At 46.5% G+C, this 65750-nt stretch overlaps 1 protein-coding gene across 1 annotated transcript; it reads right to left on the reverse strand.

Moving 5' to 3' along the window:
- Positions 1-47904: 47904 nt before the first annotated feature.
- Positions 47905-56833, reverse strand: LOC110290355 (vesicle-associated membrane protein 7-like). Its single transcript, XM_029468618.1, has 4 exons — positions 56708-56833; positions 56026-56195; positions 53752-53791; positions 47905-48633 (listed from the first exon to the last, which is right to left on the reverse strand). Exons 1-4 carry the CDS (start codon positions 56831-56833, stop codon positions 47905-47907), a joined length of 1065 nt encoding a protein of 354 aa, XP_029324478.1.
- Positions 56834-65750: the final 8917 nt, after the last annotated feature.

The raw sequence follows: 65750 nt of genomic DNA on the forward strand, positions 1-65750 counted from the left end.
AAGAAAACAGGGTGACTTCTTTTGAGTTGTTTATCAGAGTTGTCTAAGAATCTCCCAAAACATTACATTGCCCTTGGTCACTTCCTGTCTTAGGGCCTCTATTGCTGTGAGGAGACACCATGACCACAGCAACTCTTTCTTATAAAGGAAAATGTCTAATTGGGGACTGGCTTACATTTCAGTCCATTATCATCATGGTGGGAAGCATGGCAGCACACAGGCAGCCATGGTACTAGAGAGGTAGCTAAGAGTTCTACATCTGGATTCACAAGCCTCAGGAAGAGAGTGAGACACTGGGCCTAGCTTGAGCACTTAAAACCCGAAAGCCCACCCCCCAGTGACACACTTCTTCCAACAAAGCCACACCTACTCCAACAAGGCCACGCCTCCTCCAACTAAGCTCACCTCCCAACTGTGCCATTGCCTGTGATCCTATGTGGGTCATTTTTCGTTCAAACCACCACATCTCCAAGGTTGAAAGTAAATCCCTATTACTAAAGGCATTATGCACTTCAGACACAGGACCAAGAGGACCTGAGATGGAGCTGACCCGACTGCTTCCTCTCTGAGAACAAGCTTCTCAGACCATGAGAAGGCACTAGATGAAAGAAGCAACAATAGCCCTATTGAGTTATGAGACACAACAATGACTCGCATGTCACAATAACCCCAAGGGTTCAAAAGTGGCAAGCATACCTTGGTTAATAACCAATAGCTTTCAAGCTGTACTTATACCCACTCAACAAGACAAAGGTTATACCCGACACTGGAAACTTAGTCAACTACCCAGGTCTAGTGAGTTACAGATCTTGGAAGAGAACGGTAACCCCCCCAGCTTACTAAATTAGCACAACCGCTGACTACATCATTGCACTCCCTAGATAAGTGAGTTCTCACCTTTATCAAGGACACTTTTCTTTGCAACAGATGGAGATCATTACTGAAAATTACAGCTGACCAAAATGCAGAATTGTGAAGCTCAGCCTCAACTGATACATCTACACCACAGCTCCCACAGAGGAGCAGAGACGTACTGCGATTTCTTGGTAGAAAAGCATGTAGCTACCTTATGCCCTTGTCCTAAGAATTTGCCTGAGGTTAAATTGCAAAGTAGTGAATTAATTTCTTTGGCAGAGGAGATTTCAAAACAGATTAATATTGACTCTGTTGTAAGAATTATTAGTGATCATTCTTACGTAGGTCTATAATGAAAAAGATCTAAAAGAAATGCAAGAGATAAAGTTTGAGGGAAAAAAAAAAGAGCACCAAGAAATTAAACACTGGGGTCAAGGCTTCTGCTGAAAGACAAACAAGAACAGAAAAGGAAAAAAACAAATCTACAGGGATAAAGGGAAAGATACCTCCAGGGCAAGACCCCACCCAGCTAAGCTTCCAAATTGCAAAAGTAAAAGGCCTAAGGAATTAACAAAAGTTATTGCAATGTAATTCAAGGATCTATCCCAAGCCGGCAGATGAACTTGGCAGTGTTGTCCATGTGGTTCTGGCTTTAGAGTCCTGAAGAATACATGACTATATAGGATTTTTCTACACAGTTAAGGAAAGCCAGTGAGGCCAGTCTGTGTGTGACAAGGCAGTCCCTGTTTAAAGGGCCTGAGAAGGCCAGCAGTCTTGAGAGGCCATTGAATGAAGCTGTGAGAGTGAAGCCTGAGTTGCTGGAAACCACAAGGTATGAAAGGAGTGAGAGCTGTGGGGTTCCTGCTGAGAAGATCTCTACACCAGGAGTGAACCAGCCGGAAGGAAAGAGGGCAGCCAAGCCAGAAGGGAAGCTGTTTGACAGGACTTAAAGTGTTTGACACTTACCCTTCTGGGGTTTTGTCTTGCTTTGTCCGGTATTTCTTTTTTGTGCCTCCATTTTTATAATGGACACACACACACACACACACACACACATGCTGTGCCACTGTATGTTTTAAGTATGTAATTTTGATTTTATAGGGAGTTACCTATAAGTTTGTAAGAGTTTACCTTGACTCTCAGAGGAGGCTTTGGACTTTTAAACAGTATAGAGACTATGAAAGACTATGGGAGATTTTTTTTTTCAATCATTTCTCTTTTTTTATTAAATATTTTTTATTACGTATTTTCCTCAATTACATTTCCAATGCTATCCCAAAAGTCCCCCATACCCTCCCCCCCACTCCCTTCCCCACCCTTTCCCACTTTTTGGCCCTGGCGTTCCCCTGTACTGGGGCATATAAAGTTTGTGTGTCCAATGAATGGGCCTCTCTTTCCAGTGATGGCCGACTAGGCCATCTTTTGATACATATGCAGCTAGAGTCAAGAGCTCCAGGGTACTGGTTAGTTCATAATGTTGTTGCACCTACAGGGTTGCAGATCTCTTTAGCTCCTTGGATACTTTCTCTAGCTTCTCCATTGGGGGCCCTGTGATGACTATGGGAGATTTTTGGAGGTGTAATGAATATATTTTGTACTGTGATGTGGCCATGATAACATGGGCACCAGAGGATAGAATCTGGTGACTTGAGTGAGGTGTCCCACATAAGTCTCAGGAATTTAAATGCTTGGTCCCCAGTTGGTGGCTATTTGGGAAAAATTAGGTGTGGCCTTGCTGGAGGAGATGTGTCATTGTATGTGGGCTTTGTGGCTCAGAAATCTCCCACAATCCTTGGTGTAGTATCTCTGCTTCCTATGCCTGGATTGAAATATGATCTCTCAGCTGATTTTTCAGCACCTGCCTAATGCCCCAGTGTTTCCTGACTTGATACCGATGGACTCATAACCCGTGAACAGCAAACCTCAAATAAACCCTCCTACAATTTGCCTTGGTCGTGGTGTTTCAGCACAGCAACAGTAAAAGTAACTAAGGCAGAAGTTCTACCGTGGAAAGGGGGAAGCTCATGAGCCTTGACCCTAGACCAAGAACTAAAGGCAACTGAGACCAAGAAAAATGGTCCTTCCCAGGGAAGGGCATCCAATGAGTGCATATTTATATCATAAAGACTGGGGAGGTGGCATTTATATATTCAGGAACATACACAGACACACGCAGAGACACAGACACACAGACACACAGACACACACACACCAACAATTAAAGCAAAGGAGGCCATGAATTTGGAAGAGAGCACACGAGCATGGAAGGGTTAGACAGAGGAAAGGTGGCAAGGGTGAATGATGTAATTAAATCTCCAAAAACGTTTGAAATCCATGTAAGTAAAAAGAAGGAAAGCTGAGCAAGCCACGGAGCGGGAGCTGAGAAGCTGCATCCCCCACAGTCTCTGCTTTAGGTTCTGCCTCGGCTTTTCCAGATGAGGGACTGTACCTGAGAGGTGAGCTCAACCCCCAGGCTGATTTCAGTCACGGTGCTTATGGCAGTCACAGAGAGCAGAGGCGGGCAATCATCTATCATCTATCTGCTTCTCTACCATCTGTCTACTTACTTACTATTATCTATCATCTATCTATTTATCTATCATCTCTCCATCATCTGAGTATCTAGCATCCTTATCTACCTACCTACTTATCATTATCTATCTTCTCTCCCTTTAACTGCCTATCCCATCTCTATCAATCACCCGTCAACTGTCATCTATCTGTTATCCATTTTCTATCAATACGGTCCACCTGCTTATCATCTCCATCCCGATTCTGTTATCACCCACCGTCTACCTAGACATCCCCCTCCCCTTTACCTGCCATCCCAGCTATCCATTTGCAATGAAAATGAGGCCCCTGTGAACACTCACCTTGTCACTTTGTGCTTTTCCCTGACAGTCCGTCACACCGCCTCTCCTACTCCAGCTCTTTGCTGCCCGTGTACCATGTGTCATGTGTAGAGTCATTTGTTCAGCCAATTATCCCCAGGACTCTTAGGGTCCCTCCCCATTTTCTCATATTTCTGAAGGACACAGCAATAGCCCCCCCCCCCGCCCCATTCTTCATCTTTGAGAACATCTGTGGCTATTCCTTCTTTACTCTTGATGGTGAGGGTGCCAGGTCAAAGAGCATGTGCCTTAAGAGCATTGTTTTAATGGGTTTTGGTTGTTTTAAGACAGTCTCACTATGAACTTCTGGCTGTCCTGGAACTCACCGTGTAGAGCAGGCTGGCCTCAAACTCACAGAAAACTGCCTGTCTTCACCTCCCCAGTGCTGGATTAAAGGTATGAGTCGCAATTTCTGCCTTAAAGCAAACACTTTAATGGACCTAAATGTTGGCTGGTAATTTTCATCAATAAACAGTGACATCTTTGGATTATCTGCACTTTGAGGGTTTTGTTTGTTTGTTTGTTTGTTTGAGGAACTGGTACTAAAACGGGAACTTTGATGAGGGTAGTTGAGACAGTCCAGCTGCCTGGGTCACCATCCTTGTGACTCTGAGTTTGGTCTGGAAAATGATTGGTATCTAAAGCATTTCTTTCAGGTGGCATCCTTCCTGGTGTTTCCTGTGGGGTGACAGCCATCTAGCATCCCTCTGGCTCCCTGGAGAGTCTCACCCAACATCTCATTTAAACTTTGGGGGGGTTCCTTACTCACATGAGACACTGAGGCTCCAGATCTCTTTGGCCTCTGGGATCTGGGTCTGCTGTAGGTCAGCGACTAAGTCCCAGATACCCAAGGGTGGTCCTTAAGAAGGACTGAACCCCTTGGCTTGTTCACTTTTATCCCCACAGGTGTTCCTCCCACCCACAGACACTGCCTTTAGTGACCTTGGGAGGGCAGTGAGTCCAAGCTGTGAAGGTGGTCAGCAATTTGAGTGCCCCACATAGATGGCATGACATGGCACTCAGAACCTTCCTCTTCGGAGGTCATTGTCACACCTCCTTCATCTGTTTCTTCCAAAAGGTATGGCTGGAATGTTCCCTCAGCCCTAAGTGGTAACAGTAGACTTTCAAAAAAATGTGTATGGGATTAATGCATGATGCCAGCTGTTGGTCACTGTCCTCCTTGGAGCATTCATTATATGTGCATTAAAAACAAAGCCTTAAGGGGCTGCAGAGATGAGTCAGTGGTTAAAAGCACTGGCTGCTTCTAGAGGAACCAGGTTGGATTCCCAGTACCCGTATGGCAGCTCATAATTGTCTGTAGCTCCAGTTCTGAAAGATCTGAAGTCCTCTGCTGGCTTCTAGGCATATAGGTGGTTTACAGAAATGCATGCAGGCAAAATATTCATATACATAAAATATAAAATTAAATTAAATTAAGTTAAAAATTCATGTGCCATTGAAGTGAGGGGAAAAAGAGCTTGGACTATGCACATGGATCCACTGTAGTTACCAGACTGTTAGTGAGGAAAAGGCAGAAGCATGTAAGAGACAGAAAGGGACTGGGGGGAGAAAGAGAGAGACGAAGACAGAGAGACAAAGAGAGACAGGGAGACATGGAGAGACAGAGAGACAAAGAGAGTCAGGGAGACAGAGAGACAGAGAGAAAGACAAAGGCAGAGAGATAGAGACACAGAGAGACTAGTAGGCACTATTCTGTTAACTGTACAGCTAAGAGTGGGGCTGTGAGCCAAGGCCTGTGGCAGCTCATCTTGGTCACCTCTCCCATACCACATCTTAGGGCTCTTGGCTTCAAGGGGTGTAGGACAGTCATTTCCCAGCCTGTTGACAAAGAGCAAGTGTGCAAGTGTGGACGGACAAGACTGTTTACTTCCAAGATGCTGTGTCTGGAAATTCATCACAGAGAACTCATAGACAGAGAACTCATGCAAATTCAGTCTGTCAAGGGCACCATTCTATAGTGCCTCAAGTGGGTTTCCTGGGGGGCTCTGAACATAGGAAAGGAGCTGAGAGGTTTGAGGGTTTGAGGGGGAGACAGAGGTCTAGTACCACACAAAGCCCCACCTGGGTCGGCCATTTATATCACATACCTGCTGGTCTCATGGTCCCAGTCAGTAGATCAGGCTCCAGTGGCTTACTGGTCAAATGCTTTGTTCCAACAGGCTTCCAGCTCCCTGCGGAGCTGGACAGGTCAAGGCCCCAGTGCTTTCTAAACAGTGTGTGTGTGGTGGAGGTGCTGGGGAAGAAGGGGCTTTGCCCAGAGCAGCTTAGAGTCCAGCTTTGGAAAGCCAGGAGCACAGACTCTGACCACCAGCCTGGTGCTCACTAGCAATGATCTGACCGCCCCTGGTGAAATCAGCCAGCCCTGGGGTAGAAGGTGGGAAAGGACACTACCGTCACCTATGAGACAACCCACATTACCAGGTTACCAAGTTACCTTGTTACCACTGTCCCCTCTGTCCTCCTCTGTCCTCTTCTCTGACTTAGCAGTCATTGCAAGCATTTAGCTAACCCTCTACCAAATCATTAGAACCGGGGAAGGCCGTAAGTTTCCTAACGGGAACCGCTGTGTCTAAAACTTGTCTGAACACTGGTCCAGGGGGAGAGCTCAGTATGGATGGGGAATGAGCAGAAAAGTCTCTTGTTGCATCTGCAGACGCTGTGGCTTTGGGCCAGCCTCTGAGCATGCAGACGCTGTGGCTTTGGGCAGCTGTAATCCTCCTTATGGGTTGTAGGGGGACATCCTGTCCCTCAGCTGTCTGGGAGTTGGCCAGGTCATGTTTATCCTGGTCCCTGATTCCCAGAGCTTGGCTCCCAGGATGTTCCTTCCAGATGTCGAGTGAGTGAAGAAGGAACTTGGGATGCACGGCTCCTGCCTCAGCTTGGTTTCCTAAGGAATGGCAGCAGGCCCACCCACCTGCTGCCTATCCCTGCTATCCCCCTCCTCCCAGCTCCCTCTTTCAAGCTGCTCCCTGATGCCTAAGTGTTTATACTTTTGGGAAGGTTTTTAAATTGCCCTGTAATAATTTTCAAAGAGTGTCTTTGGAAATCAGCTGTTTGATGTCTAGGAACATCGTGCAGGTGACTTTCATATTCCTTACCCCACAGGTACCACTGTCTTCCCTGCCATCCGGAGGCCACTGACAAAAGCAAAAAGGCCACTTCCTGTCCATCTCCTGTACATCTGGCTGGAGAGAGGGATGATTGTGGGTAAACAGAAGAGCAGAATATGTGCTGGGCTTTTCTGCCACTCAGATGATCTTGGAGAAGAGATGGTCTCCATTTTCCAACACGCTCTCTGTGGGCCAGCCTTTCTGCTAGAGATCTATGGGTGTTCCCCAAACAATGTTATAGGGGTGTGTGTGTGTGTGTGTGTGTGTGATGTGTGTGTGGTATATCTGTGGTGTGTGTGGGGTATGTCTGTGGAGTGTGTGTGTGTGTGTGTGTGTGTGTGTGGTGTTGCTTAGCAAAGTTAGATAGACCCGTTTGAACTAGACTTCTCAGTGCCTTTATTATGCTAATCTGTGGTCTGGGAACATAGCTTAACACTAGACAGGTTGCCTGGCATGGCTGAGACCCTGGGTTCCAGGAGAAAAACTATTCTAAGAAGCTGTGTTGAGTACATGGAGGAGTGTGAATGATATCATTCATTCCAGCATAGTCTGTTCCATGGATGGTGACGCACACAGCAGTCTTAGGGAGGAAGGAGCCTTCCTCCAATCTCAGAGAAGACACAATTGATCCAAATGGCAGAGCTGTGCTGGCCCAGCCTGGTCACCACCTCACCCTTACTGCACTCCCACAGAGGCAGAGAAGACCCGCTTGACTTTGTTCTGCACGGACTTCTCCTTTTGGGGCAGCCTGGGCATTTGCTGAGTAAGGGTTGCTATCCTGGTTGTCACGTGTCCATGACACCTGAGAGAGAGCTGCCAATTTTTTTTTTTTTTTTTTTTTTTTTTTTTTTTTTTTTTTTTTTTTTTTTTTTTGCCCACGAGGCCTGCATTGTAGGCCTCTGTCCTTCTGAATGAGCCTATCAAGGGTTAATCCATGAGGTCGTTTGAAGATGAAGCTATTATCTCTGCTTAAAGGTTAATGCATTTTGCTAGCAGTGTGTGAGTGGAAATTTCAAGTATTCTCCATGAGCCTGGTGGAGGCCCCTCCCTCTGGGAAACAAGTCCTCAGAACGGGCATAGGAACCCTTAGCAGAGAGAAGGCAACAAGGAAGCTAGGCCCCCCAAAGGTATCACTGCACGCAGCATGGTCCTGCAGGGCTTGGGAAGCTACCCTCCACGTCCCGCTGCCTCTCCCCTCTTGCTGGTCATCCAGGGCTTCATGCTGCCAGCCTCCCCTTCTTGCCAACTCCTGTCAAATATGCCCTTAGCTTAAGACAAAGCAAAAGATAAAACTGAACCCCAGTTTCAAATGCAAACTCAGATCGACATCCACGGTGGTTCCATCCTCTATGGAGAGGAAGTGACCCTGTGTGGCTCAGTCACAACTCTTCTGTGCTCCTTTCCTGATGCCTGAAGCAAGGCAGTCCCAAAGCAGGGCTACCTCAGGCCTGGGTGTTCAGTACCCTGCTACTTTCTTCCTAGCCTGTCTGTAACATGGCTGCCTTCAGCTCTTGATCTTCTCCAACACCAGCACTGGACCCTCTTTTAAAGTACACTGCTGGCTACATCAGGCCTGCACCTACTTTTTGGAATAAAGTTGTATTGGCACACATACCCAACATGTCTACTCATTTACATATATTTTGAGGTTGGTTTATGCTACAGGGGCAGCTGAGTAGTTTTCCACGGACTCTCTGGTTGCAAAGCCAAAGGGTCTTACTACCTGACGCTGGACAGAATAAGTGGGTCACTGCTGTGTTGCTGCGTTCACTTGCTCCATGTCTCAGACAGTTGAACAAAGTCCCAAGGCTGTGAGCGCTCCAGAGTAGCAAGTCAGCGGAGTTTTAGTGCACAGTGAGCTTGCTCTCTAGCTCTAAGACGTGTTTGGGGGTGTATGGCACACATAGAAGAGGGAATGGGGAACCTGGGTCAAAAACAGTCTGCTGTGAGAGTCCCCAAATAGCCATGCAGCTGAGATCTAGGAAGAGGGCTGTAGAGGCTGTAGAGGCTGTAGACCAATTGACACTGATTAGCAAAGTCAGCTGAGGAGGAAGGAAGTCTTGCATATAGCCTTGAAAGAAAGCTCTCTCTCTCTCTCTCTCTCTCTCTCTCTCTCTCTCTCTGTGTGTGTGTGTGTTTGTGTATGTGTGTGTTTGCCTGTGTGTATGGGGGGGTCATCATAACCTAGGGAGGGGCTAGAAGCTTCACTTCTTACCTCATCCTCTAATTTGCCCTTCTGTACTAACAGGATAGACCTAGACATATGATCATCCAGAATAAAGACCCAGCTTACCTTGCAGCTACATGGGATGATATGTAGATTTGGACCATAGTGGTGGGAAACACAGTGTTTGCACAGAGCAGTGTCAAGAGCCCTCCTGTTCCTTTATTCCCTCTCTGCAATGGTAGGGCTCGGAGCAGCCATTTTGTATGGTGAACTAGAAGCCTGCATGGGCTACAGAAGAAGGAAGTGATGGTGTTGGTTGGGGTTGGTGTGGGCAGGGAACAGGGTCTCTGAAGATTATGTAGATGGCACAGCTGCCTGCAAAGTGAGAGCCATGATTCCTGTGTTACTAAGACCTTGCTGACTTTGGGTAGGTTGTAAGAGCCAAATCTGTAATGTGAGAAACCCATAAAGCCCTTGACATAAACATACACCCTAAATAAAGACAGTGTTGCTATGTATGAAACACCACTTGGAAATTCTGTGGTCTTCTCCTGCCAGCAGGCAGCACCATCACACACACACACACACACACACACACACACACACACACCCTGCACACAGATGTACATGAAGAGCTCTTTTCCCACTGTACCGGGCTCCTGCTTCCATCAGGGCTGGGACGGAAGAGGGACTGACTGAGGGAAAATGGCAGAACTCATTTAGAGGAGAGTGGAGATTGCTAGCCCTTCAAAGCCTCCAACCTTCACCTCTGCCTCCTTCTTCCTCACAGATGGGACCAATATGTAAGGAACCCCAGGTCAGCCCCCATGAGAGGGGCCACTGACAGCAAGAGCCTGGAAAAGACTGCAGATAGGCATACCAGGATGTCAGCAGAATAATTCACGAGGCTCCTCTGGCCCCTGTGGAGAGGGCGTGGGGCGGGGTTGCCTCTCAATGATCTCAGCCTCCCTCCCAGCCTTTCCCAGAAAATCATAGGAGCGCTGCCAGCGAGGGGCCTGCGGCCGAGGCCCCTCCAATGCAATCAGCCGTAATAACTTAATAGCCTGAAGTTGGGGGCTCCTTCTGCAGCCCAGCGCCTTCGCCCTCAGCAGCCTTGCTCATCTGAGGAGCCTCCCTCCCAGCCTGCCCTCCCCATGCCAATTAGCTCCCTCTCTCAGGGATATGTCTGCGGCCTGCCTCTCTGCTTCACTCACACTAGTATCCTAGCACAGACTAGAATGCTAACCTAGGAAAGGTTATGCTAACCCACAGCCAGTTGTACCCAGAGCAATGAGAGAAGGTGCCTCAGCGAGCCAGGAAGGCCGCCACCGGGGAGGGGATTCAATATGCAGTATTTCATGTTGGATTAAGTGTACTGTGCAGTTGAACACAGGGGCTGGAGCTGGGAAACAAATGTTCAGATGTCTTCGTGGGTGACCTCCAAGCTTCCACGGGCCCCTCACTCCTCTCATAATTCAAACTTGTTGGCTTGGAGATGCAGCTGGAATTCTATGATCTGTTCACAGCTCTCCCCAGCAGCCATGGTTCCGCTCTGGAGCCCGCGCACTGACACATTGGGAATGGAAGCCCACGTTTCCATTTGGCCGGGCAGAGAACCATGTCTGAGCTCATCTTCCCAGGAGCTCTGTCTCCTCGGCAAGGGGAGGAGGGAAAGGAATCTGTTCTGTGTCAAGCACATGAAGGCCATTATTTTAGAAAGAGCTTGCTCTTCAGGGGACAAAACAAGGGTCTTTCTTTTTCTATGCATGTTTCTCTCTTCCCTCCCTCCTGTCTGTCTTTTTCAGGCTCACTTTCTCTCTCTCTTGTACATATGTGTATGTGTGCATATGTGTATATTATATATGTGTATATATATATACTGTGTGTGTGTGTGTGTGTGTGTAATGTGTGTGTGTGTGTTTGTGTGTGTTTTATAGGCCAGAGAACAACCTTGGGTACCATCTTCAGAAACAGGGTCTCAGCCTGGAGCTTAACCAGAAACCAGTTAAGCTAGACTGATGGCCAGCAAGCCCCCCTGATACCCTCCTGCCTTCACCTCCCCAGCACTGAAGTTACAACTGTGTACTATCATGCCTGGCACTTTACAAATAGAACCACCCTCCCAGCCCAAATAGATCGCCCAGCCTTTGGCAGCCTACATACACATTCATTCATTCAAACAACGAAGTCCCTGATCAACTCTGTCTAATGGAATTCTTAGAAGCATTTAAAACTTATATTCAGAAATAAAAGTCTGTGCCCCAACCCAGGCATCGGAACCCTCCTCATAGACCCCAGCCTCCCAAACCCACGGGATATGCTGGAAGTGACAGAGGCCATTTCTGAACTTGGGGCTTCTGTTTTGTTCTTTGTGTGACCTCTCTCACAGGCTCACTCTGATGAAACCGAGAGGCCCAAGTGGTAAGGAGTGGCTATCTGTCAACAGACCCTTAAGGGTCTTTCTCCTCTTTCCTCTTCTCTGACCCAAGGGTTTAGGATGAGGCCTGAGAATGCCCCCTGACCAACTGGTTTTGGGGTGACCTATTGGGGAGCACCCTGTCTCTAGGCAGTCTGGTCCCCTATTCAATGTCCCAGCAGGACATGAGCGGTGATGAAGAGGTCTTTTCTCCTGTGCTGTGTCTTGCCCTCAGTTCTTACAGCTGGCCCTGTCCTTCTTTGTCAAGCAGGAAAAACAAGCAGATGACCTAGTTCTTGCCCTGAGAGCTCAGAGCCTGCTGTGCCCCCTGGGAAGCCAGCAGTCAGGAGAAAGCTAGGCAGAACCCCAGGCTAAAGCTTCAACAGTCAATGGGGCCCAGCTGGGTGCAGAAAGCGCTGGTGGTTTCTCTATTCTTTCAAATCCTACCTCTGAGGCCACCTGAGGACTGTTATGTCTATGACTGGTCCAAATTCAGTCTTCACAGAACAAAACTGTCTGGTTTCTGGGGCATCTTCCAGATGTAGGAAGCAGAGACCTTTAAGATACCACCATGAGATGGACTTTTAGCCAGGTGTGGAGGTGCAAGTCTATGATCCCAGCACTGGGGAAACTGAGGGACAAGAGTGGCTAATTTAAGGTCAGCTTGGGCTAGGAAATGGCCATCCCCTATCTCAAAAGTAAACGGTTTATTGTAAACCAATTCATGACACCTAAATTATGGAACCAACACAAACACTCAGCAACAGAGGGAAGCATAAAGAAAATTGTGCTCTGTGCACAGCTCGAGGTTTTTAAACCCAGTCAGCAGTCATGACAGAAGAGTGAGTTTCTGTCATTTACAGGGAAATAGTTGCAGCCGGCAAGGATCATGGCAAGCAAATTAAGCCAGTCCCAGAAAGACGAATCTCGTGTTTTCTCTCATCTGTGAATCCTAGAGTTTATAGACAGATAAAGCCACATACGTACATAGGTCATGAAAATAGGTGTGACCCCAGAGAGTGAGACCCAGGGGGCTAGTGGAGGAGAAAAAAGAGGACAGAGGGCATGGGGGAACAAGCTCAAAGTACATTAAACACTTGCTTGAAGATGGCCTTAATTAGCCCTGTATAATAAAATAAACTTTCAAAGGAAAAATGGGCTTTTTAGCCGGGGAGACGTGGGGTTTGGTTGGGGCCTCAGCAATCACCCACGAGCACAGCAATCTTGTCATGCTTGGGGTACTACCCCAGCAATCCATCCTCAGAGCCCCCACTCCTCCCTCCTCCCCTTCGCCCCTCTCTTTCTCTTTATGGAATAGCCCTACTGACACATAATTTACATACTGTAAGGCTTACGCATTTGAACTTGCATGAGTCAATGGTTTTTAATATATTTGCAGATCTTTGCACCCATCACTACCGTCAGCTTTAATACATTTTCATTGCCTCCAAAAAAAAAAAAAAAAGGAAAGAAAGAAAGGAAAAGAAAAGAAAATCCTATCATGTTCAGCTATCTCACCCCCATACCCCAGCCTCAGTCCTAACCAACCCCCAGAATCTACCCATGATCTCTATGCCTCTCTCCTCTGTACTTCTGCTGGCTCAGGATCACACACGGTTCACGGCCAGCTGTTTCTGGTTTCTTTCACTCGGCACGGTGTTTTTTTTTTTTTTTTTTGGGGGGGGGGGGGGCTCACAATGTTGGGGCAGGTAGCCAGCATTCTCTCCCTTTTGGTGGCTGAGCTGTATCTTGGAGGGGTCCGGCTTATTTACTCTCTAGCCTGCTGGTGGGGAATCAGGCTGCTTTCAGCTCTTGGGAAGGCTATAAGCTTTTGTGTACAAGGTTCTGTCTGGATATATGCTTTCACGTCTCTTGAGTATGTACCTGAGCTGCAATGGCTGGGCCATGGGATACCATTTAATCATGGGAAGCCTGGCTGACTACACTGACCATAGCAGCATCCTGCTCTGAGTCCCCACACGGTAGTTCCTGAGGGCTCTAGAAACCAGCACTTGATATTGCTGGCCACGCTAGGACTGTGGCTGCACCAGTGGTTGTCATTGTCTATCTCATCCTACTGCCGACTGGCATTTCCAGGGACAATGGAGACCATCTCTCCATGTACATACTGGCCGGCCATCTGTCTTCCATCCAGACATGTCATTTAGACCCTTTGCCCATTTTGGAATTGTCTTCTTTTTGAATTGGGAGGCCTTTTTATGGATTCTGCGTGGAGATAACCCAATACAGCTTCAATTTGGAGTTCTCAAATGACTAAGCCTGCCTGCGGACGCTTCCTCCCACTCTTCCCACCCGTCTCCCTTCAGGTTTTTTGTTTTGTTTTTGATGGATGTTTGAAGAACATTTTCAGTCTTTCGTTTCTTCACGACAAATGATCTTACTATGTATCCTAGGCTGGTCTCTAACTTGCAGCCCTGTCTCGTTCTTCCAAGCACTGAGATCTGAGGACTGTGCCACCACACCTAACTGGGTCAGAGGTTTTTAACTTTGAAGAGATCTAATTCATGTGTCTTGTATTTTTCACCTCATACTTGTGGCATTTTCTTGGGCAGCCTTTGGCCAAACCAAGGCTATGTAGATCTGCCTCTAAGTTAAAGGATCTTAGCATTCAGTTCTTGATTTTAAGCTGACCTTGTATATGCTGTGAGGTAGGGGTTCAATTTCATAATTTTCCCTGTGGTCCCTGTACCCATCACGTGTTGAATAAGCTGTCCTTTCCTTATTGGTTGGTCTCAATAGTCTTCCTAAAATGATTTAAAGCCAGATTTATTAAGTCTTAAGCCATTTAGAATTGACCCTTTGTAGACTTATACAGATTTTGACCGGCTCCTACAATGGAGGTTAGAAACAGTGTCTCCACTAGAAGTACTCTTCCAACCCTTTGTTCCCAAGCTCACCCTGGTCCTCAGATCCTGGGTCCTAAAATCTAGTGTTTCCCATCATTATAATTTTGCCTCTTTAGAGTGGCATAGCAATGGAATCATGGAGCATGGGTCCTTTTGAGTCTGGCTTTGTTCACTGAACAGAAGGTACCTGATGTCCATGCATGTCTGTGTCTTAGGACGCATGCACTTTTGGTCACATCGTAAGGACATGCTCTGATTGGTTAAGCAGCGTTTGGTTAATTAAAAAGAGGCTTTAAAAATGTGTTTCTTGGTTAATGTCATCACCTTGATGGAATTTAGACTCGCCCAGGAGGTGCACCTTTGGGCATGTCTGTGAGGGAATTCCCAGAGAGCTTTCTCTGAAAAGGAAGCCCCACCACTCTGAGAGCTGGGGTTCTGGACTGAATGCAGGGATGGCATGGAGGTCAGTTCTCTCTGCTTCCTGACCACAGACACAATTCGACCTGCCACCATGCCTTGGCTATCGTGATGGACTGCACTTTCAAACCCTTCTTTTGCAGGCTGCCGGTGTCAGATGTTTTTCACAGCAGTGGGAAATGTTAGTAATAAAATGCGTAACTCTTAGGTGCGAGCATCGGTTTTCATTTATCTCCAGTAAGTACCTGTGGGTGGGTTTGCTGGCTTGTGAGATTCATGCATTTACAGGAAGCTGCCAAACTGTCTTCCAAATGCCTTCACTATTTTATATTTGCACCTGCAGCAAATGAGAGTTCCGGATGGCTCTACTTCATTGTCAGCCCAGTGTTATCAGATTTAAATTATTTTGTCCAATTCTAATAGGCAGATATATCTCAATATAGTTTTAATTTGGATTTCTCAAATGACTAACGATACTAAGCATATGTTTATTGTCTATTCATGTATCTTTTGTGAGATGCTGGTTCAAATCTTCAGTTCGTTTCCTCCGGTTGTTTATTTTGATTACTGTGCTGAGACCCCCTCATACATTCTGGACATCTGTACTATTAGGTGTGTGCCTGGCCGTCATTTCCTCCCAATCCTGGGTAGAAGTATTAATTGTCTACCGCCACAAAACAAATCGCTCCCAAACCTAGCAATTAAAATGATGCACATTTATTATCACGCCCAGTTTCCGTGGATTGTGCATCAAATGCAGCTCTGCTGGAGTGGGGGTGGGGAGTCCTTGTTTGGGATCTCTTACAGTTTGCTGGGTTTCCGATGGGTTTGCGGTTGTCTAAAGTCCAGGGCCCCTTTTTTTTTCACATGTCTCATATTCCTTGCTGGCTATTGGTAGGAGACTACCAGTCCTCCTGGGGGACTCTGCAGGGACCTACATGAGTACCCCCACAGCATGGCTGCCGGCTCTTCCTGTGATAGGGGCTTCTGTTTGTTGTTGTTGTTGTTGTTTGTTTGTTTGTTTGTTTGTTTTTACTAAAGTCTGGTAGAACTGAGGCATATTGTATGACTCCCACTTAAGTCTCACAGTCATTTAACAAACAGCTATTCAGGCTAGCCTTCAGGGGAGGAGAAAAATGGAGGCTGTGTGTGAATAATAGCAGGTAGCTCTGGGGGCCCATTTTAGTGTCTGACAACTTCCATTTATATGTCCATTTTCTCCTGTGCCCTTGAAAAAGCTGCCCCTGGTCATTTGTCCCCTCTTTGGAACATGTTTCCTTATCAGGAAGAGGACACCCATACCGGCTCAGGAGGTGATACACAACACAGAACAACCTGCATTTGCAGGCCCCTGAGTCTGGCTCTCCTCGGGAGTAGGGGTGGGGAGTTGGGGTGGAGTGGGTGCTCTTCAGCTCTGCTACACTGACCTCACGCCTCAGCCCTGTAGCTTCTCATTAGCTCATTCCCTGAGAAGTTTCTCCAGCCCACAGCAATGATCAGAACAATACTGGGACCCTATAGGATGGCCCACATTCATGGACACGGGGTTCACAGCTGCTGGACTCAGGGCAATCCTAGAGGTCTGGGGGCAGCAATGATTGTGCTCTCTGCCCATATTAGGATACTGAAGCAGGGCCATGAGGCTCACTGGGGTCTCACAGCAGCTAAAAGGAGGGTATTTTGGCCTCACAGAACACCTCTCGGTGCCAGGAGAGAGATGACTCTGCTCCCCTCAGCCCTGAGCAGGGTGGTTCTGGGAGGACGCCCATGCTTCATGTTACTGGAGAGGTGCTCCAGTGTCCTCCCAGGAGAAACCCCCATTGCCCCAGCATCTTCCATGCCTCAGACCCAGTGCAGCCTCTGCCACTGGATGGGCACCTGGTCAGGGATGTGCTGTGCTTTATGGGCAATTAAATTTCATACAAGACACGTATGGGGTGGGGCAGGGTGGGGCGAGGTGATGTGAGGTGGGAATGGGGGTGAAGGAAACGTAATTAGATTCCTTCGGAACCTGAGGGTTCTTTGAGATGAAGCAGCCAGAGGGCTGCAGATTGTTATGTGTGTGCCTACTTGCATGCGTGTGTTCACCTTCCCAGAAATGGACCAGACTCCAGGCTGCAGCGAACACAACCCGTAGCTGCCTACCGCCCCTGCGAAGGCGTCTGGATTGGCTCCTTGCAGCTCCAGCTCTCTGCTCTGCTGACCATATGGCCACCGAGGGCGGGCGGGAAGCAGGACCCCTCGCACCCCCAGGGAGGGCCGCTTCCCGCTCAGCAGATGCCAGGTGTTTACATCTAAGCCCAGATGGCCCCAGCCTACCGGGAAGCCTCCCTGCCTGCCTGGGGTGCAAGCTCTCCCCAGGACTCTGATGCCCCCTGGGCCGTTCTCTACCAGGCTCTCAGAGGGAGCTTCTCAAACATGCGCCCTGTGTTGCAGTTCTCCACCTGTGTGAGCCGGTGGTAAGCCTGGTCACACAGCTAGTATGGATTTCCTGGAAGGGGGACCTCCCTTGTATCTTTATGTAGAACCAAGGACTTCACGGTGGAGGTTGCTCAGTTGGGGAAGCCTGAGGATCTGCCCAACGAGAGCTCCTGTGCGTACTCACAAGTCACTGGGAGAGATTTTGTTCTCTGGGGAGCCACATCATTTGGGAAAGAAGAGAGAAAATGCAAAATGTCAGCCACGCCCCAAACGCAAGGAACCCTGGTGTATGTATATCACAGTTGTTCATTTGGAACTCAGATGCAGCAACGTTCTGCATTTTCATTTGCTGATCTATCCTGGACTGGGGAAGGCAGTGGCAATTCCGGTTAGGAGTCGGCAGAGGAGTGGGTCAACCCTAGAAGGGTATGTTTTGACCACCCCCTCCCCTGAATTGCTAGAGGCACAGGGAACTTTATTCATGCTTGAAACATGTTGAGTCCCTGTGGGGTCAAAGTCAGACTGAGAGAATAGAGGACCAGGCCTTTCATCATCTCCTGTTAGTACAATGTGACCCTTGGGAGCTACACGTAGGCAGGTCTCAAGTACGAGAACCCACGTGGGTTCTTCTCGAAAGCTCTGGCTTCGGCCCTAGATGCAAATAAGACTCTGTTGGCTTCAAGACCTGTCTGCTACAATCTGGCCAGCTTCAAGTTTCCTACAGAGGTGGGTGGAGATCAGACTATGTTGTAGGCTGCGTTCTTGGGAGATGCGAACAAATATCTGTTCACCTCAGATAGAACAAACCAAAGCACTGATTCTACTCGTGTCTAGCTTGGTGAGCCAGCCAGTGAGTTTATTGGAGCTTGGTTGAATCAAAGGCAGTTCTGTCACTGAAGAGCCCACAAGGGAACTTTGATCACCTTCAAAGCTGTGTTCCTGCAGCTCCTTGCTCAACTTGAAGGCAGCTCTACCAAAGAGTCTCTTCTTTCAAGCCACTGTTACTACTTACAGGACCTTGTGGAGAAGCGTGAGCATCCTGGGGGCACCAGAAGCACCTCAAGGCTCCACATTTGATCTGCTGTCTTGGACAGAGATGCCTCCCACCAAATGAGGCGAGAGAAGAGGTAGCTAGCTGTATGATATGGCAAAGACGAGTTGAAATGTCATGTGGAAACAAAAATTATTAGTGATCGGAGGGGACGAACCAGAAGCACTCTCCTCTGTATCAGTGTCACAGGTCGTCTGCTTCAGTTGGTACAAATGAGCCCCCTTTCTGATCCTTCTCTGGCTACTACACGGGCATACTGGGGCCACTCTCGTGTCCCTGTGTGCCTTCCACATTTATCTACTTCCATCCAAGAGATTCTGTAAACCGGACTGTGATTTCTGATACATTCTGTGGTGAATCAAATTATCCACCAGCTTCCTCTAGGACCCTGTGGATTGCTACCCGGCACTTCTGTCTCCTAGGTGATATTCCTCTGCCAGTCTTTTGAAGGCCTGCTTGACACCCCAGAGCCCTTCACAAGCATGAGTACAAGCCACAGGGAACAAATCCAACGATCCAATCTGGCCTGGAGTCACCTTGCTCTTCAAATGGAGAAGCAGAAACGCGACCTGGACAGCTGCCTCCTGTGAATTTGGTTTATGGGGTTCCACCCCCAAATAATCAGTTTAAAAAAACCCCAAACAACTGAACAAGCCCAGGGAACATTTAAGAGCTTAATTTTTCTACCTGTAAAGATGCAGTCTTTCTTTGAGCAGATCTATTTGGCTGGACAAATGCCCAGGACCTCAGGAACTTCATCTCAAAGAAAATTCCTCTCTGAATAATACCTGCACCACACTGAGTTTGCTAAGTACTTGCACACATAGGTTTGCTGTGTCCTTCTGGGGACCCCAGTGGTAGTTTTGCATTAAAATGTGCCTTTCTTTAAATCACAGCTGGTGTAGTAAATATGACCAGTAAAAGCCATAGCAAATTGCCAATCGTTAGCTTGTCAGGTGAGCCACATGAAAAGACTTAACCAGCTATAAACAGCATTAAAGGCAGAGGCACAGCCCAGTAGGTATCAGCCTGCACAATGGCCAGGCATGACCAACACCAGAGTCAGAGAGGTTAAAGTTCTCACTCAAGATCACCCACAGTCCTCCGGATCAGTGTCACCCACTCTAGGAGGACATTGCCAGGGTTTGGCCCCACCTGCCCTTTCCTTCTCTAGCCTGCTGCTCCTGGACTGGCTACCTTCATCTTTCATTCGTTCCTATAGTTTCTCAGTTCATCCATCCCCTTCTGCTCCTCTACTGTCCTGACAAGGGCTGCATACCAGCCTGAGGCCTGTCAGTGGCCCCAGAGCTCCACCTACTTCCTGGCTGGGAGTCCTCTATACTTCCTCAATGATAGAAGACCTTTCGGTAGGGTCGCGATAAACGGAAGATCTGGTAAGCTAACAAAACAACCTATTAGCACTAGGAACCTCTCACAGGAGATAGGAACGAGGAAGCTCCAGTTGCCTCACCCATGCTGGGTAGCCTAAGAGGTCACCCATAATAGTCAGGGAGGCAAGATTGCCACTGGGAAGGACACTACGTGACCCAGCTTCCTGTCTGGGAGTGCCCGTTGTTCAACAGCTCTGGAAGCTCCCTGAGGCCACAGAGGCCCAACAGAAGAGCCACCTGCTTTAGGTCTTAGACCCATGCTTTTCTTTAGGAGGAAGGGCAGTGGGCCCTTGAGGGTAGGAGGAGTGCACGGGTCTTTGTTGTTTCTGTCTCCTACTGTGCGTTCCACTTCCTCACTGCACAGTGTCAGTCGAGGACCCTCAACCACACAGGTCACCAGTAGACTCCAGGATCTCAAGGCTAGTCTGGGAAAACCTCTTCCAAGAAGTCTCTGCAACTTTGGGGAGCCTCCCTGGCTACAGTTCCCCCAGAACTCAGAAGCACCCCATTAGGAATTGTAAGCTTGGCATAGTTCCTGAAACACAGCTGGTCACAGGTCATTCTCCATCAGGTTCCTAAAGCTCACTTCCCATAGGTCAGAGCATACTTACACACACACACACACACACACACACACACACACACACTTGACTTGGTAATGACTTAGTGTCCCCCCCCCCAAATATATACTGTAGTGCATATGTGACCCATCTCTATCACAGGACTGATTTGGTCCTTGTCATCATGATGGGCTTATTTGAGATGGACCCATTGCCAATCATGTGACATCTTTGAATCACAGCCGCCATTGCCACAGTATCCACTTCTAGGCTGTCAGTGAGAGAGTGCAGCTTCCGTGGAAGAGCCTAGACTCTGAGTGAGGTCATGACAGCCCTTGGGAACAGAACCTGCTTCTGCTGAGGGACACAACTTTTTCTGTCTATAGTCAGCCTGGGACCATCTTAAACGAGTGCACAGAACCTCTGGTGGCTCAAGCCTTATGGATGTTGGGGACCAACGTCTATGAAGTCTTCTTGCCAGGGACAGTAAGGTCAAAGTACATGGAACAGTGGGTGGACTGTGAGCGATGGCTTGTGAACCTCAGTTGCTTTGCTGTTGCTGTTTCTGGAAGCAAATGGTGTGGAGGAAAGCTTAAATCCTTGGCCTTTAGAGTTGCGCATTAGAGGTCAAAGCTGCCTCTTCCTAGCTGTAGAAGAGGTGGTATGTACGCGGTGTGTATACTTGGTGAGTTCAATAAGTGTGCGTGATTGCTGGTATTCATTACTGGAATTGTTTCGAGTGTGCCCACTGAGTTAGAAATCGGTGATTTGTCCTCTACATGTCGATCTGGGCCTGTCTGTCCCTGCAGAAAGGTAAAGGAGCCCATGGACTCTCCTCCCTATGTCAACAGGCTCAGTCTTGCGTGGATCTTGTACAATAACCACAGGGGCTCTGAGTGAGGGTTGTCACGTTCTGAGGAGAGTGTTTGACAACTAGGGAAGAAGTGAGCAGGCTTCACCTCACAGAGCACTCTGAAGCTCATACTCACTCTGTGACATCATGGGCCTATGGGAGGACAGAAGCACACCATGGGTTAGTGTCCTTGAAGGACAGAAGCATTTGTTAGAAAGAGAAAGCAAGGATCAGAGGCTCAGCATGCCTCTTCCTTTACTGATGACTGTAAACTGACCTCTGACTGTGGGCTCGGCCTCACGGCTCACAAGGGCACACAGGTGGGACTGGCACATTGTCTATTTCTCTCTCTCTGGCCAGGGAAACCTAGTAAAGCTTGTTGTTGTTGTTGTTGTTGTTGAATGTGGTGGGGGTTCTTTAGCTGTTGTGAGCAGTTCCAAACTCACCAGGCAGCTTGTGTTTGTAGTGAAGCCACACAAATCAGGGGGTGAGGCCAGTGGACATTTATGACTGACTGGGCACACACAGAAGCAAGCAGCACCTCTGCAGCCATTAAACATAATGGCCTGTGTGGCTCACCTCTAATTGCTGTGGCTTGTTTGTGTAGAAAGTCCCCTCCCGGGCCCAACGAAGTCTGTCCAGGTGGTACCACCCTCTACAGATGTTAACATCAGGACATTTCTGTCTGGGTAATGCCGGCTTAGCCACTGTTGGGAGAGCAGCTCTGGATTCTCCTCCAAGTGTGACTGATCCATTTTCATTTGATGGGCTTCTGATTTACGCACACACACACACACACACACACACACACACACACACACACACACACACAAACTAGTTATGCTTGCAAATATTCCATGAGAGGTCTCAATCTCTCGTCTCCATCAAGGGCTGGAAACTGAGTGTATAGGACACGTGCCACCTCCAGGAGATTCAATTTGGGTAGTACATGTCATCCTATCCATGGTCCCCACCTGGACCCAAGCCAAATTCCGTAGTTGCTGTCATTTACAAAGGTCTCCTCTGCCCTCTCTACTTCTCACTAAGGACTTGGACATTTGCTGGCTGGCTGGCATACCGTCTCTAGTTACAGGTCCTCTGTACTGTGGGTTTATTTATTTTGTGCGGGCAGGGGGTGAGGGATACAGGGAGGGTTTTCTTTTTCATGTTTCATTAAACTACAACTGCTGTGTTTTGAAAAGCGGTACCTTGAACAAGTCAGTGAAGCAAACAGCTCTGCCTGTTGGGATGTACGAAAATGAAGCCCGCCATGGGGAGCCTCGAGCCGTGGAGCTGAAGGCCTGGTAGGAGTTGGACTGAGGTGGCACGACTCACTAATTGTATTTCGGGATCTGTCTGGCCCCAGCATGGGGCCTGGAACTTGAGATGAGGCCTGGCTGCTGTTCCCAAGTTGAGACATGTCTTCCCTGGCCTGGCTGCTAGAGGTAGGGTAGGCTGAACAAGACTCTCTCCAAGAGCAGCATTAGAGTGGTCACCCCGGCTGTGCAATATATATCCTATCGTCTGAGCCCTGTGAACACTGAAGAGAATGCTAAGAGTGGGTACAAACCCCACCTGTGCAGCTCACACTGTCACTGAAAGATGTGCATGAGGAAGAACATGGCAAGGAGCTTCCCGCTCCTGAGCAGGAAATGAATTCCAGGGCAGAGTCCCAGTCAACCCAGAGGCAGCTTCAGAGATAGCTTGTCCCAATCTTTGGTGTCCAGACCAGCTCAAACTGCCCCATCTTTGCCCTTGGAGGCAAAGCAGCTGCAGTCCATGACTAAAGGTTGTTCCCAAATCTTACGACCAGGGGCACATGTCATTAGGTATGGGGTCAGAGCCTCTTGGCCTCCCAGCCTCCAGGCCTCTGGGAAGTCTCAGCCTTCTTGCCTCCCTGCCTGGCAGCAGAACCTTGCTACAGCTCTTTGTTCCCTGTTGAACAGCTTCAGGCCAGATATTGATCTCCATACCCAGAACACACAAGCCTGTCTTACTCAGGGGCTCAGACCCCTAGCAGGTGGCCAGATAAAGTCTCATGTAGCAGAGCCGAGCTCCTGGTGTCCTACCCCCTCATACACCCCCCCAACCCCCACCCTTGGCAACTGACCAAACTACAGCTAAAAGATCTTTCATTCCCCCCATGTTAATTTTCAACCAGTGTTTACATTTCTAATGAGCTTGCTGTACTGGGCCCCCTAATGAACCACAGGGTGCAGATCCCAGCACCACCCCCAGGGGTGGAGCATCAGGGAAAGGAAATGCACACAATTAAAGGTGTGCACATGTAAACATATAATTACAGATGTGAGCTGAGCCATGAAGGAAAGAGGATGTTGCAGTGAGCGTTGACGCTGAAGACTACCTGCTGGAGAAGGCGCTTGCAAGAGTCTGAATTTTCCCTGAGACTCAAGATGACTCACCACCTTTCCCTTTCCCTTTCTTTAAAACAAAACAAGACGCAACCACTTGTCTAGCCTGACTCTGAACTTGAGATCCTCCCCTTTCACTCTCCAGAGCGCTTAGATTATAGGTGTGCCTCACCGGGCCAGCTCACAGACCGTCGTTTCTTCACCTATAGGAAGTATACGCAAGCACTGCAAACAGTGCAACTCCGTAAGGATCAGCAGGGCCGCTGGGCCTTGCCTGGGTGTACGCTGCACTCTTTGCCAATTTGCAGGAAAGGAAACTGAGGCACGGGGAAGCACAGCAACTTCATGATCTCCCACCAGGATAGAAGTAAGAGAATCAAGGTGACAGTAGGCTTTAGCGTTCTACTTCCCCAGGTGGGGGCCGGCCGTGCCTTGATGGCTTCCTACTGGTGGCAAGAAGGTTCCAAGATGCCCCCAAGGTCCTCCACAGTTCTATTTTTCCTCCTTTCCAGCTGCCAGAATGAGGCCACAGGCTCCCAGTGAGGCTCTACATTCCCAACCCAATGACATCATCCAAGACCTGTCCAGCTGGCAGTGGACAGGCAGGGCTGGCTACCCCAGCATCCTTTTAGCTCTATATCAAAGCACAGATGCATGCAGGGACTACTGAGGACAGCTGTCCTCCCAGGCCACTGTGGAAAACCGTAAGAGCCCTGTGGCCTCTGTGCAGAGGTCCACTTGCCAGAGGACAGGAAAATTCATAAGGAAACAAAGGGAGCAACTTGATTCTCAGAGCTAGCAGAGCCAGGCTGCCGCCTGGACCCCCAGCAGAAACTCTGTTCCCAAACTGAAGTGGTGCACACACTAGCCTCCCAGGGGCAAGTCAGGCACAGGTACAATATGCACTTGGTAGAGATTAGACAAGAGCTGTGGGCTGGGAGAACGCTCCACCGCCAGCTGCCACTGCATCTGGAGTCCCCATCTCTGCTGCTCTCAGTGGAGAAGTATGCTGGGCTTGGGGGTCTGCTCATTGGATGTTTCCTCTCCCCTGCTCCCCACTCAAAAGACAGAACAGATTGGAGGAGGCAGGCTAATAGCATCTTGGTGACAGCCCAATTTTCATTTCTTGTGGAAGGGCCCTCACATCAACCCTGAGTCCCTGCTCCCTCCTTCTCAGAGCCCTCCTCTCAGCCCCTACGCTGCCCTTTCCATTTGAGGAAATGCAGGCAGACCAAAATCACCCCCTTCCTAACTAGTCTGGACCACACGTTCTGCTAATAACCCTGGCTGGGAAGGTTTTCCAAGAAAAGGCACAGGGAGATGAGGCCCCTGGTAGCCCGGGCACACAGGACCTTGCTATCTACCTAGTCCCGCTTTGTCTGGAAGCCCTGCTCGCAGCTCCAGCTGGTCCTGGGAGGCAGTGATGTAAATGCACACCACCTCTGGTTTTCCTACATGGATGTAGATAGTGTTAACATGAGGGTTAGCAGTAGGATCATTGGTGAGGTTGTGAAGTGTTGGAGTTAAAGTTGAGTTGGTTTCAACCATCCTTTGCTCTACCAAAGACCCAAGGAAAACCTCGTTGAGAGGCAAGGATCTTTGGCTCATGGGTTCTCAGGTTGCAGTTCAGAGCTGACTGTCCCCATTGTTCTCAGACCTCTGGTGAGGAGGGAACATGACAGAGAAAGTTAAGGTGGTAGCATAAGTCACATCGCCACACAGTAGCCAGGAAGCAGGGAGTGGGAAGAGAGGAAGGACAGGAGGCTGATTGACCCCCCAGGGATACGCAGTTCGTTGACTTACATCTTCAGACTAAAGCTTCCCTCCTAAGAGCTGCTCAGCCAGGAGCCTATGCATGGGATAACCTGTGGAGGAGGTTGGGTCCCTCGTCGTTGTAACTTATTGACAGTTCCAAGGATGCTACTGACATGACATTACCCTTCAGAATCAGTGTTTCTAGGAGGGTCATCTGCTCATGGCCAGCTATGCCAAAGCCTCCACTCCTGGCCCCAATTCTCTGTATCGGTTTTCTGGTCACGGCCACAGAATACCTGACATAAGGAGAATAAGGATTTATTCTGCTCCATTTTCTGAGTGTTCAGTCCATCGTGAGGTAGCACTGGGCTTTTGGGGTCCACTGTGAAATAACCAGCATGTGGGAGGGAACGTGTAGAGAAACCGGGGGTTCACCCCATGACAATAGGAAGCATAGTAGAGCCTTAACAGGAAGGGGCAATGCAACACAGAGCCTGGACGGACACACTTCCAGGGAGCTATTTCCTCAGATCAGGCTTCTATCCCAGTCTTGGTATCTTCTAAAAGTCTACTCATATTTTAGATCCATCAGTGATTTAAACTATGCGTTGGGTCCAAGTCCTCATGATCTAACCCTGGTGGTCCTTGAAGACCACCCAGACATGTGGTTTACTAAGTTCTGGAATGTTCTTAGTTCCATAAAGGTGATGATAAACATTAACTATCAAGTTGCCTCTCCAGCCCCCGCCTCTGAGTCTCGAAGAAGTAAGCAGCACACTGAGGCTTAATGTTCCCGGTATCGCTGGCTTTCCAGTTCAAACATGATATATTATGTTGTGGTTTAAGATCCTCTAGGACTGCAACAAAGATGTAGCCAAAAGCTGGGTGTTCTGCTGGGGTTAGAGTTTCTAGCTGGGTTATGATCAGGCTAACCTGACTTCAGGGTTCAGACCCAGTTGAGTTGGAGACAGTTTGAGACAGACTCTCTCCCCATCTCTTTCCCTCTCTCCTTGTTAAAACTGGAATGGAAGTTTTCATACTGGCTATGATCAGGCTACTGAGAGGAAGACCAGAGGACTTTTTAACCTAGAAGAGCATCAACTGAAGTGAGTTTTCAAATGAAAATACCAAACTATGATATGTCTGGCGAACTGCGCGTGCACACATGGCACACATGGGACAACTTGCTGCTCTTGTCAGGCTTGGGTGTGGGGACCCAGAGACTGAAGCAAGTGCACTGTGTAGAGTATGTGCACAGGAAGGTCAGTATGACTATGTGCATGTATGAATATTTAATGCAGTGTGTATGCATGAGAATGCATTTCAAATAGAGTGTGCTCATGTGCCTATGTATGCAGTGAGTATACAGTATGTGCATGTGTGTGTGTGTGTGTATGCATGAGTGTGTACAGGAAGTAGTGTGTCTATGTGCATGTGAGTATGTATGTGAGAATATACAGTGCAGTATGTGCACGTGACCATGAATAGCAAATACAGTGTGTCAGTCCGTGTGTGTGTGTAGATAATTGTACATGGTGAGTGTGTGTGGTGCTCAGGTTTTTGCAAACAGGTGCTTGTACAATGTTCCTGAGCCTGCTTTTCCCTCTCTCCCTGTTCTTCTGTCACGCTAAAGCCTCATTAATGTGCAGAGGGTGTTCAAGTCAGAACCTGGATGAGTCACCACTGAGCTGCAGACAGTGGAGGCTGCTGAGCTGTGGACAGTGGGGGCCGCTGAGCTGTGGGCAGTGGGGGCCGTGCTGGGTAGGGCCTCCATTCTCAGCCAACCTGCTCACCACACACGCCCACCTTCCCTGGGGCAGGGTGGTGTCAGCCTAGTGGCTCCTTGGGAAAGAGACTTAACTCCAGAGGCTATGGATGTTTTTCTCTCCGCAGACCTCAGCAGAGGTGGGCAGGACAGACACTCTTCCCAAGATTGCCCTTCTCAGCAGCCCTGTGAATATTGATCTGTGCCCCTGGTGCCCAGTCTACCCCTGCAGGTGTCTCTCACATGTGACTCTTTATTGGGGGAGCTACCTGCCTCCAACAGAATCACCATCCTTTCCTATACAGCCAGCTTGCCCTTCTGGGTATGGCACGGAAAACTCAAGCACCACACAAGGTCTCATGACAAGGTCTCAAGACAAGGGTCTCATGAGGCAGGTGAATAACAGGAGTGCTTCAGGCCGACAGAAGCACCATTGAGGTGTCTCTGTAGACATGGGGATTGCCTGAAATGACCACATTCGTGAATTGGGGTGATAACCCCACAGATCTGCATGATGACAGCCCAGGGCTTGCTACAAGGTGGGAGCTAGGGAGACACATCCTAAATGGAGACTGGGTAACAACCAGGCAGAGAAGTCAGTAGTTTCAGGAATGCATGACTAGAGAGCTACTCCAGGAGCAGGCTTAAGTAGAAAGAAGAGCTAACTGCAAAGACGCTCTGTCTCAGGCAGTGGGATTGGCTGAGGAGAGCAAGAAGATTGGATGGCCGCAGATGAGGCCTCTGGCTGTAGGATGGAGGCCGGGTTCTGTTCTCAGCGAAATAGGAACCTGGGAAACAGTCAGAAAAGGGTGATGGCGTTATGAGTCACATTTCAAGGCAGGAGGCCTCTGTAGGGGACCAGAGAGCAGCAGAACACCTTCCCTGTTGAAAGGAGACCCACGGTCTTTAGAGACAGCTCCACAATGACTCCAGGATGGACCCTTATTTGTACTGAGCAGTGGTGGTGGCCATCTCTTATGCACCTCAGATCGTGTGCTCACCGAATCCTCTCCACACACTCTGAAGACAACGATGCTAGCCTGCTTATCAGGCAGCCCCAAATAGCACATTCTACCTCTCCAGGGTGGTTTGCTCTGTAAGGGCTGACTTACATGTACCTGGAGCAATGTATGTACATTGACAGACTATGGTTACCAAGAAGGGGAGATATAATTCTGTTTTGCAGAGAAGAAAAGTAAAGCAGACATGATAAGGCACCGGGTCTTCCATCTCCCCCGGCCAAGATTAGCTACACAGTGTGGTAGGTGACCTTGACTTAGAATCACCTAAGATACACGCTTTTGAGTATGTCTATGAGGGAGTTTCCAGAGAGGTCTGACTGAGGTAGACGACTTGACTGCATGGGTCTGAATGTGAGTGGCACTATTCTGCTTGGAAAAGTATTTTCTCCTTTTCATTCACAAAAAGGAGGAAGCAAGATGTTCTATAGCAGACCCCTCTGAAATAAAATACCCTCTCCTGGAAGGAGAAGAGAGGCTCACAAAACTCAGGAAATAAATGAAATTTATAAGGCATAGGAAACTTATGTAAGTTCTAGGAGTCAAAAGACATCTCCCCAAAGTTATAAAAATCAGTATAACTTTGCTAGAAGAGGAGCCTATCTCTGGGGGAGGTAGTCTGCAAGAGGAGCAGGGAGCATGCCGGTCTCCCAGCTGCGTTACAGTCATTCGTAACTCCTTACAGATCTCATAAGGGGCCCTCATTCAGATGCCTGTGGGTAAAGCTGAGAAGCTCACAGTTTATTACATTGACTTGAATGTACTTATTCTTTAGTCTGTCATCAGTGTCCTGTGTGGGGCGAAGAGACATTTGTTTATGTTTCTCTGGGAAAACACACACAACACAAGAGTACTAGCATTTACTGCTCTTCTTCCTGAGTGCAGGTACAATGTGGACATTCCGGCCACCAAAACTGTGATAGTTTGTATATGCTCGACCCAGGGAGTGGCACTATTAGTAGGCATGGCCTCGTTGGAGTGGGTGTGGCCGTGTTGGAGTAGGCATGGCCTTGTTGGAGTAGGTGTGCCACTGTGGGCCTGGGCTTTAAGACCCTTATCCTAGCTGCCTGGAAGCCAGTCTTCTCCTCACAGCCTTCAGATGAAGATGTAGAACTCTCAGCTCCTCCTGCACCACGCCTGCCTGGATACTGCCATGCTCCCACCTTGAAGATAATGGACTGAACCTCTGAACCTCTAAGCCAGCCCCAATGAAATGTTTTCCTTATAAGAGTTGCCTTGGTCATGGTATCTGTTCACAGCATTAAAACCCTCACTAAGACAACAGCTGAAACCCCACTGGCTGCCACGCCCTCTCCTCCACCAACTGGACTCTCAAACTGTGAAGCAAAACAAACACTGCTTGCTTGATTTGCCTTTGTTTGTGTTTTTGCTGCTTCAGTAAGCTAAGAGCGGCAGCTACTAGAGCACATCAGTACAGAGGAGTGGGACCTTTAAGCTTTGAACTGTGGGATATTCACCAAGGAAAGCTTCAGACAGAGAGTGGAGTCGACCGAAGAGAAAGACTGCGTGTGCTACAGACAGTAGAACTGGAGGCTCAGAACTTCCCTTGGTTCTCAGAGTCCAGATAATGTTGCCACACACCTTAGGTGCTGGGCATGACCTGCAGCCTTTGGCATTGCCCTGTTGGCTGTCAGTGTGCATTGATCCTGTATCTCCTTACTACCTACCCCAACACTGCTCCTTCAGAAAGAGGATATTTCTTCAACACCATTGCATATTGGAAACCTACGGCGTCACTTGTTTATTGATTTCACGGGGCCTCATGGGTAAGAGATTACCTTGATTCTCAGAAGGAATTTGGGCAGAACTGTTAAAGGCTACCAAGACTCTTGCGGTTAGACTGGATGCATATTGCATTATGAGACAGTCACTATTTTAAAAGCCATGAACCTAAGGAAACTAGAGGGCGGAATTTGATGACTGGAAGGTGATGTCCATGTATATAAGCTTGACAGGGGTAGACATGATGGTTGATCTTGACTATAAACATGACATGACTTAGACTCACTTAGGAGACACACTTTTGGGTGTCGGTGAGGATGATTGCACAGAGATTACCTGAGATAGGAAGATCTGCCAGGAATTCGAGAGTCTGGACAAGAAAGTGAATGTCTGAGCACCGGCATCCATCTTTCTATCTGCTGCTCTCACTGCCCCAGTAAAGTCTCTGTTACTGTCACATCTTCTGTACCGTGATGGACTGTTCTTCAAACCATGAGACAATAAACTCAAGTTATTTTGCCCAGGGATTTTTTTTTCCTTAGGCAGGAAAAACAACAAACAAATAAGCAAGCAAGCAAACAAGCAACAAAGACAGCTCATCTTGCAAACATCAAGCATGTGGTACCGGTCCTCGGATGGAAATCTGGTGTCTGAGTACTGCCCTAGAGAGGAAGAAGACAAAAGCCTAGAACAAGAACAGTGGGGTCAGAGGCCAACCTGGGAGCTTGAACCCGGTTTTCACCGGGTTCCTGGAGGTCCCATCTGCCCCATGCCATGAATGTACAAGGAGAAAGAAAATAAACCACTTTTCCTTTGAGGGGAGTTTGGCTTTGAAGGACCAGAAGAGCTATTTGTAACACTTTTAACCCCTTTTATAGATAGATCAGTTTGTTAAGGAGGATGACAGAGAAAGGAATGGTGGTTTTAGGAGCAGAAATTTTAAAAGGTTTAGGTGGGGGCTGGGGAGCAGGCTCAGTGAAAGCATGCTGGCTATACAAGCAAGAGGGCCTGAGCTCAGATCCCAGAATCCATCTACAAGGAAACCTGTGAACGACTGTGCATGTGACAGAACCACCCTATCTCTGGGCAGGTAGGAGACAGGAAGCTCACCAGGGCCTGCTGGATACCAACCTAGCTCCAGGATCACTGGCAGACCCTGTCTCAAGGAAATAAGACAGAGAATGATAGGATAGGTCACTGGACATCTCCCAGAGCACACTGTTATACACACACACACACACACACACACACACACACACACACACGGGATTTATCAGAATGGCCTACAGGCTGTGATCCAGATAGACCAAAAAGGGCTGTCTACCAATGGAAGTTCCAAGAATACAGTAATTGTTCCATCCATGAAACTGAAAGTCTCAGGTGGTCTTCAGTAGATGCCAGAAGAAGGAGGCTCTAACACCAGTGAAAGAATGACACTTGCCAGCAAGATCAAGAATGAGCAAGCAAAACCAATGAGCTTCCATCTTCAACGTCCTTTATACAGGCTGCCAGTAGATGGTGTGGCCCAGATTAAAGGTAGATCGTTCCAACTCAAAAGATATGAATAAAAAATGGCTATTCCCTTTTCAAATGATTTAATTAAGGGGGGAAAAATCCCTCACAGGCATGCCTAGCTGCTTGACTTTTTGTTAATTTCTGATGTAGTCAAGTTGACAACCAAGCATAGGCATCACAGGAGGAAGGATTCGGGGGGGGGGGTGAGAGATGTTGGGGGAGAAGGCTTACAATTCCAGGTTACAATTCCCACCATTGTGGGAAAGTCAGAGGCAAGAATTTGAGATAGCTGCTCACATTACATCCACAAGAGAAGGAGGAGAAACAAATGCACCCTTGCTAGCTTTCTTCACTCATATATAGTACAGGGCCTGGCCTAGGGAATGGCACCACCTAAAATGGGCTGGGCTTTCCTACATCAATTAACACTGAAGACAATCCTCCACCATTGTGTCCAGAGGCCAACATGCTCTAAATAATTCTTCAGCTAAGAATTCCTTCTGAGATGACTCTAAAATCGTGTCAGGTTGAAAATAAAAGCTAACCATCAATCTTATCCCAGTTCTTCTCTCAAGAAGAACTTGTCACAAGACCAGTGGCTCCCACGCCCTGCTCAGGCACACTGTACCATGTTGTTCTAGAGCCAGAGGGATCTGAGAAGTTTGCCCTTCTTCTCAGCACGGCTGAACCAGGAATTCACTCCATAAGCTTTCTTTCTTTCTTTTTAATCTATTATTTACCATCCACTCTTGCAGATATCTCTTGATGGTTTTGCTTTTGTTTGAATTTGCTCTGTTAGGGTTTTAGGACTGTGTTTGTGCTTCTCCACCCAGCTTACTGTAAGGCTTTCCTCCTCCTACACTTGTCAGCCACATCATATATGCTCTCTCCTTCTTCATCGTCTTAGCAGCTTTTGCTGTCATCCCTCCTCTTTTTGCTTCTTAGTTGTAACTCTCTATGGATTTAACAGACTCTAACCCCCACACCCCGGAGGGGGGCTGTCTGGGGACTGACCCCATCCCAGCTCTTCCCTGCCTTCTTTACTCACCTGCCCTCACGTGCTCCCCATTGTTACGATAAACACCACCAGCAAAAGGTGCCTGAGGAGAAAAGGGTTTATTTCCTATTACAGCTCGGACTTAGTCCAGCATGAAAAGAAGTCAAGGCAGGCACTCAAGGCGTGAACCTGGGGGTAGGAACTGAAACAGAGGTCATGGAGGAGTGCTGATTATTGCTTTGCACAGTTTCCTTTCTAGTGCAACCCAGGACTACTCGCCCAAGCGTGGCACTACCCAGACTGGGTGGGACTCTGGTCCTTCCATTTCAGTTGTCAATCAAGGAAAGGTCCCAAAGGCTTTCCCATAGGCCCATGTGATGGGAGGCATTTTCTCAACTGAGGCTCCCTCCTTCAGATAACGTTAGTTCTGTAAAGTTGATAAGGAAACAGAACAGAACAGGCCCTGTGCCTCAGTTTTTTCTTTCCAAAGGAGACCTAATACTTCATCCTTCTCCCTGCCTGCCCTGCTTCTCTCCTCACTCCTAATCCCATTAACTAAAAGCTGAATATACTTTATACTATCCTTAGTTATTTATTCTCCAACAGTTATTAAAGTCAAAAGGGACATTGTTATTAATTTCCTAGTACATCAATTGCATAGTGTAATATCAAACATCTGCAGTTGCTCTCCTAGTTAATACCGTACTTGGGGAATATTATACAGCTTACACCAGGCACCTTGAGCTCTGGTCTGAGAAATTATTTCTGAACTAAACACTCAATTCTATCACATCCAAATCCCACTTGAACACTGCAAATACATCAACTCAAAGAATATAGCTGATAAAAAAAATAACAACAGATGCATAAATCCCAATGCAGTAACATAAGAAACAGGAAAAACAAAGATTCCACCAAAATTTATTAACCCTACAGTAATGGCATCTAGTGAGAATGGGTTACATAAAAATCCCAGACTGAGAACTCAGATAATGATCGTATGTTCAAAGTCTCTCTCTCTCTCTCTCTCTCTCTCTCTCTGTCTCTCTGTCTCTGTCTCTGTCTCTCTCTCTCTCTCTCTCTGTCTCTCTGTCTCTCTGTCTCTGTCTCTGTCTCTCTCTCTCTCTCTTTCTCTCTCTGTCTCTCTTTCTGTCACACACACACACACACACACACAGAGAGAGAGAGATGAACTGTAAATTAAGGAAGGTAGCAGATGGCATAAAAGAAGCTGAACATTTGATCAAAGGTGAAACAGTAGGACAGGAAGGAAATGGGATGAGGTCGGTATGAAAACCCTTGTGGAAATACACTTCTTTCTACGCTAATTTAAAATATGTGCTTTTACAAATGTTTAACAAAGGTCCTCTGCATGGATGAACCATGCTACCTTGGAAGACATGGGTTATTGAATAAAAAAAAATCTCAGGGCCAGAGGGATATTGTCTTATGAGTTATTGACCAAGAGCTTTCAGAAGCCCCCAAATGACACAGGGTTACAAAATGACACAGGGTTACAAAAGGAGTGGGGTGGTTAGGTTACAAGAAACTCTATGGCCAAAGAAACTCGGGAGAAAAGGGTTTACTCTGCTTAAGCTTACACATTGCAGTTCATTGTCAAAGGAAGACAGGACAGGAACTCAAACAAGGCAGGGACCTGGGTGCGGGAGATGATCTGAAGCCATGGAGGGGTGCTGCTTGCTGGCTTGCTCCTCATGGCTTACTCAACATGCTTTCTTATAGAATCCATGACCACCAGCCAGGGATTGTACCACTCAAAATGGTCTGTGCCCTCCCCCCATTTATCACTAAGAATGCTCTACAGGCTTGCATAGGCCTGATTTTATGAAGGCATTTGGTTAATTGAGGCTTGCTCCTCTTAGATGACTTTAGCCTGTCCAATTGGCATGAAACTAGACAGTACAGTTGGGGACCTGAGGTGTATACAATTAAGATACATTGTATACATACATGAAATTGTCAAAGAACAAGAGATAGTCTCTTCAAAATAAAATTAATAAAAAGTTAGCCATTACAATCTATCCCTTGTCAACTTGACACACAAACACATCATAGCCTTCTATTCTTTGTTCCTATGGCCTCACACTTATTTCATAATGCAGCCCAAATTTAGAAAGTCTACCAATTCTGCAATAGTCCCAACGAATTAAAAGCCCAAAATTTCTTAGCTATGAAATCCTTTCAGAATAAAGAGCAAGTTTCAGACTTTATACATATTATAAACAAGATCATACCAAATGAATAAGCACACTGAAGCAAAACCAAAACCTAGCAGAGGAAAGATCAAATCTTGCAGCTCCAGTGATCAGAATCTGTGGCTCATGATGTAATCTGGACTCCAGAGAAGCCATCTGCAGTGCTCAGAGCTTTTCTTGTAGGCATAGGCCAGCTCCATTTTACATCTGCAATTTTATGTGGCGGAAATGCCTTGGCATCTCTTATATCCTGAGGTCTCCATAGCAACTAAGGCTTCATCTTCACCAGTGAATGGCCTTTTCAGTCCTCTCTGCAGGGATTCTAATACTTTCACAAGGTTGGTGCCAGTCTCAGACCAGTCTCAGACCTCTGCATGTCTTCATGGCACAGATGACTAGCACATTGCCACGTTCTTCTGACATGGAAAAGCCTTGCCCACCTTGATGGCCGCTGGATCAGTTTCCGTGCTTTGATCAGGAGGAAACATTTCCCGATGGTCCTAATGGAGCACAGGTTTCAGCTCAGAGGTGCTGATCATTTGGCAACTGCAGCTGCTTCTTTATGCCATCTAATCAGATTCACCCAGATTCTTAACCAAAATATCATAGGAATATCTGCTAGTCCAGGTAACAAAAAAGGTCTAGTTCTTTTTGAATCAATCATTTTTTTTAATTTTTAATATTTTTATTACATATTTTCCTCAATTACATTTCCAATGCTATCCCAAAAGTCCCCCATACCGCCCCCCACTTCCCTACCCACCCATTCCCATTCTTTTGGCCCTGGCATTCCCCTATATTGGGGCATATAAAGTTTGCAAGTCCAATGGGCCTCTCTTTCCAGTGATGGCCGACTAGACCATCTTTCGATACATATGCAGCTAGAGACAAGAGCTCCGGGGTTCTGGTTAGTACATCATGTTATTCCAACAATAGGGTTGCAGATCCCTTTAGCTCCTTGGGTACTTTCTCTAGCTTCTCCATTGGGAGCCCTGTGATACATCTAATAGCTGACTGTGAACATCCACTCCTATGTTTGCTAGGCCCCGGCATCGTCTCACAAGAGACAGCTATATTTGGGTCCTTTCACCAAAATCTTGCTAGTGTATGCAATGGTGTCAGCGTTTAGAAGCTGATTATGGGATGGATTGTTTACATTTCAAATGATATCCCCCCCCTTCCCAGTTAGCCCTCCACAACATCCCCATTCCATCCCCTCTCCCCCCTCCCTTGGCCTCTATGAGGGTACTCCCCCACCCACTCACCAACTCCCACCTCACAGCCCTAGATTCCCATTGCACTGGGATATCAATCTTCCACAGGACCAAAGGCCTCCCTTCCCTGTGGTGTCAGACAAGGCCATCCTCTGCTACATATGTAGCTGGAGCAATGGGTCCCTCCATGTGTACTCTTTGGTTGGTGGTTTAGTCTCTGGGAGCTCCAGGTGGTCCGGTTAGTTGATATTGTTCTTACTATGGACTTGCAATCCCCTTCAGCTCCTTCAATCCTTCCCCTAGCTCTTCCATTGAGGTCTGGGTGCTCAGTCCAATGGCTGGCTGTGAGTATTTGCATCTGCATTGGTCAGGTGCTGGTAGAACCTCTCAGGGGGTAGCCATACCAGGCTCCTGTCAGCAAGCACTTCTTGGCATCAGCAATAGTGTCATGTTTGGTGCTGGCAGATAAGATGGATCCCTAGGTGGGGCAGTCTCTGGATGGCCTTTCCTTCAGTCTCTGTTCTATTTTTTTTTTTTGTCCCTGCCTTTCCTTTGGACAGGAACATTTCTGGGTTAAAAATGTTGCTATGGGTAGGTGGCCCCATCCCTCAACTGAGGGCTGGGCCTGCCTACTAAAGGTGGTCTCTACGGGTTTTATCTCTGCTTTATTCTGTATTTCCACTAAGGTCATCCTCATTGGGTCCTGGAATACTTTGCTTCCCTGGCATCTGGGACTTTCTAGTGGCTAACCCCCAGTTCCCATCCTCCACAACTACATACCTCCATTCAATTTCCTGACCCTCTTACTTTCCCCTGTCTCCTCCCACACCTGATCCTGCCCTGCTTTTTGTCTCCCTCTTCTCTTCCCCTCTCATATCTCTCCCTTCCTCTACCTTCTGTGATTATTTTGTTTCCCCTTCTAAGTAGGACTGAAGCATGCACACTTTGGTCTTCCTTCTTGGTGAGCTTAACATGGCCTATGAGTTGTACCCTCTGTATTCCACGATTTTGGGCTAATAACCACTTATCAGTGTCAGTGAGCACATACCATGTGTGTTCTTTTGTGTCCTCACTCAGGATCATATTTTCTAGCTCCATCCATTTGCCTGTGAATTTCACGAAGTCATTGTTTCTAAAAGCAGAGTAGTATTCCATTGTATAAATGTACCACATTTTCTGGATCCATTCCTCTGTTGAGGGACATCTGGGTTGTTTCTAGCTTCTGGCTACTATAAATAAGGCTGCTATGAATATAGTGGAGCATGTGTTCTTGTTAAATGTTAGAGCATCTTTTGGGTATATGCCCAGTAGTGGTATAGCTGGGTCCATGGGTAGAACTATTTCCAATTTTCTGAGGAAACACCAGACTGTTTTTCAGAGTGTTTGTACCAGCTTGCAATCCCACCAGCAATGAAATAGTGTTCCTCTTTCTCCACATCCTTGCCAGCCTCTGCTGTCACCTGAGTTTTTGATCTTAGACATTCTGACTGGTGTGAGGTGGAGTCTCAGGGTTGTTTTGATTTGCATTTCCCTGATGCTAAGGATGTTAAACATTTCTTTAAGTGCTTCTCAGCCATGCGGTATTCCTCAGTTGAGAATTATTTGTTTAGCGCTGTACCCCATTTTTAATAGGGTTATTTGGGTTTCTGGAATCTAACTTCTTGAGATCTTTGTATATTTTGAATATTAGCACTCTATTGGATGTAGGGTTGGTAAAGATCTTTAACCAATCTGTTGGTTGATGTTTTGTCCTATTAACAGTCTCCTTTTCTTTACAGAAGCTTTTCAATTTTATGAGGCCCCATTTGTCTATTGTTTATTTTAGAGCCTGAGCCATTGGTTTTCTGTCCAGGAAATTTTCCCATGCTGATGTGTTCAAGACTCTTTCCTGATTTCTCTTCTATTAGGTTCAGCATATTTGGTTTTATGTGAAGGTCCTTGATCCACTTGGCCTTGAGTTTTGTACAAGGAGATAAGAATGGATCAATTCACATTCTTCTACATGCTGACCGCCAGTTGAACCAGCACCATTTGTTGAAAATGTTGTCTCTTTTTCCACTGGATGGTTTTAGCTTCTTTGTCAAGGATCAATTGACCATAGGTGTGCGAGTTTATTTCTGGGTCTTCAATTCTATTCCATTGATCTACCTGCCTGTTTCTGTACCAATATCATGCAGTTTTTTTTGTTTTTTTTTTTATCACAATTGTTGTGCAGTACAGCTTCAGGTTAGGGTTAGTGATTCCCTCAGAAGTTCTTTTATTGTTGTGAATCATTTTCACTATCCTGTGTTTTTTTTTTTTTTTTGTTATTCCAGATGAATTTGAGAATTGCTATTTCTATCTCTGTGAAGAACTGAGTTGGAATTTTGATAGGGATTGGATTAAATCTGTAGATTGCTTTTGGTAAGAGGGACGTTTTTCCTCTGTTAATCCTGCAGAACCATGAGCATGGGAAACCTTTCCATCTTCTGAGGTCTTCTTCGATTTCTTTCATCAGAGACTTGAAGTTCTTTTCATACAGATCTTTCACTTGCTTGGGTAGACTCACACCAAGATATTTCATATTATTTGTGACTACTGGGAAGGGTGTCGTTTCCCTAATTTCTTTCTCAGCCTGTTTATCCTTTGAGTAGAGGAAGGCTACTGATTTGTTTGAGTTAATTTATATCCAGCCACTTTGCTGAATTTGTTTATCAGCTGTAGGAGTTCTGTGGTAGACTGTTTGGGGTCACTTAAGTATACTATCATATCATCTCCAAATAGTAATATATTGGCACCCTTCTTTCCAATTTGTATCCCTTTGACCCCCTTTTGTTGCCTAATTGGTCTGGGGAGAACTTTGAGTTCTATATTGGATAGGGGGAGAGTGGGCAGCCTTGTCTTATCCCTGATTTTAGTGGGATTGCTTCAAGTTTCTCTCCATTTAGTTTGATGTTGGCTACTGGTTTGCTGTATATTGCTTTTATTATGTTTAGGTATGGGCCTTGAATTCCTGATCTTTCCAAGACTTTTAACATGAAAGTGTATTGTATTTTGTCAAAGACTTTTTCAGCATCTAATGAGATAATCATGTTTTTTTTTCCCCTTTGAGTTTGTTTATATAGTGGATTGCATTGATGGATTTCTGTATGTGTAACCATCCCTGCATCCCTGGGATGAAGTCCACTTGACCATGGTGAATAATCGTTTTGATGTATTCTTGGATTTGGTTTGTGAGAATTTTATTGAGTATTTTGCATTGATATTAATAAGGGAAATTGGTCTGAAGTTCTCTTTCTTTGTTGATCTTTGTGTGGTTTAGGTATCAGCATAACTGTTGGTTCATAAAATGAATTTGGTAGTGTTCCTTCTGTTTCTATTTTATGGAATAGTTTGAGAGTTTGAGAAGTATTGGTATTAGGTTTTCTTTGAAGGTTTGATAGAATTCTGAACTAAAACCATCTGGCTCTGGGCTTTTTTTGGGAGGGGGGAGGGTGAGAGACTTTTAATGACTACTTCTATTTCCTTAGGGATTATGGGACTGTTTAGATGGTTTATGTGGTGCAGTCGTGAGTCTAAATTAAACAGTGCCAGGGAGATAAAGCATGCGGGAACATGGCTAAAAGGCAGCTGCTAATGGTAGGTAAACGTGACCACTTAGTGAATGGGAGTGATCCTATCTGAGACCTATATTGTAAATAGCTCTCTGTAATTGCAGGGAATTTGAAGTGAAAATTCAATTTATTCTTTAGCATTATGCTTGCCTAATTCTGTCAGAGTTTCAACAGTGTCCTTTTAAGAGCCATAGATAAGGACGGGTACTCAGCAGAATGCAAATTTTCAACAAACCTGATATAACCCTGGCCTTTGGTGGACAAAAAAAAAAAAAAAAATTGGATTAGCTGCCTTTGCTCTAGACTTATTTTTCATGTGTCTTGTCTAATTTTTACTTCTGATTTAACTTTGGTACCTGGTATCTGTCTATAAAATTATCCATTTAATCTAGATTTCCCAGTTTTGTTGAGTATAGGCTTTTGTAGTAGGATCTGATGATTTTTTTTTAATTTCCTCAGTTTCTGTTATTATGTCTACCTTTTAATTTCTGATTTTATTAATTTGGATACTGTCTCTGTGCCCTCCAGTTAGTATGGCTAAGGGTTTATCTATCTTGTTGATTTTCTCAAAGAACCAATTCCTAGTTTTATTGATTCTTTGTACAGTTATCTTTGTTTCTAATTGGTTGGTTTCATCCCTGAGTTTGAGTATTTCCTGCCTTCTACTCCTCTTGGGTGGATTTGCTTCTGTTTGTTCTAGAGCATTCAGATGAGCTGTTAAGCTGCTAGTGTCTGCTCTCTCCAATTTCTTTATGGAGCCATTCAGAGCTATGAGTTTTCCTCTTAGAACTGCTTTCATTGTGTCCCATAAGTTTGGGTATGTTGTGCCTTCATCTTTATTAAACTCTAGAAAGTCTTTAATTTCTTTCTTTATTTCTTCCCTGACCAAGTTATCATTTAGTAGATAGTTGTTCAACTTCCATGTATATGTGGGCTTTCTGTTATTTTTCTTGTTATTAAAGACCAGCCATAGTCCATGGTGGTCCAATAGAATACATGGGATTAATCCAATCTTCTTGTATCTGTTGAGTCTTGTTTTCTGTCCAAATATATTGTCAATTTTGAAGAAGGTACCATGAGATACTGAGAAGAAAGTATACTCTTTTATTTTAGGGTGAAATGTTCTGTAGACATCTGTTAAATCCATTTTGTTCATAACTTCTGTTAGTTTCAGTGTGTCTCTATTTGGTTTCTGTTTTTATGATCTGTCCATTGTTGACAGTGGGGTGTTGAAGTTTCCCACTATTATTGTGCGAGGTCTAATGCATGCTTTGAGCCTTAGTAATGTTTCTTTTACAAATGTGTGTGCCCTTGCATTTGGGGCATAGGTGTTCAGAATTGAGAGTTCATCTTGGTGAATTTTTCCTTTGATGAGTATATAGTGTCCTTCCCCATCTTTTATGGTAACTTTTAGTTGAAAGTCTATTTTATTTAATATGAGAATAGCTACTCCAGCTTGTTTTGGGGGGACCACTTGATTGAAAATTTTTTTCTAGCCGTTTACTCTGAGGTAGAGTCTGTCATTGTCCCTGAGGTGCATTTCCTGTATGCAGCAAAATGCTGGATCCTGTTTACATATCCAGTCTGTTAGCCTATGTCTTTTTATTGGGGAATTGAGTCCATTGGTGTTGAGAGATATTAAAGACCAAAGATTGCTTGTTATGGTTATTTTTGTTGTTAGAAGTGGAATTATGTCTGTGTGGTTCTCATCTTTTGGGTTTGTTGTGAGAAGATTAATTTCTTAGTCTTTGTTGGGTGTAGTTTCTCTCTTTGTGTTGGAGTTTTCCTTCTGTGTAGGGCTGTGTTAGTGGAAAGGTATTGCTTAAATTTGGTTTTGTCATGGAATATCTTGGTTTCTCCATCTATGGTGATTCAGAGTTTTGCTGGAAATAGTATCCTGGGCTGGCATTTGTGTTCTCTTAGTGTCTGTATGACACCAATCCAAGATTCTGAGGCTTTTTAGAGTCTCAGTTGAGAAGTCTGGTGCAATTTTGATCTGTCTGTCTTTATATGACTTGATGTTTTTCCCTTACTGCTTTCAATATTTTTTCTTTGTTCTGTGCAGGAATTTCTTTTCTGGTCCAATCTGTTTAGTGGTCTATAGGCTTTTTGTGTGTTCATGGGCATTTCTTTCTTTAGGTTAGGGACATTTTCTTCTATAATTTTGTTGAAAATGTTTACTGGCCTTTTGATCCTCACTCTCTTCTATACCTATTATCCTTAGGTTTGGTCTTTTCATTGTGTCCTGAATTTGTTGAATGTTTTGAGTTAGGAGCTTTTTGCTTTATGTATTGTCTTTGACTGTTGTGTCAATGTCTTCTATGGTATCTTCTGCATCTGAGATTCTCTCTTCCATCTCTTGTATTCTGTAGGTGATGCTTGCATCTGTGACTCCTGCTCTCTTTCCTAGGTTTTCCATCTCCAGGGTTGTCTCTCTATGTGTTTTTTTTAATGTTTCTATTTCCATTTTTAGATCCTGCATGTTTTGTTCAATTCCTTCACCTGTTTGGTTGTGTTTATCTGTATTTCCTCTTTAAGGCCTTCTTCTTGTTTACCTGTGTTCTCCTATATTTCTTTATGGGAGTTATTTATGTCCTTCTTAAAGTCCTCTATCATATTCATGAGATGGGATTTTAGAACTCAATCTTGCTTATCACCTGTTTTGGGGTATCCAGAGCTTGCTATGATGGAAGAACTGAGTTCTGATGTTGCCAAGTAGTATTGGTTTCTGTTGCTTATGTTCTTGTACTTGCCTCTCTCCATCTGGTTGTCTCTGGTGTTAACTGGCCTTACTGTCTTTGACTAGAACCTGCCTCTCCTGCCAGCCTGTGATCCTGTGATCCTGATGTGTCCAAACTCCTGGGGGTCAAGCTGCATTTGAGTATGAGCTGAGTGGGTGGGGATCCAGAGCACAGGTTCCACTCCCAGGTGCAAGTCAAAATTCTAGTTCTTGAAACATAATCTGGCTCCACCAGCAATGTTACTCTCAATACTACCACCTTTCAAGTTCCTTCAAGAATTATCCATTAATCTATGAGTACCCAGTGACTATTCTAGCCCAAAGCTTCCACATTCCACCCTCAACATAGTCCAAGGTATAAAAGACACAGGCTCAGTTATGTCACAATGACACTACTTCATGGTACCAGTTTTACTTCATGGTACCAGTGTTGCCATGATGAAACACTCTGATCAAAGGAACATAGTGGAGGAAAGGATTTATCTGCCTTATGGTTTCAGACTATAGTATGTCATTGCAGGAAGTCACAGAGGCAAAAGCCTGAGAGAGCTGGTCACACCACATCCACATTCAGAACCAGAAAGAAGTAAATGTATGCAAGTGTCTTGGCTTAGACTCTTGCTTGTCCTTAGCAGTCTTCTCTCACAGAGGACAGGACCCAGCCTAGAAATGGTGCTGCCCACAGTGGAATGGGTCTTCTGATGTCAATTAACCACCAGGACAAACCCCCACTGGCATGCTCACAAGCCAACCTGATATGAACAATCCTTCCATGAGACTCCCTTCTTCAGTTGTTCAAAGTTGTGTCTAGTTGACAATCGAAGCTGATCCTCCCACTCACACACACTCAGATGGTTAATTGCAATTTGATGAGATATGGTGTGGGATTGTCTTGATTGTGTTAGTTAAGGTGGGACAACCTGTCCAATGTGGGTGGTAAGCTTCTCTGAGGCAGGATCCTAGACTGTATACAAAGGAGAAAGGGAACACGAGCATTCATCTCTCTTCTTCTTCATCATTGTGAATATGACACAGTCAGCTATTTCAAGTTCCTATTGTTGGGTTTTCCCAGACACAATGGGCTGTAGCCTGGAACTATGAGCCAACGTAAATGCTTCCTTCCTTAAGTTCCTTTGTCAGGGTATTTTGACAGAGCAACAAAAATTAAGTGTGGTGGTTGGGATGAAAATGGCCTCTATAGGCTCATATATTTGAATGTTTAGTCCCAAGTTAGTGGAACTGTTCAGGAAGGATTAGAAGGTGTGGTCTTGTTGGAGGAGGTGTGTCACTGGGGTGAGCTTTGAAGTTTCAAAAGCCCACTCCACACCCAGTTAGTGCTCTCTGCCTTATGTTTGTGGATCAGGATTAAGATCTTAGCTACCATTTCATCACCAGGTCTGCTTGTCTGCTGCCATGATCCCTACCATGACAATCATATTTCACCTCTGGAACTATCAGCCCCCAATAAGCTATTTCTTCTATAAGTTGTCTTGGAGGTCATGGTGTTTTGTCATAGAATTGTAGTAACAGTAAAGTAACTAATACAGTAACCAACAGACACACACACACAAGTGTGTGCACACACACATGCTCATCTGCACACATGCACACACAGGCATCCCTGTACACCTCACCAAGCTTCTGAGTCCTCCTTGTGTTCTGTGAGCCTGCTCCTTGGCCCTGTTGACCCTCCCTGCATCTTTGGTTAGCATCATGCTTGGTTGAAAACTTGTTGAGTTACCCCTTGGCAGCCAACCTAAGGACTCTCCAGATCAGGGATGAACCTGGGAGGCAGAGCACCTCTGGCTGGGTCATGTGCTGTCTCTCTCACTTGTTTCTTTTCGTTCCCTTTTTACTGTCCCACTGCCATTCTCTCCGTCTGTGCCTCTGACTCTGCTGTCTCCTCTCTTTCATCTTCCCTCCTCTCCTCCTCTTCTGTAATTTATCTTGTGCCTTGTTTCCTTCATCTCTTCTCTGTAAACCCTAAGGACCCTTACTTAGCATATAAGGCTAGGCTCTGGTTTCTTCATTACCTGGATTCCTTCACTGAACTAGGATCCCTGTGAAAGCCAGTGACCTTTACTCAAGTACTTTTCTAAAGAAGGGCTCCTTAAGTCTCTTCCACTTCATGTGTGGGGCACACACATGTTTGTGTGCATGTGCAAGCAGATGCCAGAAGAAGTGTCTCCTTTTATCACTCTCCATATTATTCCTATGAGATAAGATCTCTCACTGAATCTAAAACTCACTGTTTTGGCCAGCCTAGTTAACCAGCAAAGATTCACGGGTCTCTGAACACATCAAGTTGGGGTTAGAGGCTCACACAGCTATGCCTAGCCTTTACATGGGTGCTAAGGTCCTTGTACTTGCACAGCAAGAACTCTGAGCCACCGAGCCATCTTCCCAGCCCCCATACACTTTATTGTCTAATAAATTTTTATGCAGCCTTTGGAACACAGGTATATGAATTAGGTGTACAAATCAAACACTGATATAAATCATGAAGAAATTCATTTAAAAACAGTTCTTTGATATACACATAATTTTACCATTTATTAAAGATGAAAGCAAATTTGCATGCTAATGAGATGGACTCGCTTGTTCATTTTTACATAAAGAATTAAATCTTGGCTGAATATTTAATAGTGCAGGATGTCGAGCATCTTCAATGTTTTCCAGAGTTGCTCAATATTTTGATTTTATAGTCATCAATGCTGAGAATACCACTTTGCATAAATACATAGTACAAAATGGTAGAAGTATGTTTAGGGCCATTTCAGAAATTGTTGGAAATTCTGTCCTAATCCCAAGCCAGGATTCATTTAATGATTCTTTTTTTAAATGCAACTCAAGTCAGAAACTCAAACAGCAATTTTTAAAGTCAAACACTCTAACACAATACAACCCAAATATATACTAATTTGATATTTACATGCTGAGGAAAGGCAGTAGGAAATGCGGGAAGGCTTTGTTGTCTGGATTAAACAGCTCTGTTACTGTGAGAGCAGGAAGTTTTACATGAACAATCAGAACACTGAGATCCAGACCAGGAAGGGAACCCCAGACTGGAAACACTTGCTGCACAAGTCTCAGGACATGAACTCAGTACCTATCACCACTTACGGGGCCTCGATGTCATCTGATGGCACATGCTGGAAGCACAGAGTTGAGGAGACAGACAGGCAGATTCCTGGAGCTCTTTAGCCAGCCAGCCAGCCAGCCAGCCTGCCTACCACTCTGTGAGTCCTACGTCTCAGGGAGAGACTCTGCCTCAAAAACCAACATGGACGCATCCTAAGGAATGACATCCAAGGTTGACACCCTGGCTCCCACTTCTCCAACATTCATACAACCTACCCCCAACAAGCCACTCCATTTTATAACATGGAACAGTCTAGAATCTGAGCTGTTGGGGGGGGTGATGAATTTGTTACATTATATAGTGAACAAATATTGTCAAGTGGTCAGAATCAAAACTTCAGCAAGGTTGCACTGTGCAATATAAGTGAACATTGCAAACAAAACAAAACAAAACAAACAAACCAAAAATCCCTTAGACTAATGACACATTTCATTTTGAAGTAACTTGGTTTTCTTCATGTTTAGAAACCTTTTCTGGTGCTATTGTGTGTTTGTGTGTGTGTATCTGTGTGTGTGTGTCCATCACTTTCAGTTTCATGACCTTAGTATAAAAAACTGAGTTCTAGAAGAATCTGTGGCATGGACCAGAGACTGAAAGCCGTGCACAGAGGCAATGGGCTGGCTGAGGCTTGTCCTTTCTGTACTACTATAGATTGGATACCAACTCCCTGCCTAAGGGTTCAGTTTCTTGGAAAGAATTCAGATGCATTCCCAGATGTTCTGCAAGCAAGGCCAAGAATCTGGAGTGGGGAACCAAGTTAGCATCTGAGTGACTCAACACATGGAAATGGGCTAGATATCCAGTGTGATACAGACACTGATGGAAAGCAAGGTATTTTAAGGACTTCCTACCCAGCTTTAACTGTCAAGTTGATAGCCTGGAGTCACCTGAGAAGGGAGTCTCTACTGAGAAATTGCCAACATTGGATTGGCATGTGAGCACATTTGTGGGGGATTGTCTTAATTGTGAATAGATGAAGAGGATCCAGCCCACTGAGGGTGGTACAATCCCTAGGCAGGTAGTCCTCAGATGCATAAAAAAGCAGTCAAATCTGAGTTTGGGAGTAACCAGAAAGGATTATTTATTTATTTATTTATTTAGGTCATTCCTACCTTCAAGCTCCTATTGGAGCTCCAGCCCTGACTTCTCTCAGTGATGGACTCTGACCTGGAAATGTGAGCCAAGTTGTTTTGGGCCAGAGTATTCTTGTTTGTTTTTTGTTTTGTTTTGTTTTTAATTACAGAAACAGAATGGTAATTAGAACAGAAAGAAGTACTGGGGGCATTTGGATATGGCTGTGAGGAACCTGGTCATGTGACTTTCAATGCCTTTGGACTATGTTGGTGGATGATTGTGGAAGTATTTGGAACTTTGGTCTGAAACTTCTCTCAGATCTTAACGAGCCATGATCATGGAAGCTTAGAAGTCAGTGATGCTTAGAGTAACGTGCTGTGTAATGAGGCAGATTGGCCTGGGAGGCTCCATAGGGAAGCTCAGAATCTATCAGAACTCGGGATATAGCCTGTTTGTGTGGTATTTTGGATTAAAAATGTGTGTGTGTGCTGATTTCCTGGGTCTGAAGAAATGACTGCAATTGGCCTACCACTGAAGCGAGATCCTTTGTGTTTCCCTGGGACAATGGGAAAGCATTTCCTCAATGTCAGCACACAGAAGCTGTGATCCAGGGGGACCAAGGCGACATCTCAAGCTGGCAGCCTAATTTGGCAATATGTAAAAGTCCCCGTATGGCGCTCGTTTTGGAGATATGACAGCTGAAGGGGTTCTAAATGGACGCCAGGGCTTGGCCCCACATGGAGAGGTCAGAGGGTCTATTGGTAAAGGCGCAGTCCCATCTGCAATGGAGAGCCCAGGAGACTGGAAATGCCAATACTACAGGAAGTCCACCAAGGATGGTAGCCAGTATGGAGTGGAGAGAGTCTAAGCCTGGGACAAACTCTGTGTTTTGTGGGCACTGGAGCGCGGGAGTGGATCTGTCTAAGTCTTTCGAAGCCAGAAGATCACTAGTTAGTTCCAGATACTGGCCAGGGAGCTATATAGGATGTGGGCTTACATTGCTGAAGTTTGGCTCAGCTCTCATCAGAGTGTTTCCATGCCCCAGTTCTTCCCTCTTAAAATAAGGAAGTGTACATTTTGTTTTTGTTTTTTTTTTTTTGCAGTATGAATAAATAATATACTGAACTTTATTTCAGAAAGTAAATTCTGGGAGAAAGAAAGATAATTCTTGTGCTTCTAATGGGTTATCAAAATGTTTCCNACCATATTGAAATAAAATTTCAATGTTAACTNCATTACTTGTATGGGCTCCTNGATATAAGCAGCACTAAAAATTATTACAATTCTCAAAATTCTCTATTTATTATTTTGAAGCACCTAAAATTCTCCCATAACAAAAGAGACTAAAATGAGATGTTAGTAATACAATCCATTTCCTAGCACTTTGTATGTTTCTAGGAACATACAAAGTTTCTAGACAGTTTTAACAGACAGGTCATAAGTTTGGTGGTTTCCACCTTGGCAAAGGCTTTGTATATTAAAAGCAAAAATGTCTTCCTAAGTAGAAGGTACTACTTAAACTAAAGAGACTAATAAATGCCCTTTCTCATGTGAATAATGATTCAATGTGAAATTAATTAACATAAACCATATGACAGGCAAAGATTAAAACAAGAAAAAGAGAAAAAAAGATTAAAGAAACTGGCATTTTCTGAGAATAGTGAAAAGACAGAGTCACATGAATTTCCTTTATCTCCTTTCACTCTCATATCCTTCTTTAATGGTAACTTTTTTCTTCCTTATTCCTTCACACAGCTTGGCCATGTAAACCCACCACAGATAGGTGACCCAATGATATGAATGAACACAATTGATACAATGATGATGGTGATAGTGAGCTTGATATTCTTCATACACATGGCTCGAGCAAGATTTCTGCTGGTAGTTTTGAAAGTGACAGATGAATCCACAAGGTTTTCTGTTTTATCTATCAGCAATCCCGACCTTTCTCCACGTTGAGCAACCAAATCTATGTTTCTGACCATTACTCCTTTTAGTTCATCCGCTTGTGCTTGAGTCTCCATGCCTTTGTCTAGGCTCTTATTCTCGGAGCGATGCTTCAGTTGTGCAGCCAAAACACTTGACAACTCGCTATTCATGGCATAAGGAAGTGCAGTCTGTGCTATTGAACCATACGTTGTCTGGAATCTCTTCTTTCCTTCATTCAAAAAACTGAAGGCTCGAGAACGCTCAAAATCATCATCAGTGATACAAAGATACACAATCCTGTCTTGGCAGATGTAATGAAACAAATAATTGCCATGTGAGTAAGTTAGTTTATTATTTTCAGAAGGTATCTTAGCCAGAATCTGCTCTGTCACCTCTAGGAAGTTTCCTCCACACCAAGCATGTTTGGCAAGGATAGTGGTTCCCCTGGCAACAACAGCAAAAAGAATGGCCAGGACTTCAATCTGACCGAGTACCGTCTGTCGGGCACTCAGGCTATTGACTGAGGAGCGCAGGTCCTCCTAGGGTCACCCACTGCCTGAAACAAGAGGTGGATAGACATTTTGGTTTTTTAATTAATTAATTAATTTATTTATTTATTTTGTGGAAACTACTGTTAAGAGACTTTGGACTTTTAAAGAGACATTGAACTTTTAAAGCGCTAGAATTGTTAAAAACTGTGAGACCTTTAGGAAAAAACGATTTTAAAAGTTTTAAATTTATGTATGTGCTTGCATGCTTGAATGTATGTGCACCACATGCATGCTTAGTACCCACAGAGGCCAGAAGATGGACCATTGGATCCCCTCAGTGGTTGTGAGCTGTCATGTGGGTGCTGAGAACTAAACCCAGGTCCTTTGTAAGAGCAGCCAGTGACCTTAACCTCTGAGTCAGCTCTCCAGTTCCACACTGTAGGACATTTAAAGTTGTACTGTGCTTTTTATTGTAATATTAACACAATATCTTGGGAACACAGAGTTGAAAGGTCATGGTTTAAAGTAATATTTGTGTGTGTGCATGTGCATGCATTTGTGTGTGTATGCATGCATGTGCATGTACATGTGTGTGTGAAGTGGCCAAGGGGTAGTGTGTCCTTGTTGTCTTTAACTGTCAACTTGATACAGCCTAGAGTCACATGAAAAGAGAGTCTCAACTGAGAGATTGTTGAGCTTGGATTGGCTCATGAGTATGTTTATAAGGAGAGGTCCCAGCCCACTATGGGTGGCACTCTCCCTTAGCAAGTGGTCTTGAGCCAGGTAAGAAAGTTAGCTAAGCAAAAGCCAGAAAATAGCATTTCTTTATGGACCCTGCTCTCCCAGTGATAGACTGTGACCTAGAAGTATAAGAGAAATAAATATTCCATCCCTTTAAATTGGTTTTGGTTGTGGTGTTTATCTCAGGAAAAGAAAGCAAACTCAAACAAGAGGAGCCTCAAAATTGGAGAGGATTTGATAGTGAAGAGCAGGCTCAAATGACCCATTTTCTTCATCAAGCCCTACTCAGTTACAAAGCACAGGACAAAGCGACTTAAAGAAAGAGAAATTTATTTTGGCTTATGATTCAGAGAAGCAGTCCATCATGGCTGGCAAATCATGGTGGTAGAGCCTGAAGCAACTGGCCACGTTGTGTCTGCAGTCAGGACACAGAGAGAAAAAAGGCTGCCGCTGGGCTCACTGTCTCCCTTCTATTCAGTCTGAGACCCCAGCCCACATTCAGGGAGGACTCTTCCTACTTCAGCCAGCCACATCTAAAAAATCCCTCATAGACTTGCTCAGAGCCAACAACTAGGATTAACTGTCATGATCCTCTTCCACTCCCAGATCCTGTTTCCTGATCCACTGAAGGGAAATTTACCTTCATCAAAGTGACCTGAGACATCCTTTGAGTGCCTGGTGCCATGCCTGGCCTGAACTCAGGGTGTGCCTGTGTAACTTTTATGAGCTGTGTGATGTTCCTGTATAAAGAGGACTAGCTGAGGAGAGACCCTGCGAATTCTTACTGAGAATGATTCCCTTAGAAAGATGCAGGGTGTCATTCTAGAGGGCATGGTGTCAATGAGAGGAACTGCTGAGTGCTACTACCCAGTGAGCATGTGGACCTGGTGATATCTATCCTACAGGCACCTCATCTGGAAGGCCATGCTTATCGCTTCCCTTTGGATATGTCTACTTCAGAGGCCAGGGTTCTGAGCCTGGGCTCCATCACACTAGCAAGGGCAATGGCAGGAGCCTCTGCAAGAAGCAGCCTTATGGGACAAGCTTGTGGCTGCTCTGGGTCTTGCTGCTGGGAACACCCAAGTCACAGAAGTGGTGAAGCCCATCCTGTCCAAGGACGCCTGGGTCTCTGGAAGTTTTGCCTCCTCATAAATTCCTCCAGCTTTCTGTCCTGATGGTATTGTATGCTGGAGGCACTCATGAGATATTGTTTCTCCCAAGAACTCAAGCAATGGTGAAATATTTGATGATATAGTTTCTATAAGATCAACAAATAACTGTCAGCCTCTTTGGAGCCAAGGCTGCCTTCCTTGAGGATCAACATACGGAACTTGTTTATAATTTGAAATAAAACAGACTCCCCAGCCCCCTTCTTCTCTTGCCTCTGTTTCCCGCTGGCTAGGACCCTGCCCTGTAAATGCATAAGTGTTTTTGCCTCCAAGCTTCTGTCACTGTTTAAACTGGAAATTGTTATCTACTCCCTTGGCTTGACCATGCTCCCACAGCCCCTCAGCAGCCCCTGTTGCTGCTTACCTCATCCTCCTGTACCTCTGGACCTCTGAGCAAGTGATCTATGCTGTCTTCTCCCAAGCATCTGCCCTCTCCTGCTCTAGAGAGGACTGAGAAAAATCCAAAGGAGTCTCATTGCAACAAGAACTCCCAGGGTGGGAAAGGCTTTGCCTGCACAGTCTCATCTGCCCACAGCTGGTGCTCTGTGCTTGCCCTTGCAGGAGTGGGGGCAGGGAATTCACCTCTCACCCTCTGTGTGTGCTATTTGTATGCATGCCTTCCACAGCCCCATTTAGAGGGGAGGAAACAGAGAGAAGAAGTGTCACGCCCCTAGCTTAGTGGTGCTGCTCTGTAGGACCTGTCACCAATTCTGTCCCCAAAGCCTGGCTTTTAACACCATGGGAACATCCTAGCAAAATCCCCCAATAGCCATCTAAGACTGACTGGGCTCAGGGCATGCTTTAACTACCCTGAGGGCTATGTTTGTTCAGATGTTAGATTTTTCACAGGGGTTCAAGTTTCTTAGTTCTGAGCAATAAAAGAGGGGGTGGGGAAAGAAAGAGAGAGAAGACACCACATGGTAAGTCCAGCCTCCAACCTAATGCACTTCTCTCTGGGCCTCTCCCAGCTCCTGAAGCCCCCTCCCCAGCTGTGACATCACCATTCAGCCCCCGCAGATGACAGCCCTGTGATCCATCACCAGCCATCTGCTTTCCTGCTGCTGGGGACAGGAGAGCCTGGAGCTGGCCCCATTGGGCTGGGAGGCAGCTGCACCTGCCCATCATAGCTCACGAAGGGCTGTTTGCATTTGTCCGTGTTGGTCCCCACCCCCACCCCCTCCAGTCCCCCACTATCTCAAGATGTGACATCTTCCCATCCAGGCCTGGAGTTTCTAGCCAGTCAGACAGCCTCCCTTGCTCACAGAGACTCGGCCATGAGATTGAGATCTGATGAGATAAAGCCTTGGGCATCTGTGAATCAGTTCATGGTTCAGGCCATGATGAAAGGGGCTGTTTATGCTCAATAGATACCCGGAGCAAATTGAAGCCAGGGCCCAAGAGCTTCAGAGAAGTATCTCTGCTTCAGCCTCTTGAAAAATTAGGGCAAAGCCTAAACACTTGTCAGTCTTATCACTTCCTTGAGAAGGGTGATTTTGTAATGTGGCATGAAGCCATTTGCCAAGAGAGAGATACCCCAGTTGCTTTGGGGGCTCAAGGCCAGCATCTCCATCCCTTGGGTCTATAACGTAAACACTGAATTCCAGCCCCACGTTAGAGAGAGAAGAAGTTGATAAGAGGTTTAAGGAGGTAGAAAGGAAATGAATAGCGACTTTTTGCTGCCTCTTATTTCCTAAAGCGGGGGGGGGGGGGAGAAATAAGCAAAGAGCAACCAATGAAGCATCAGATGTTCCAAAAAAAAAAAATTAAAAGGCTCTTTTCTGTCTCTACCTTGGGCAATGACCTCCCCAGACAGCAGCCCCACAGGCCCCTTCAAAAGGGCACAATTACCCCCGTGGCGTCTGTCGGTTCTGCTTGACTTGGAGAAATGGCTCCCTCCTCGGAGTTCCTAAAACATTTATCATCCCAGCCATTCCCTGGGCAATTAATCAGGTGCTGCCTTGACTATCTCCGAACGTTGTATCGAGCGCTATTTAACCCTTATCAGCACGGGGGCTTTCGACAGCTTGTCTTTCGGACTCAACAGGAGCTTCTAGAAGGCTGGGCAAAAGGTCCGCCCCCTCTATGTCCGGTGCTCACTCCCTGAAGATAGTTAGTCTCACCACCAAGGGAGGGTCTGTCTGTCCCTGGATAGAGGGCATTTGCATTTGTAATCAGGATGCTTAGCCGGCGACTGAGACTCTCAGTGCTCACAAAAGGGCCATCTGTACTGGATTCCTTATGAATACTGCTACTGGCTTGTTTGAACTTGACTGAGTATCTGTGTTTATTGTTTGGATTTTTAAAAAGATTTATTCTATTGTAGGAGAAGAGAGAGAGAGAACACACAAGAGTGGGGTACCCCAGAACCCAGAAAAAGGTATCTCTTTGAACTGGAGTTACAAGCATCTGTGAGCTACGTGGCATGGGTTTTAGGGACCTAACTCTCGAGTTCTCTGCAAGAGTAACAAACCCTCCTAATCGTTGTTCCGTCTCTCCAGCCCTGCTGTCAAACTGTTCATGATTATTGTGGGAGGGGGATACATGCCACGGTCTGTGTGCAGAGCTTTGAGGGCAATTTTATTCCGTCAATCTGTCCTTCTGCTTCCAGAAACTGAACTCAGGTCATCAACCTGGTGTCGTTCACTGGGCAGCAAGAGCCTTCCTTCATCCACTGAGCCATCTCTCTGCCCTGCTTCCCTGAGAATGAGCCTCCCGGGGTGCCAGGCATTGTGCTTCTGCAGACACTTAGAGCTGCAGTCATATCCTTTCCTGATGAGTTCTGAACACTATCTGGAAACACCAGGCTCTGGTTCTGTTTGTTCTCTATCGCTGGATACCCTTGTTCCCCGTGTGGCATGCTGTCTGCTTCAAAGGCCCTCCAACTGTGTCACAGACCTCTCAGTCTGGGCGAAGGAAGCTGTTTTGATCTCAAGTGTGGCGTGTGGCTTTCAAAGGACAGAGGGTTTGTAGATAGACATCTCCCACAGTCCCCCACAGAAGTAAAGAAGGAGGGTTTGCCAGCAGGGGATGGGGTGAGGATCCACAAGTCTGGAGCAAGGACTCTGAGAGGCCCATACCCAGTGTAGCTGGAAAATGGAGTCTGTGACTCAGCAGGTTCATTTCTCAAGCCCAAGGAAGATGGAAGACTTGCAGCAGGACAAGTGAGGATCTAGGTAGCACTCCGTTTGTTTATGGGATGAAGGCTGCAGGCATTCCAGATAAGCCAGCCACTGCTGGGCCACTGGCTGTCCTGTACCTGTGCCACTCCATCACCCGTGCATAGGGGCTCCCACTTCCTGTGTGAAGCATGAGGGTGCAGGGGAGCAAGGGACCAGAGTTGTCACGATCCCCCAGGTGAAATGACCTGAACTCTGGCAGTGCTGGAGGAGGGAGGGAGGGAGATGCCTTCCCTTCCAGACCTTTCTCAGCTGAACTTCTTGCCCTTGTCTGATTCCCTCTGCTCCCCAAGGCCCCAGTCATCCCTCCCCCTATATTAAGGTTTTCCATTATGTTCCTCTGTGTGCTGCAGAGCATCATAAGGACAGAGCCTGAAATGCACCAGAGCACAGGTAGGCTGTGAGTCACTGCGCCCCTGCCAGGGTTGAAAGGCTTTAGAGAAACCCTATTTTGGAGCTTGCAGCCAGCCAGACCCTGAAAGTAGAGGAGATGTTGATCTTTCCTAGGCTGCAGATCATCCCATTCAAATGTGAACATTCAAACCATGCGTCACTCCTGCCCGAGCTTTATGCCTCTCCCGGGGTCCATTCCACAGCCCACTTCTCAGCCAAAGCCTGATTTGGGGGCAGCTGAGACCGGCCTCAGGCCCCAGAAGGAAAGAAACCTACATCTCCCCAAGGGCCACCAGCCAGGGACAATGGATCCGCTGTCAGCCAGTAGCGAGTATTACAAAAACCTAAAGACATTATCCTGGCCCTGGTGAGACGTTTAGGAAATAAAACAGATTTTAAAAACACACATACACATGAAAAATGAAGTGGAAACATGGCTGATGGGGAGGGACTTCAAGGTGACCTCACCTCAGTCTGGCCCTGCAAAAAGAGAGAACAATGTGTGGCCATTCTGGAGACCCAGGGCTGTGGGCAGAACTTCAGGGAGCTTACCCCAGTCCGTCTGAGGTCAGCCCAGCAGAACCTCACAAGGCATGCGCCATGAACCATCTTCATTGTCAACACGATGGTACTTAGAACTTCCTGGGAAGCATATTCTGATCACGACAGATGTTTCCAGAAAGGCTTAACTGAGGTAGGATGATCCACCCTGAATTTGGCCAGCACCACTCTGTGGGCTTCACTCCTGGCAACAGCCTGACCTCTCTCTGCTTTGCAATGGTGGGTGGAGTGTGTCCAGCTCCCTCGTATCCTACTTCTGTGTCTTCTGCCTCGGGAGAGGCTGCACCCTTGAACTGTGAGCTGAGACAACCCTTTCCTTCCTTAAGTCACTTGGTCAGGTGTTTGTCCTAGCGAGAAGAAAAGTTAACTAATACAATAACCTTATTCGGAAATAGGTTCTTGGCAGTTGTTGAGTTAATTAAGGATCTTCAGATAATCCTGAAGTCAGGAGACCTCAATATCCAATAAGGTAGGATCCTTGTGAGAAGAGAGGAGAATTTAAAACACAGAGAGTCTTGTGATGATAGAACAGAGACTAAAGGATTGCATCCACCAGCCAAGGGATGCTAAAAGCCACTAGAGACTAGCTGAGGCAGAAGGGAGCCTCCCCTGCAGCCTTCGAGTAGAGCCACACACCCAGACCTCTGGTCCAGAACTGATCATGGTCACATATGCATTCCTGATGATGCTGCCCCATGTCAAAGAAGCGTGAAGTTTCTCAGTTGCTTCCAAGATTGCCAGCGCCAAGGTAGCCACCTCATACTTGACTATACTGCTCACCTGAAGAAAATGAGCCCCCCAGGGTGGATGTGTGGGTGGTGCAGAAGTCAGATTCAACAACGACACAAGCTTGTGCTAGAGACACACCTCTCCGTGCAGTTTTCCATGGAAGAAGAGGTGAGAGCTCTGACCAGTGCTCCATGGAATGCTGGTTTCCAAGGGCAGTGGGAATGAAAGGTTTGCTTACTGCCAGAACCTTCTAGAAATACACCAGAGCCTCATCTATCCTTCATTCCGCAGACACGTGTTTATACAGAGCTGCTAAATGTGGTGTCTGGAAGAAGAGCAGGCCAGGCCAGTTTATGCCTTACAAGAGATAAACAAGGTGCCAGGACCTCCTAAGGAGATCTGCTGAGAGCATGGCTGGAGTTACTTCTGAGGAGGTTGGAACCTGGACAATAAAGAATAACGTCCCAGGCAGAGTGGGCAATGGATGCAAAGGCCAGGCACAGAACAACTTGGCTAGCTCCAGAGACATTTGCTCCTATTTTTTTACTTAATTGTTTTTGTTTTGAGACAGGGTCTCTCTACGTAGTCCTGGAACTCACTCTGTAGACCAGGCTGGATTCACGCAAAGATCAGCCTGCCTCTGCCTCCTGGATACTAGGATCAAAACTCACGTCCCCGTGGTTAGCGTTTCAGAGATGTTGTAGAGGCCACAATGGCTGGATAACAGGAAGGCCTTGTGGGCCCCTGGGACGAACAGTATTGCTAACTTGTTATTTAGCTGAGGACAAATGCCCCAGAGAGGGAGGGCCTTCACCACCTCTTGGAGGTCTCGCATGACTACCTTTGTAGAGGTGAACAGTAGCTCTGAGGAGTTGGGCTTCCTGTAACAGCTTCCTCATGCTAGGGGATCTCCCTGGGGAGGTAAGGGACAGTTGATGAGTAGTGGAGCAGGGTCATCCTTCACAGAGAAGACCTTGTTCTCCTGCCCAAACCCTAGGCCAGTGACATACATGATGGACACTTAAAGACGCAGGTTAATGGACTGGTTCTCTATTCTGCTGGTATTGTAGAGACTGGATGAGGAGAGCGAGAGAGTGGAGGTGTGGGATCAGGTGACTGCTACACAGCAGATGAAATGGCCCTCAGAGGAAGGCCAACCATCGCACAAATCAAAGCAAAGGATATTGCTTTATATGCATGGTACCAGGGCTGGGGGATAAGGCCTGAGACAGGGTTTGATGTAGCCTAGGCTGACCTCAAAGTTCCTATGTAGCCAGGGCTTCACCATAATTACTTTTCTATTGCTGTGATAGGACGCTGTAACCAAGGCAACGCATAGAAGAAAGAACTCACCTGGGACTTGTGGTTCCAGAGGTTTTTGAGTCCATGATGGTGGAGCAGAAGTTGGCGGAAGCATGTGACTCGAGCAACAACTGAGAGCTCATATCTGGAATAGCAAGCAGGAAACTGCGCGTACATGGGGGATGGGAGGAGGCTGGAGACCCTGCACATCTTCCCAGAAGGCCACGCCTCTCATTCCAAACAGTTCTACCATCTGGGGAACCATACTTTCAAACATATGATTCTGTGAGGAGCCATTCTCACTCCAACCACCACAAGTCCCTTCTCCGGCATCCACATTCCATCGCTGGCATAACAGATACACATCACCACATCCAGCCTTTTGTTCTCTTTTGAGTACTCTAGCACCAAAGCCCAGGGTAGCCTGGAACTAACTAACCAGCTCCCAAACTTGGGGTAAACTTCCTATCTTAGTTTTCTGACTGTGGGGATTATGGACATAAACCAGGGCCCTTCCCTTTGCCCCTGAAAGGAGATTAACCTCAGGTCTCTCCTTAAAAGGCAAGCACTCTACCTTGGCTCTGCCCTCAGCCTGGATTGTCACTTTTAGACTCATGAACCTTTTCCTGCATGCCTTGCTGGCCTCCCTCAAAGGAGGGCTCAGAGCTTCCACCTCCCAGCGTGCTTAGTTTCTCTTGCATAGGGAACAAAGTTCATGTCAGCTTACCAGCCTTGGCTGCATCATCACTGCAGGTAAGTCAAGGCAGGAAGCTCCTGAAGCATCCAGTCACATCATATCCACATGTAAGCCCAGAAAGAAGCTAATCCACTCATACCTCGGCTCAGATTGCCTTTTCCTGATTTTATTCTCAAAGCCAGGGGAATGGTGTCACCCACAATGGGCAGATCCTCCCACTTCAATCAATGTAACCAATACAATTTCCCACAGACATGCCCATAAACCAACCTGATTCAGAGGATCCCTCATTGAGATCTTCTCCCTAAGTGATTCTAGATCGGGTCAAGTTAACAATTAAAACTAACCACATTTCTCCATCCCTTGTCAACTCGATACACAACACATACTATATCATTTTAAACCATAGCTTTCCAATATATCATTGCTTTATTATATATATATATATATATATATATGTATATATATATTAATATATCCTTTAAAACATATAGCCACAATACAATCTAAACTTTAAAGTCCCAATAAGTAACAATTTCAATGTTTGTAAAGTCCAAAGTTTCTTTCCTGTGCGCTCTTATAAACTTAAATAAGCAGGTTATACACTCCTACCATATAACAGCACATAGACTGAAATGTTTGGTTACCATGGAGTGGCACTATTTTGTGGCCTTGCTGGAGGAAGTGTGTCACTGAGGCAAGATTTTAGGCTTTCAAACACCCAGGCCAGACCCAGTCAATCTCTCTCTTCCAGATGCCTGCAGATCCAGATGTAGAACTCTCAGTTTCCTCTCCAGCACCATGTTTGTCTGTGTGCCACCATGCTTCCAGCCTTGATCATAATGGACTAAACCTCTGAAACTGTAAGTAAGCCCCAGTTAAATGCTTTCTTTCATAATAGTGGCTATGGCCATGGTGTCTCTTCACAGCAATAGAACAAACACTAAGACAGGAAGTATCAGGGCATTAGTAATGAGCAACAAGGAGACTCTGACTGTTGCAGCTCCATATCCAGCATCATGGGCTTGTAACATAATCTTCCGGGCTCCAGAGGACTTGGATCACCCCATCCCAGTTCTGCCACTGCACACACAGCCTGTCCTTTAGATATCAGCCTTCTCTACTCTACACCTACAGTTCTTCTTAGCAGATATCCTATAATTTTGGCAAGTCCAGTATCCTGGGGTCTCTATCATAACCAAAGCTTCACCCTCAGAGCTTCACACAATAACTTTTAGGAGCCTCTTTGCAACAACTCAAACCCTATCAGCAGTACTTGGCCTTGGCTGAGCTATACAAATCCCCTCAATCTTCTATCTTTGCCTTAAAACCCAATGCTAAGCGGACAATGCTTATGCCATTGACAAGTTCTGCTAACAAGGAGAGGTGTATCCTTTCCCTCTTCAAGCACAGCTCCATTTCCTTCTGTGCTGACCTTGAGAAAATGTCTTCACATTGTCCCAGTGAAGAACAGGGAGCGCCTCCACAATGGTGCAGATGGATCTGTCTGTCGATTGCAGCTGCCTCCTCAGCAGCACCCCAAGTACCGTCTTGCCTTGAAATGTCCCCTGGCAAACAAGTCGGTTGATCATCTTCAAACTTAAGCCTCTTGAAGCTCCCAGGACAAAACAAAATGAAGCCAGACTCTTCGGCAAAATGTCACACAAATGCCTGTAGCCTAATCTCCTCCTTGAGTCCTTGTTCCCCTCTGAGACTTATGAGTTGAGCTTCCATTGTTCATGTCTCTCTCCGTGTTCTCTTCCAAGCTCCTACATAACACCCCCATAGAGCTCTGTTCACAACATGCAACAACTTTTTTAGTCCAAAGTTCCAAACTGTTCCACTCCTCCCCCTCCCACATTCCAAAGGCTTAACCACCACATGGCCAGGTTTATCTCAGCACTATGCTGCTTCTCTGTACCAATCTTTATCCTAGTTTCATTTCTGTCACCATTGAAAAATCCTCTGACAGAAGCAATTTAAGAGAGAACAGGTTCATTTTAGCTCATGGTTCTCGGTCACAGTCCACCCTCGAAGGGAAGTCAGGGCAGGAGGATCTTAAAACAGCTGCTTATATCCCGTCCACACACAAGAGCAAGAAGAAGCCAATGAATTCTGGTCTGTGCTCAACTCACTTTCTACCTTTTTAAATACAAGCCTGAGACTCAGGGAATTGTGCCACCCACAGCGGGCAGGGCTTCATACTGCAATGGACATAACCAAGACAATCCCCCTCTACACATGCCCGCAGGCTAAGCTAGTCGAGACAGTCCTTCATTGAGACTGTCCTTCCCAGTGATTCTTGATTGTGTCAAGTTGACAAATTAACCACCATACAGTAGAGCAGGCAAAGGTAAGTCCCGGTGCCCTGGACGTGTGCCCGTAGCAAGCAGTACAAAGGCTTCTCCTTCATGTGTCAGACTGTGCAGAGTTTCAGCTTTTTTCTCAGAATGGAAAGTTCCCTGCCTGCCAATGCACACATGTGGGCTTGATTTACTTGCCTGTTATTGGCCAGGATTCCTCTGGTTACTGTGAATTCTTTTCTCCTCTCCAAGTCACAGGGGGGGGGGGGTCTCCCAGGGGATCTTCTCCAAATTTGTCTCTGGTGGAAACTGATATAGAAATGCCAGAACCCCTGTCTCTCTCAAAGTCTCTACCTCTTTCTCCTACACAGCATCTACACAGAGCCATGTGTTTTTGGAGTCTTTCCTACTATCACCATTTTTCTAGGTGATCAAAAAAGGCCTGGGGTGAACATATGTGTGCCATGGCCTTGCAGTGAGTAAGTCTCAGTGGTCAGTGGGTCCAGTGGCATGCTCCCCACAGTGTGGAGGTGCTTCCAGCCTTGAGATGACAAGAGCTTCTTATTGGAAGCAGCCAGCAGCAAGACACTCATGTTGTCAGTGGGGTGGTTTTGCCTCCAGGAGCCATCTGCAACATCTGGAGCCTTTGGGGCTGCACAATGTGTAGATCATGCAGTAGAGATTCAATGGTCAAGGGCTGAGATGCTGTGGTGGTCTCAAGAGCCACCAGCCCCTGGCATGGGACACCCTGAACTACAGAGATGCTCTTCTGGCCTGCTTTCTCCCCAGCATCCCCCACTAAATTCCCTAGGACTCCAGAAATGTCCACACCCACCCACAGCACAAACTGGCCAAAGGAGCCCCATTACCTTTCTTCCTCACTGAAAGTCCTATTTTATCCCTCCACGTTCAGCCTGGTGTGCCTTAATGACAAAATCGAGTTGTAAGAGAGGACACAGTCTTTCCTGCTATCATTCTGGTGGAGGAGAGAGTGAAGTCACTTGACAATGCACCAATCAAAGACAAAAATGCATATCAAGATGGGCGGTAAGGAACGAGGGAGGAGGGGAAGCTGGAGAAGAGGAGTCCCTGCTGAGTCTTCTCTTCTGGCCTTCAGGTTTGGCTCGCATGCGGCTGTCTAGATGTTCTGTAGAATCTTCTGAGAACGGCTTTGCAGTCTTTCCATCTGGAGAAACAGTGTGGGCAACCGATCATAGGGATGTGGGAAGGAGACCACCCAGCAGATGGGAACCTACCAGCCAAGCTCTGCAAAGAAAGTCCGCCCCAGAACACTGTAGCTGGGAAAGCCTGAGTTCCTGCTTCTGTCTACCTCAGGGCTATGAGCATTTCAAAACCAGAGGCGGAGGGAGGCCTGTGAGAAGGCTCAGTGGGGAAAGGTGTTTGCTGCTGAGTTTCAGTTTGATGCTTGGGACACACATAGTGGAAGGAGAGAACTGGCCACACAAGTTGCCCTCTGATCCCCACACCTGTAGGAACTGGCACAAGCCGGATTATACTTACTACAGGCAAGTCACCCCAATGGTCTTGCTGGTCCCTCACCCTTTGATCTCTGTCAGTCATTGTCTTTTTCATTTTTAAAATCCCCTTCCTCCCTGTTCCCTCTCTGTGCAACACTCATTCCCTGGACAGTTCCTTGGTCTCTCCCTCAACACCACCTCCTCTAGAGGCCTTTTTTGAACATCCTTCTTTTATGCCTATTGTGTGCTTGAGACAGAGGCTTTGTGCCTTGCTGGCCATGTTCCCCAGCAGCCGTTCTGCCAGCCTCTTGATGCTTGGTTGTCTTCCTACCTTTGTGGGCTGATGTGTAAGGCCACTGTGCACATCACGAGCACTTCTCCTAATGACATCACTGAGAAGTGAGGGAGAGCCACAGGAACTCTCTGAAGTTGCTGCATCCCCTAAGGAGCACCCAGCAGGGAGAGGCACAGTTGGACAGCTTCCTGGAAAGTCCTGTGTTGTGTTTGTTTGCTTGTTTTTAACATGAACTAAGAGCCTAGGATATTTCTTTCTCATCAACTTCTTCCACATCACATTGGCCTGCCATCTGAAACTACCAAGGAGCTATGGCAAAGGAGAGCTGAGAACCTTCTACCTTCAGGTTGTGTCCTTGGCCCCTCCACTACCCTACCCTCTGTAAAGATGGTCTGCTAGGGCCTCCTGTTTTGAAAACCAAAATATCCTTAGTTCTGACACCATCAACATATGTATAACACTCTGCTGGCTAGGCCTAATATAGGGAATATATAGAGAGAAACCAAAATGGTGGCCTCCCATCTCTCCCATGTCTTGCTGGCCTTTGACAATCCAATATCAACTCAGAAGAATTGCCTCTTCACCCTCCACTCTGGGTGGATGGGTATTGGCTTCCTAATGGCAAAGGACTTGATTGTGTTCATGACTCTCCTGTTATCCCAGATCCACCTGATGCCTCAAAAGTTCCCTAAACCTATGGTCCATCAACCTGGATTACCATGTCTGACAGAAGCATGCCCTACATCACAGTTCATTGTGTCCTGAGCCTACTTGTCTGTCCTCCATCTTCCAGTTTAGGAGGTCATAGTTTGAGATGTGACAATTGCCTGCTGCCCCCCTACCCTGTTGTTGTCCTAACAATCTGGGTCCCCGGGACTGCCAAATAAGCCAATCATGTCAGATGTAGCACCCACAGTGGCACCCTGTGACACTCAGTTGGGTGGTGGCTTTCTCCCCACGGTGAGGACTGCTTTTATCTCTCAGGAGGTTCAGCCATCCGTTCACTATTCATTTATTCCTTCATTCACTCAACAAATATTTACCCAGCCCTTGCCCTGAGTAAGGACAGAACAGAAATGAATTAGGCACACACAATCTCACAGCTCTCCATGGTGCCAGAGGGGAGATAAGAAAATCTGTGTTAGCAACTCATTGTGGGGCCCGTTATTCTTTTCAGCAGCTGGGGTAGGCTGCTAACAATACCCTGATTTTCCCTAGGAAAGTGCTACCAGCCCCTGTTCTCACACAGTGTTTGTGTGTGTTGGGGGTGGTCTGGGCAGTGTTAGATGGCTTGTTAGCAGATAAACTAAATAAGGCCAGGGAAGGCTCAGTGGCCTGCTGGTGACCTGTCAAGGTTGGGGTGTGTGTGTGTGATCTGAGTTTTTATTTCATTTTGGTACCATTTTAGGGATGATCCATGAATCTAGTAATGCCAGAAGTTACCAGTGTAACTTGCCAAGGAATTCTCCCATTAGCCATTGGTCCAGGAAGGTGCCCTAAAGGTGGGGCTTCCTATCTGGACAGAACCAGAGAGAAGAGAGCACAGCCAGTGTCTATGTGTGGCCACAGATTATCTGCTGATCAACTGTCCAGTGTTAGATAAAGACATGGTGTGTACCCAGTGGGCTCAAGTTCTCCCGCTGAGTAGGGTACTCCCTCCAACCTGCCTTCACTTTTGAACTACTCTATGTCTCCGTGATTTACCCCAGAGTGAAAAGTTAACACCAATGGGGCCATTTGTAGGGACTGAGGCAGGAGGATTGTGATTTTAAGCTATTGTGGGCTACATTGGGATACCTTGACAAAATAACAACAGAATCACCACCAACAACAATAATAATTATAATAATAACAAAAAGAAGAGAAGGGGAGATAAGTTGTTCAGACAGCAAAGCAGTGAGATGCTGGCCTTCACAAGGACACAAAAAGATAATAAGGAAATGATTCTCTGAGATGTCCTCAGGGCTGCTCTTGGTTGGCTTCCAGAAACTTGACTTCAAGTTCAAACTGTTCCCAAGCCACAGTGTGATCCTGGGCAAGTAGCTTCTTTTTCCTGGACTCTACAGTCTTCAGGTATTGTCTGATAAATGTACTATTTCTATGTATTAGCTACATTTCTTGATGCTGTGACAGAAACAACTTAAGGGAGGAAGGTCTTGACTGAGGAAGCCTATGGGATGGTGCCACCCATGCTCAGCATAGGCCTTCACTCCTCAGTTACCCCAGGTTAGGAGCTTCCTACGAGATATATCTGGTGTTTTATCTCCTAGTTAACAACCAATAGTCACCATCAAGTTCTAAATCAACCAAAGAGGAACACAGCAGCAAGGAGACCTGAACAGGAGCAAGAGTCGACAGGTTGGTGACCTGGGAAGATGGCCACCTGCTGTGGAGCTTCAAACCCTGCGATGGTTCTCAACGCAACTGCTCAGCAGTGCTTTCCCCCCAGTTTTTTCCTTTGCTTCTGGGCAGAGCAGGACAGGACACTGCCTCAAATAAAGACCCAAGTCCTTGGGTATTGCTGTGACGTTCAGTCTGGGTTCCTAGCCTATGTGGGATGAGTCTTCCCTCCTGTTACCACGGCTTAGAAAGCACTAGGAAAATGACATGGAAAGACTCACAGATGATCCAGATTCACATGGTACTTTATCAGAGGGGGAAAAATATTATTTGAAAAGAGCTCCTATGTGGGAGGAAGTCTGTGCCTCATGGAAAGATGAAGAGGCCAACAAGGGAGCAGCTCCTAACAGGGGTGGGCACAAACTTCTTTAAGTCAAGCCCAGAAAAACACTCAACTCCCGCCATCTCTTTCTAACACCTGCGGATAAGAGAAAGACAGAGACAGACTCTATTTTACCCTCACTCTTCAAAGGGAAGTCTATGTGGCTTTTCTGGCCCAATTTGAAAGATGCCTTTCCTCGGGCGTGTTTTCAGAGTGAGGTTCAAACTCCCTTCTGTGTCTTCCAAGCCCAACAAATCCGGAGCCAGCCTTGGGTTCCCAACTCCCGCTGCTGCTTACACTCCTCCACCCTGCTCTCGCCTGCTGGACTCCTTCCTGTTCCTCGAAGACACCCCGCCCACGCCACCACATAACCTCACCCTCAAAGTGCTTTCTGTCTTGGTGGCCTTTGCGCATCCACACTCTCCTTCCTTCAGGACTCTCTGCTCAGAAAAGTCTCCTGGACTACAGAGGTCTGCACAGCACAGCCTGGATTTCTCCTGGCTGTTGCTCCTCTCAGAGGGCTCATTATTTGCTGCCTACTTTCTGGTTCCTTCCCTTAGAAAAAGATTGTAAAGTAGGGCTGCTCCTCTGGCGGGTTCATATTCTGTGAACTGGGAGCCAGGCCTGGACCATAATGGGTGTGGTGTGTCTGCCAGGAAAGCAGAAAGAAGAGCTGTGTGCAATGAATGTGCTAAGGTTTATAGAGGTGACTGGCCCGTTCCAGAAGCTGGCTAGAGAACCTGTTTAAGAATATGTTTCAAGACTTCTGTAGATGCCTGAGGTCCATAGCACAGGCCACCGGGAGGAAGGCAGATTTGAAGCTGGGAGAGCCAGAGCAGCCTGGGAAGAGCCCAGCACAACCAAGCTGTCATCATTGTCCCCAGCTGTGGGCTGAGCAGCTGAGATGTGCAAACTTGGACAGCAGTCAGTTCCCAGACACGAATGTTGTTGGGTTGCACACGACTTTTCAGCCAGTGGAGTTGGCTACACAACGCTTGCTGGTTATGAAAATGGCCGCCACCTCCCTTTCCTTTCACATCTTGCAAGCGTGTCCCTGGTGACCCATTGAACTATAAACATACCAGAAAGAGAATTCCGGGAAACGCAGCTGCAGCAGCCAAAGGAACACATTCCCCAAGCCCACATAGGTCTATAGCAGCCCTGATTGATGGATGGAGTGAGAGAGAGCTTTGCACTCCTCTGTGACCCCCAGAGACAGGTATATCAGAGCCCCCGGGTGGTCCAGTTTCTTCTGCCACCTCCCAGCCCCACTCCAACATCTGCAGGCCTGTTGGGCTGTTCCCTCTTTCCAGAGTCTGAGCCCCAATGAGCCCAGCTTTACATGTCACCTCGTAGAAGACAGTCCACACTGAGGCTGACTGTCATCATTGACTGGGAGCTTGCATACATTTCTTGGTTCCAATCTCTGGAAGGACTGCTATTATCCCACTTGGGCACCCCCATAGTCAAAATATGCAGCTCTTATTTTCTCAGATAAAATTCTGCATTTGGGGGGTTTCATCGCCTATTTTTCATTTTAAAATATTTTTACATTACTGGGGAAGGGGGACATGTGGAGGTCAGAGGTCAACCTCCAGG

Source organism: Mus caroli, chromosome 2 (assembly GCF_900094665.2).
Source record: "Mus caroli chromosome 2, CAROLI_EIJ_v1.1, whole genome shotgun sequence".
NCBI lineage: Eukaryota > Metazoa > Chordata > Mammalia > Rodentia > Muridae > Mus > Mus caroli.

What these genes read in the sequence shown, in the direction of transcription:
- LOC110290355 (XM_029468618.1), bottom strand. Translation starts at nt 56,833, where the DNA reads ATGTACGCGCAGTTTCCTGCTTGCTATTCCAGATATGAGCTCTCAGTT. An exon ending in GAAACGCTAACCACGGGGAC is followed by an intron (nt 53,792 to 56,025) that starts GTGAGTTTTGAT and finishes TGCTTCACACAG; the next exon opens with GAAGTGGGAGCCCCTATGCA. An exon ending in CGGGTGATGGAGTGGCACAG is followed by an intron (nt 48,634 to 53,751) that starts GTACAGGACAGC and finishes GGGTGACCCTAG; the next exon opens with GAGGACCTGCGCTCCTCAGT.